At 46.7% G+C, this 72089-nt stretch overlaps 1 protein-coding gene, 2 long non-coding RNA genes and 1 pseudogene across 6 annotated transcripts; 3 read left to right on the forward strand and 1 right to left on the reverse strand.

Moving 5' to 3' along the window:
• The first annotated feature begins 10170 nt into the window (after positions 1-10170).
• lace (serine palmitoyltransferase long chain base subunit) lies at positions 10171-15668 on the forward strand. Of its 2 annotated transcripts, none has more exons than XM_001355978.4 (4): positions 10171-10665; positions 13183-14301; positions 14368-14630; positions 14704-15668. In XM_001355978.4, the coding sequence occupies exons 1-4, from the start codon at positions 10483-10485 to the stop codon at positions 14918-14920; spliced, it is 1782 nt and encodes a 593-aa protein (XP_001356014.2). In that variant the 5' UTR covers positions 10171-10482; the 3' UTR covers positions 14921-15668. The 2 variants fall into 2 exon arrangements, with proteins under 2 accessions (XP_001356014.2, XP_015036630.2); XM_015181144.2 differs by lacking the exon at positions 10171-10665 and adding an exon at positions 10790-10825.
• A 3178-nt stretch (positions 15669-18846) lies between these two features.
• On the reverse strand, positions 18847-53596 carry LOC26533759 (uncharacterized). 2 transcript variants are annotated; one of them, XR_004469267.1, is made up of 6 exons: positions 53474-53596; positions 20075-20286; positions 19819-20010; positions 19383-19744; positions 19180-19301; positions 18847-19123 (listed from the first exon to the last, which is right to left on the reverse strand). It is a non-coding gene; the product is annotated as an uncharacterized lncRNA (long non-coding RNA). The 2 variants fall into 2 exon arrangements; XR_001451361.2 differs by lacking the exon at positions 53474-53596 and adding an exon at positions 21162-21176.
• On the forward strand, positions 46698-47840 carry LOC26533516 (uncharacterized). Of its 2 annotated transcripts, none has more exons than XR_004469268.1 (2): positions 46698-46786; positions 46873-47840. It is a non-coding gene; the product is annotated as an uncharacterized lncRNA (long non-coding RNA). The 2 variants fall into 2 exon arrangements; XR_004469269.1 differs by having other exon boundaries at positions 46704-46805.
• Positions 53597-64260: 10664 nt separating the features above from the next.
• LOC117183971 (60S ribosomal protein L32-like) lies at positions 64261-67360 on the forward strand (annotated as a pseudogene).
• Positions 67361-72089: the final 4729 nt, after the last annotated feature.

A 72089-nucleotide genomic window follows, 5' to 3' on the forward strand; every position in this document is an offset into this window, starting at 1 on the left:
TACGTATAAAGGCGAGCACAAAGCAAATTATTGTCGAAATGTTTAATGACAAACTGTTGATGCCATGTCACGAACTCTGGCCGAGCTGGAGTCGGGTTCTCCTGCTCTGCGTTTTCTGTTTTCCAAGCCAGACGATTCACGAGTTTGTAACGGATTTAGCGTCATAAGTAGGGATATCAGGTTCAAAGACTGGGCCAGCCGATGCCCAGCATCCGCAGATTGGCTTAGAAAGTGCACTGCCCAAGATGGATGGCCTCTTTCAATCAAGATTGAAGGGGAAGTCAGCCGCTCTTTGCTTACAAATTTGTCAGCCTGTGAAGGGTAAGCATATTTACTCTTTTTCAAGTGCAAAGCAAATATTTGTCATAAAACAAGCTACTATTAGGCAATCCACAATCTTGAAACACCCATCAAATCTCGAGTGGGGGGCACTCCACCGAATCAGTTCCCCTATCTATAGTAAATACACTCACAGCAGTGCCGTCGAGCCGCCACCCACTGCCACGCACGCTTATCAAAAATGAGTGTAAAGAAATTTCCATCGATCGACCCGGCTCGGTAGCCTACACAACGAACAGGAGCGGAGCCTGCCATGGCCTGCCCCAACACTGCCGGGATGCCGGGATAGCAAGGATATGGCGGAATCAGCATTCAGGCACAGCTACACATGGTTTATGCGTGCCTGGAACTTTTGGCATTCTTATCATTTCCCAAGAGGCGTGTGAAAATCGATGCCGGCCAGCGAAAGCGCGTAGCGTTGGTGGCCAGGAAGAGGAAGCATGAAACAGGAGCCGTGCTGGAGTTTTTACCACTATTTGATTAGGATTCTGGAGAGGAGCCCGTCGCGTGGCAGTGGAGGCTGGGTCCCCGTTAGATGATAGTTGATGAGAGGAGCTGGAGCTTTGCTCTCTCTCTCTCACTCTCAGTGTGAGTCTCTCTCTCTCTCTCTGGTTCTCTTTGAGGCAAGTCATCCATCCACCCACACAGCAGGAATTATGACAAAAACAAAGCTGTAGCTCTCAACTGCTACCCTGTGATAGAGGGATTGATGGAGGGGTATGCGTGTTGAGTTAGAGGGAACTATCAGGCGGCTAGGAAGTATCCTTAGAGTCTTTCCTTGTAGTAAAGTTATCAGCTATCTGTAACAGTTAAGAGATATTTATGTTTATATTAGATGGAGTATGTTGGATGGTGCACGGTATCCCTTTTTCGACGCCAGCCCCCGCTCTGGGGGAAAATCAAAAATCGGGAATTCACGTGCTCGCCTCCTCCGGAACTCTGCGCTTCTGTTCCAGTTTCTACACCATCCGCAAGTCAGTCTCCCGGTTCTGTCTCCCCGTGTGTGCGTGAGGTGCGCGTGTGTGTGCGAGAGAGAGTAGATATTTGTGCGCGCGTGAGTGGAAAATGTTTACCCGTATAATTTGGGGACTTCTGGAGAAGTGGGGGCGCGGGGCTGCCAGTAGTGGCTGGGGGTGGCAGTGGGTGGAATGCTGCATGCCGCATCGATAGAACAGCATCTCCTAGTTTAGTATGCGTGATGCTGCTGGCTGCTTTGGTTGCCTGTTCGCCTAAAATGCGTGTCGCTGTGATAATGTGATGTGCCCTGTGCTTGTGTGTGGCGGCTGAGGCGCGGCCCTGACTAGCAGCCCCACCACCCACTGTCCGAACGGAGGGTGATAGTGAGGGTGAGAGCGAGAGGGCTGCTGCGAGAGGGTTGGATTGAGTGCCGGACGGACGGGAACTCTCGGTGGGCTGGCGGGTTCTGCGAGCCCGTTACATTTGAGAAGTAAAATCTACGCTATGTCGTGCACTTGAGCCAATCTTCTCTCTCTCGGTGTATAAAAAATATATAAAATTTAAATCCCTAACATTTGTTTGAGGCGAGAGGCAAAAAAACCGAGTCGCGACTGCTGCAAATGGGATTATCCGCAATTGCTCGAAAAGTAGTTTCCGCCTGGGATGGGGTGCATGTACGTTTCTCCCTTGGCTGTGGGATGGGCTGGGTTGGGGTGGGGTGGGATGCTGCTCAAGTGAGCAACTCCAAATCCACCACTCACCTGCCTCTGCTTGCCCCCTCCCTTGCCACAGGCGACCGCCTCCTGCCGAGCCCCGAGCGAGACACGCACACAAGTGAAAATGTTGAATTTTGGCGCCTTCGTCTACCAGGCGAGCAGCAGCCGCAGCAGCAGACGCACCAGCAGCACCAGCAACCAGAGTGAGAATTGATTGAGCGCAAAAACAGGGCTTTTGCCATGGCAGCCAGCAGCTGCGCGCACTCTCTCGCCATCTGCAGTGCGCTCTCTCTCTCTCTCTCTCTCTCTGTGTGCCATCCCCTGTCAGCCCCTGTCATCCCCTGTGCGAGTATGTGAACCATGTCCTTGATTCGGTTGTGGCTCAAGGACCCTTCTGGCGACTGTTCTCATTTCGGTTTGCCCTGACCTTGTTTCCCACATTTCACTCTCATTCGCAATTCCTATCCCGTTCTCTCTCCGTCTCTGTGTCGAGATATCTGTTGCTGGGCATTGGAATGTCCGACCGGAAGTGGAACACTTTCCTCTCGTTTCTGTTGGCCTGTTCAACAGGATGCTTTTTGCGTTTGATTTCAGGGACAAATATAATGATTGATGGAGCCGGTTGCTATGGCGAGAATCTCCATGCGTGAGAGAATGTCGGCGAGAAGGTGGGCGGATGCCCCAATCCCCCCCTAAGAGTGGGAACAGCTTTTATTGATTATTCCGCCGGGGGCAACCCATTAGCAGCCCCCCATGACCCACATGAACTAACCCAGATACTGGGAATGCACTCATATACTCGTATGCTGAAAAGCTCAAATGTAATCTACAAGTTTTACGAATGGCAATTGCATTTCTGGGCGCTGCTATGAGAATCGAAATGCGAATTTTGGCTGAGACTAATGTGAAATGCCTCGCAGAGATTTAACGTATTTAAGAACCAGATTTCGTACTTCGATTTCGTCCCCGCCTCCCAGCACAATTCCACACCCACTGAACAGCCCCACCAGGCACACCGCTCTCTTTCGCAGTCGGAATTGGAAGAATTTTTGGGGGGATTAAGGTAGCCCTGTCTTATCAATCGCCAGCTGGCCACAAAAGGTCAAAGGGGAGCCACTGGGGTGCTGATTCGCCCCCCGCTCCCTCCAGCAGCGTCTCCACTCTGCAGTGATCTGCACGTTTCGCTCATTTGGCTAACGTGATAATAAAGTGCAAATAATATGCCTCACACAGTCGAAGGCGAAAACGAAAATTTCAGACAATTGTTGGGTCTTTTGATCTGGCAACTTTGATAGCTCTCTGCAGCAGCGTCAGCGTCAGTGGCAGCAGCAGCAGCGGCAGCAGCGGCGGCAACAGCAGCAGCCTGTTGCAAGTTTTCCGCAATCGATGCAACAACAGCAACATGGCATTATCGCTGATGGAAATGCACCTGACGCTGGCTACCATGAGGCTGTTGCTGTTGCTGTGTGCTGCTTGTGGTATTTGCACGACTTCAGCTGGGGCGTTGGTTGTTGTTTGCACCTAAACTGAGACTGGGACTAAGACTGGGATTGGGACTGGTCTGAGTCGGTGCCGGTGCCGGTGCCGGTGCCCCACTTGGTCGATTCTAACGCACCCAACGTAATGTTGTGGGCAGCAGCAGCAGCAGCACCAGTTGCAACAGAAACGAAACAGCAACCTCCGCAACAAGAGCCAGAGCCAGAGCAAAGTGCAACGCCAACCCAACTCTTGTGCCCTGAAGGCTAGTCTCTCGACATTTGCAAAAACCTCCAGATCCAAGCTGCCTTCGACTCCAGCTCGTTATGCGGCAATTACTCGACAAACAATTTTTACCTTTAGCCTCAAGTTCAAATTTCAAAATCAAAATCAGCAGCAAAACCCGTACCCGAAGCTGGGCCAGGTAATTGGTCTCCTCTCCTCAACTCTCGTAAGATTTCCCATGGGTAACCTGTTGGAGCGACCATCCGACCAGCCGACCGACCGACTTCCAGCCAAACACAACTGTAATCACTCACTCAAGCAGAGATCAGACCGGTACCGGGACTGGGACTGGGACTGTGGCTGGGACCGGGACTGCGACTGGGACTCTGGGCCCGATTCACAATCCAAGGTGTTAGCCAGTCAGTTAGTCAGTCAGCCATTCAGTCGGTGCAGAGGGTTCGCATAGGGACACGAACTTCAAATCAAAGCCAGCCTAAGTGCTGGTTTGTGGCCCAAAAGCCCCAACACAAGCGGCACAACAGCCGCCAAGGGACGACGAGACGACTTGCGACTAGCTGAATTTGGAAGATTTGCATGTGGCAAACTGCTGGAATGCTGCCCAGACCCGGCAGGGGCCCAACAGCCACACCATATAAATAGTTATAGATAGTTAAGTTTTTTTCGGCAGCCTTGGTAGTGGCTGCCACCACCACAGGTTGCTCAGAAGGGCAGACAGCTTAATTGAGATTTTCCGAGACGAATAATGCCGCTGCTGCTGCTGCTGGTGCATGGAAATTTCCGCGGAATCTGGGTTGCTGCAGGAATGTATGCTTCCCATGGTCACAATGTGTCGGCGGCCTGTCGGATTTCCTTAAGAAGTTCTACCAAAGAATAGAAAACTTGTTCAATTTGATCCGTATATGAAATGTGCCAAAAGTATTCATTCCACAGCTCCAATATTCTTCCCATATCGTCTGGGTGACATTTTATAATACTAGTTCTTAGTCCCCCTCCACTGGCCGGGGAGGGGGACTGGCATCAGTCTCTCTCTCTTGCTTCGACCATTTAGAGTTGATTTATTTCATATGGGGAAACCCATTCACAATTCCCTAGAAATCAAACATTTCGCTGTGCCCCCTTTTCGGAGGATCAGATCTTGGCCACAACATCTTGCAGGCCCGATACATGCCTCGCCGCCCACAAATCTGGCAAAAGTGGCTATAAAACGGGCAATTAGCAAACATTTTCACGCACTGCACGCGTCCAAGATGTTCCCCGAAGGAGTGTTGGAGCTCGCTGATGGCCAAAACGTGAGCGAGGCGTGAGCATAAATACGATTGAAAATGGCAGTAATTAACGAGAGTCGAAATCGGAATGGAAATTGGATTGGGATCGGTATCGGGATCGGGATTGGAATCGCAATCGGGAGTAGGAGTGTGGGTGTGGGTGCATGAATGGCGATGGGAATCCGAGCCAAAGGCAAACACTCCCCATCTCCATCCCCATCCAGAGAGCAGGGAGCAGTTCAGCGGCCGTTTTCATAAACATAAAAAGCCAATTTCAATAACATTTTCCTGGCTAACTCCTGGCTAGTGGCGGGCGGTGGCGAGAGGCGACGTGCGGCGGGCGGCGAGTCCAGCCGGAGTGCTTTCAGCATGCAACATGAAACGGCGGCAGCAGCATCAGTCCAGTTGCTGGTGCTACAAATTTGTTGTTGCTAGAATATCGTTTATTGGAACATTAATTGCCCATGTGAAAATCACTTTTCGTGGCCGTTTAACAGAGTTTGCCTCCAGAGGCAGCCAGCTGCCAGCTCTTTACGTACTGTTTCCTTGTTGCGACTGTTTCCCCGACTGAATTTTCATTTTTCCGGCTGCTTCTTTCTCCCCGATGCCAGACACTTGTTCATGTCTTGCCCTGCCATTTGGAGCTCTGCTGCTCTTGGGGTCGCCTCGCTTTTTGCTCTCCGCTGGCCGCTCTCGGCTGGCTTCTGGCTCCTTCTGCCCCACTGCGATAATTGAAATTTGATGTTGGACATTTTGTGTGCTGTTTCCGAAGGTGCTGCTAATGTTGTTGCTGTTGCTTTAGTTGCTGGTTATGTGATTTGTGATTTCCAACTAATTTGCTATGGGGGAAAAATACTCGAAATTTTACAGATTAGGTTCAGCTTGTTGCTGGAATGTGGATAAGCTATCGAATGATGTCGTAATTGTGCTGAAATCATGAAAGATGCAATTACAAATTACAATCAAGTGTTAAACCGATCAATATATATGATAGAAATGCTAAGATGCTAGGATATATGGTCGACTGGCTGGGATATTCTAGTTTTGTAGTGCAACACCCAGAATATATACAATAGCCGAGTCCGTCCTTCCGTTTCGATGAACGTCTAGATCTCAGAGACTAAACGACTATAAAAGCTAGAAGACCCAAAGAAGCCCTTCCGCCCCCACAAAAGACGAGAATCTGGGGCAACCAGAAAACGCAGAACCATAGAAAATTACCATATCTAGAAGATTGCCAAGTTTGGTTTAGATCGCATAATTAATAAAGCCACAAGAAACAAATTAATTTGCAGTGGCTACGCAACGCCGTCCAAGCGCTTTCTCTCTTTCCCATACACTCTCATCGTGCAGTGTGCGCTTTCTGTCGGAGAGGAGCCACACTGACTGAGTCTCTTCCTTAAAAAAAAAACTGTTTCAGTGGGAAAATTTTCATGGACAATTTCCATGTTCTGGATATGCAAATCTTTGTGGTCTTGACAGTTGAAATGCCTCCTTCAATGGCACTTCACAGCTTAATCACAGATCACGGCCCCGCCGACCAGCAAGTCACCCGTTGTAACACCTACACTGGAGGACACAAAGCGATTGACAGCCCGAACTGTCAACGCATTGAAAATCGCTTGAGTGACTACCAAAGCTGAGCCACGCCCTCCCGCCCAGCCCCACCTAACTGTACTTGTCGTCGCCGGTGGCAGTGGGGCGCGTGAAGGAGCACGAAAACATGGGCACCACCACAGGCGGGGGGGGGAGAGGGGGGACGTAGAAAAGGTTCCATAATGAAAATGTCAACCCGTTGGCGGGGCTCAAAGTCCACGGGCAATGGGTGGACTGGGGAGGGACGGCGGACCATTACAATGCGAGTAGTTCGCAGACTGTAACTGCGAATTATCACGCGTGATTCATCGGCATCAGCGTCAACAACAACAACAACAACCACAGCAACAAACAGACTGTAACACTCGTACTCGTAACACCCACTCACGCACACATACATATGCAAATGGCAACGACGCGCTTGCATACCCTTCCAGAGAGTATGGTATGCCTGTGTCTTGCCTGTCCGTTAGGCAGCACATTTGATCAGAGTTGGTGAGAATTAATATTCACGTCTTATTTTCCATATCCATAGAATAACCGAATAAAATAGGATCCATATCGGATCACTGCAAGTCGCATAGGAAGTCGCCTGAATCCGAAAGAGTATTTAAAGCTTCAACCACAAGCCACTGGCCGTTTTTCTCGTTCATGCTTGTTAGAGCAACGCCCTCGTCTGCAGCAGACACCCCGAGAGGGGCTGGGCCCAGGGGGCGGAGTGGTGCACTTTTCTTATTTATTAACCCGCCAAAGTCGTAATTATGCAAAAGAGGAACGAGCCAGCGAACGCCGTCCGTACGATATCTCTTGTTGCTGATGAGTCTCCAGGGAGAGGTTTTCCGGGAGGTATCCACCAATTTGATTGCACAATTACCAAATATTTGTCAGGTCTGAAAACGACTCAACTCCGAGTGTACTTGAACTCTCGATAAAGTGTCAGCCAAAGTGCAAGCCAACAACTAAGAGAAACAACACCAACCCCACCGTCTGCTACAGACAGCAACACGGTTTGTGGCATTCAAATGAATAAGCAGCGCTTTGCAGCACCATCTGATCTGCGCGATAAGCATTCAGAATCTTTGACAGAAATTGGTTAGCTTTTTGGGTTACTTTTTGCAGGGTACACTTCACTTTCAAAGAGCCAAAGTAACTCTAGAAAGGCGAGCTTGGTTAGCTCAGAGTACTCGTATATCACCCTCAAGATACGAAGCAACAATATTTATTTGTATTTCATATAATCAAGTTGAATTATAAAGGCATTCTGTTATAGTTACTCTTATGTTCTTTATGGAAACAGCCTAAATAAAATCGGTATGTTTAGGACTTCTGCAATCCCATACTTGTTATAATCCAAAGAGTGCTCCCAAAATATATGTTCTCGGAAAGGGTATTTAAATCTCCCCTGCCTGAGCACGAACTTTGGCTTTAGGGTGCCGCCAGCATCGATTGCCAATCGCTGGATGGAAGCACAGCGTGACCCGCTTTCTGGGCCCAGCTCAAAGGGCCCCAGCCCGCCTAAGCCGAAGCACAGCCGTAGCCCTACCAGTAGCAGTGGCAACAGCAGTAGCAGCCCCAGAAACAAAACCGAAACCGACAGAAATAATTTCTGGCATCTTGGAGACGACAATTTGGCAATCATTTGCATATCGATGCAATGATCACTCCAGAGATCTCGGGGGAACGTGTTGGCATTTTGCATATGCTGGCTGGCTCTTCTCCGCTGCCCCTCTGGCCCCATAGCATGCGACGGAAGCCCCGATGAGCCGAGAGATTCATCATCCGCCGAAGAGTTTCCAACTTAATTAGCAACTGAAAAGTTTCCTTGATTCCACCTCCCATTCCACCTCCATGTTGTGCTGCTTGTTTTTACCTCAGTCCGAGGGGGCGCATAATGTAAGCGCCAGTGAAAATGAAATCGAAACCGAAACCGAATCCGTATCCGAAACCTAAGCTAAAACCGAAACTGCGAACAAAATGAAGTTCAATGTTTTGTTTTTAAAATTTGCCTAGAAAATCCTTGAATCGAGTCAATAGCCTCGCACAGCATCCATTCTCAATTAATTTACAAATAGTTGAAATTCTTCCGCAAAAAAGAAGCAAAGAAAACACAACCTTTGGTCAACAACAACCACACGAAATGTAGATGATCATGATCCCAGCACTAGCCGCACTGGGCGAGACGTGTCTCCTTTCGGGGCCGTGTCAAGTCAACGCACTTTGCCGACGCTCATGAATTTTACTACAACTGCCGCTTTAGCTTTACGCACTTTTATCCGAATATTTTGTTCCTTTATCTCGTTTTTGTTATTGTTGATTTCAGCCAATATTATTCATGCGCACATGAAACACGGAAACTTTGTGCGTGAACCGAAGAATATAGGTTCAACCAGAGGGTGGCTGGAAAACGCTCCTTCAGGGTTTTGTCGAAGCGTATCCGCCGAAAAGTTAAATCATTCATTCTTTAGTTTATGCAGGTGTGAAGATCAGATCTAAGTATTCCCGTGACGTAATTCATGGCGAATAATCGTGAATTACCAAAAGATCGGTAAGATCGGTATCTGGATTAATTCCAGATTCGAGTAAGGCCAAAAATTCATGAATTGTTTTTTATAAGCCACACTCTGGTAGCGCCGCCTGCCGTTCAGAAGCTGCAATACATTCATAACATGCCACCTATCGAATTTTTGGTAGCTAATGATGTGCAGCAAACCTGGCGTCTTTTTTTATAAGCGTGCAGAGCCTTCTAGCCTTTTTTTGCCGCAAATTATAGTGTGCAGAGCGGCCCTAGAGGGCTGTGTTTCGATATTTTTAACGATATTTGAATCGAAAAATGGTCGGGAGAAGTTACTTTAAAATGAATGCCAGCTCAAAGTGCTCTTTAAATATTTAAGTGAAACGGACTTTTCTTTTTGGTACTTAGATTTCTTAGATTTGCTTGGATTCATTAGAAAAGGTGCCTGCGAGATGTACCTCTGCACTGTCCGAACCCTCTCGATAAATGAAGTGAATCGCACCATAATCCCTTGAATCGTTTTTCTTTGCATAGCGCCTTGGCCCGGTCTTTCAGATGTCTAACACTTCGGTTTGTTCGATTGTTGATAAAAGTAATATTAAACCGAATATCAAAATCGAGGAATATTATTTCTGATCATAGACAGAGAACGTTTAACCCATCGGTGGGTATGAAAATACCTTCCACGAATATGATGAATCGTGAAGAATTGTATTGCTGTTCAGGTTCAGAAAGGATAAGATGGACCCTACAAGAGAATTGTATAAACAGTATTGTTTTCCGCGGTTCAACTCAAATTAACCTGTTTAAAAAGAGGGGGTTATGTGGGTTAAATTCGTTTTTTCATCGGTATATTTTTCGGTATATTTCCGAGGTCGGGCGGTCACTCTGCTGCTCTTTCCTGCAACGAAAAAATGAGTTGTAATTGTGATTGGTGTGAAAGGTATGGACAGTAGGAAAAAACTCCCAAGGCAAATTAGGCCTATTAAGCAAAAGGGTGGATTTTACCTGTATGCGTTGCATTTTCTGGTTCGTTTTGCCTGTTGTCCATACCCTCTTTTACCTCGCATTATGTAGCAAATGTGTAGTTGCCATGTAACATGTAATAAATTCAGCAAATGTAAACACAAAAAACAAACACAGAACTAAGAAACACAAGAAAACAAGATAATTAAGCGGAAAACCACAACGAAGGCGCCAATATAGACCCCAAAGTGAACACCCCTCAGAGCAGAGCATTTATACTCCAGAAATCACGCGTCTCTCGACTCGCGAACGAGAACGAACGTGTTTGGCGGTTCTTGTGGCTAGTTTTTTGTGCTGCGTTCGTTCGGTGGTTCTGTGAATTGTATAAATAATATAAATACGAAGCAAAATGGGAAACTTTGACGCCTTCGAGCAGGGCCTTGCCAGCCCCAACGGAAACGGAAGGCTGCCCAATGGACACGGCTGCCCGAAAGACAGCCCCAGCGTGGACAACCAGCTGAAATTCTCGGCGCCCGCCTACACGGAGATTCGCACGAGGCGCTGCAACGCCAAGGCGGCCGCGGAGTCCAAGGTGAGGACCGACTCGAAGGTGTTGAAAGTGGAGCCAAGCGCCGCCATCGCAGAAAAAGTGGACACTCCCCAGTCGGCGTGCCTTTGATTTTGTGTGTGGGGGAGGGGGGCCCGGCGTCGTGAATGTGTGTGTGACCGGCATGGCATGCGTCATCTCGGAGGCAAGTGCAGTAGTAATTGCCTTTTTTCTTTCTGCCCCAATATATTTAGCGGCCTTTTCCGGCGTTTCTCCGTTTTATGGGTCAACTGCCAGCTGTGCGCCGCCACTGCAGTGTTTTTCTTTTCACTTTCCCCTTCGTTCTTATTTGCAAACCTACCCCTTACAAACGTTTCTGTTGCCCCGGCAACAGGGGCATGTGCCCTGGTGCTCCGCAGTAGCCCCGTTCGTTGATTTCGATACACCGCTCCAAAAATTCGATACCCTGCATTCCACAGAGGTAGTCATGCCATGCCGCGAGTCGTCTTATCAGGCCCATACGCTCCAATCTCTTTTTTACGTAAAGTGCGAGTCAGCGTCGCCGGGTGATGATTCACATTCGTTTGCTAAGAGCGGGTGGGGCCGGGTTTGCAGTGGGCGTTGATTTGTTCGCGATAAGATTTTTCAACAATTATAGTAGCAGAGTAGACGAAAGCCTTGGGCATTTCTTGGGCTTCAAGGTAGGCCCATGTGAATCCCGTTGGATATGTAGACTATAATGTTCCTATTGCCTGACTAATGAAATTTTCTCCTGTTGAGTTTCATGAGTACCTGGAACATTTCTCTCATGAAAGTAAGGATTCCAGATATGTATCTTACACGAGAGGTTGGCAAAAACCTGTATGAAATTTTAAATTAGCATTTTGTATGCGGATTTACCATGCAATTATTTACGATCGCTTCGCTCGACAAAGTTCCACGTGCTAGGTCTTTTCGCATCTTAACAGTTTTATTATCATGGCTAACAGAACGTCTGCGCGTGTTTGCCTTGGCTTATAGCATGTTAACCTGTTATTAGGCGTCGCGTCTATTGATTTCATCGACTCATGATATGGGAAAATGTGTAAAGGGTTCCAGAAGCGAAGTCGTCGGTTTCGTCGTCCCCATAAATGTTAGTTTTCTTGGCTGTTCAAATGAGTCTTTCTTCATTCGAGAACGGGAACATGCACCGAGATAATTATTCGATAGCCAATCGTTATCAGGAATAGCATGGATCCTATGAATATGGAAACCGTTATCTGACTCCCACCTTGCTGCCCGCCCTTGTGGCTTTGCACCGTAATAAGTATTACACATTTTGTATTTATTTACTCGACTTGTTTTCGATTATTATCTATTACTGGTTTCATGTAAAATACGGAAAATATGTAGGGTATACCCTAACTCACTTCCAGTCCATTAAAATCATCGCCGGCGCGTAACTATTGGAACCTTTCCACCCCCTCTCTCTCTCTCTCTCTCTCACTCCCTTGCGCTCTCTCTGTGCCTCCTCACAGAAATATTTTGTTAACAAGCCAGAGGCAAATGATAATAAGCACGAAATATTATTGTCGTCGTCTCGTTATTGTTATATAATTGAGTTCGTACGGTCAACGGTCAGGCGTACTCAAAGCGTCTGTCGCTGCCCTATGTCTCCCCTATGAATGAGAGTGCTACCCTGCATTGATGGCTCCTGGCGGATACTTCCCCAAAGGAAAATCAATAGGCAAGATATGTCTACACGTTTATTAATAAATATGTTAATGACATAGTACCCCCGTAAATGGGAGAGGTTGAGGCGGGGCTTGTTGGGCAATTGCTGCATATATGGCTTCCCTGCCCTCGATCTCCCTCTATCCGTCCCGTCGCTATTCGGGTGTCGGACTTCATCTGAAAACTAACTCAAGTGAGTGGAAGAGCAAGAGCAGCAAATTCTTCGTAGTTCGTAGTTCGGTTGGATTTTATGTGATTTACAGTGCACGCTCGACTTGATGAACATTGGGGTTAACCATTCGATAGATAGTAGTCTACCATTGCTCTCTCTACCATTTTCTGGTGTATCCGATCTTTAAAAGTAGATGTTCACTCCACCGAGCGCGCATTGTGTGGATATATGTATGTAAATGTGTGTATACATATATATAAACGTGCATCTATGTCGATCTGTTAGTTGAATGTTAATTGGATGGGGAATTGCCTGAACTGTACTGAACTGAACAGAAAGAAAGGGCAACCGAGTTGTTGTGCACTCGGGGGGGCGAATTGATGTTGTGGCTCCAATTCGGTGAAACCGCCGTGTCACGAGAAATATCTCAACCTATACTATATATTCCCGCCTTGTTTTAGCTTCCCTTAAACTAAATTATTTTTCGCACCTGTTGGTGGGGCAGAAATCTATGGAACCTCACCCCACTTCCCCGTTTGGCGATTGCTGGCCTCCGCTTGGCTGATAAGTGATTTTTATTGAATGTTATGTAGATTTCCAGCGATAAGCTCAGCTGTTTACGATACTCAATCAATGATAACCGCCTATTAATCGTTGTCTATCCCTTTGGCCCACAGAATGCCAGCTCAAGCACCTACCACCCGGAGAGGAAAGTGCTCTTGAATGGACACGCCGCCGCGGCCAGGGAGCACAAGTCGGAGTGCAAGCCCAACCAGGCAGAGGGCAAGCTCTCGCCGGAGATGGAGCACTACCAGAAGACCTCGTTCGAGGAGGTGCCCATGCACACGGCCTGCCTCACCTACCTGGGATTCTACCTGCTCATGATCCTGGGCTACATCAACCAGCTGCTGTTCGTGCCCAAAGTGGCCACGGAGAAGGGCCGCGAGGGCTACGTGGCCCTGTACGACGCCTTCGAGAGCTTCTACTCCCGCTACGTGTACCGCCGCATTAAGGATTGCTGGAACCGCCCCATCTGTAGTGTGCCCGGTGATGAGCTGACGCTCAAGGACCGCGTGACCGACGACTATGGTTGGAGCTTCAAGTTCACGGGCACGGAAACGCGTTGCCTCAATCTGGGCTCCTACAATTACCTGGGCTTTGCCGCCGCCACAGGTCGCTGCGCCGACGAGTCCGAAGAGAGGGCCCGCGACGCTGGTCTGGCTTACTGCAGTTCCCGCTGTGAACTGGGTAACAATGCTCAGCTGGAGGAGCTGGAGAAGCTGACTGCTCGCTACTTTGGCGTGGAGGACGCTATCGTTTTTGGCATGGGTTTCGCCACCAACGCCCTCAACCTGCCGTCTCTGCTCGGCCCGAACTGCATGGTGGTGAGCGATGAGAAGAACCACGCCTCGATCATCCTGGGCCTGCGTCTGTCCGGGGCCACAATCAAGGTGTTCAAGCACAACAACATGCGGGACTTGGAGCGCGTGCTGCGCGACGGCATCTGCTACGGCAATACCAAGAACGGAGGCAAACCCTGGTCCAAGGTGATGATCATTGTGGAGGGCATCTTCAGCATGGAGGGTTCCATAGTGCGCCTGCCCGAGGTGGTAGCCTTAAAGAAGAAGTACAAGGCATATCTGTATCTAGACGAGGCCCACAGCGTGGGTGCTATGGGCTCCCATGGAAGGGGCGTCACGGACTACTACAAGGTGGATCCAAAAGACGTCGACATCCTAATGGGCACGTTCACCAAGAGCTTCGGCAGTGCTGGGGGCTATCTAGCCGGATCTAAGGTGTGTTCCCCCTTTAACTAATGGTTATTTTCCCCACTAATTCTGCCACTTCTTGTTCCGCTCCAGAAACTGATTGACTTCCTTCGTACCAACAGCCATGCCCACTGCTATGCTGGATCTATTTCGCCGCCCATTGCTCAGCAGATCCTCACCTCCATGAAGACTATCATGGGCGAGGATGGCACTGAAACGGGTCGGAACAAGATCATGCAACTGGCCAGGAACACGCGGTATTTCCGCCGTCGTCTGGCCCAGCTAGGAGTGATAACCTACGGCCACGAGGACTCGCCCGTGGTGCCCATGCTCGTCTACCTCTTCTCCAAGATTGGGTGAGTGCTGAGCCCAAATTACTCCAAATTGTTTCATTGCTAACCCCGATCCCGATATAATTTTCCCTATCAGTGCCGTGGTTCGCACTTTGACCACCCGCCACATCGCCGTGGTGGGTGCCGGTTTTCCAGCCACTCCCATTATGGAGGGTCGCATCCGTTTCTGCCTGTCGGCTGCCCACACCAAAGAGCAGCTGGACTATGCCCTTGAGGTTATTGACGAGACCAGCGACGATCTGGGCCTGAAGTATTCACGCAAGCCACGCGATCCAAATCCGATTGAATACTAGAAGCACCTTCTCATGCAGCCTCACAAATAGGAGCTAAGTGCAAAGGGCGAAGGGAGGAATGTTATGTAGGGGAGCTAATAGCTCCCGCAATTGTCAGACCAAATCAGCACTCAGTCCAGGGCTATACATTTTTTTGTACGGTTCCAGTATGAGAGTACATTTGACCAAGCTGTAGTTGGTCAGAAGTCGGTGCAAAACTAAGCACGTAGCTTCAGCGCACGGAGGCTTCAATATTTGACTCACTCCTTGCGAAAATCTATTATAGCAAACTAAACTAAGCTGCAGCACATAGCTTAAAAGATAAACTATTATTAACTATTTAGCATTTACCTCTACGTAGCTGTTATTGTAATTGTAAACTCTAAACGTCTTCTTCTGTGGGCAGAAACATTACATTTCGAGTCTGTTGCTCGCCCGAGAGAAAGGGAAATGTATGCTTATCAGGGTTCGGTTATAATACAGATCTAAGCTAAAACATAAGAGACAGGAGAGTCAAGCACCTCGCTTCTAAAACGTCAGTGTTAAGCCAAAAAAGAGTCGAGAGCGACGGCGAAATAGTTGTACAACATATATTTTGCTAAATCTGTCAATGCCCATCCGGAGAGGGGCGATGTGCACAGCGTAGCAGGGCATTGTGAGCAGAAACTTACACAATACACAACCTCTTAATAATAACCTCAATAATAATAATTAACTATGTATTAATGATTTTATTTTTCTATCAAGAAATAAAAAATTGTTGCTGTATGTACATAAAGATGTATTAATATTTGATAACTTATCCGAACATTATAAATTATCCCACTTAAAATTAAATGCAGTGTTTAAAGTGTTATTCAGGCTGCCTTAATATGTATACATAGTTGTTGTTGAGTTTTTTTTTACTGTTTATTCTGTGACCTGTCACAGAAAACTTTCCCGCTTAAAATTCAAATGTTCTGTTAGGTTAACATTGCAATGATAATGTTAAACCGTTTTGGAAGCAGTGCATAAAGAGTTCTGCAAGCAGTTCATTTCGGCAGACTGTCGAAAGCTGATTGGTATGACAGAGAAAAATGATGTGTAAACAACTTTACGCTCGCCCCTTTTTGAACCATCACGTTTGGTTGCTAGCGGATCGGTCCAATGGACGTTCGTGAGGTCGCAGGGCTGCTCAGCTCTTATTGATATAGTGTCAGGAGGCATTCGCGATCTAATCGATACTGCACACACGTTCTCGTGCATCGCAACAGCAGCTGGCACACCGACAGCATCATGCTTTATCGGCTTTGACCGGGTAAGTTTTCCTTGTTTTCCCTCAAGTCATATTTTCCATAGAGTTTTTTTTCTTGGTCTCTGGCCACAAACCGCTATGTCGCGAGGAGACCCAGCCAGGTAAAATTATTAAGTTATTATTAATTAAATTATTTTATTTAACTCTTCCTTTCATTTTAGCAGGTTGACCCCTACGGTGGCCAGGAATACCTCTTGCGTGTCTGAGGACTCGGAGCCATGATGCCGTGCGTTCTTCAGGACATGATTCCGACGTAGCTCCACGTCCTCTCGGGAGGTGCAAGGGATGTGCTCCTGGCTGGACTTTGACAGCTAACGGCTGTCCTGCTTCGGGCCATAGATATGATGTCTCTGCTGTGCCGCTGAGCCGACAATGTGGCGTCCCGTCCACTACAGGGACATAATGTCAGCAACCCCCTCCCCCCATTCATGCGCCGCCGAATCAAACGATGGGCTTCAGCTTCGATACGCGTAAGTGAATCAGTATTTAATTGTGCATATATGTATATATGTATATTGTGTATATATATATGTATTTTAAGATATATCTTTCTTCCCAGAAGACTTATGTATCCTACGGCGTATTCGAGACAAGCTGAGTCCCAGCCAGGCAGAATCGTCTCCCAGCAGGAGACTGCAAAAGCCCGAACCTAGCAAGCCGTCATCATCTTTCGACCTGGCCATCGACAACTATCTCAAGGACTTTGGCTATGGCAACCAAGGAGGAGCTGTGCGGTCTACTAGAATCTAGATAGATCTCGTTGTTGTTAGATTTAAGGATACATACCTCACCTCTATACACATAGATAGTAGATATAAATGCTATCAACTTGTTTATTTATTTAAACTAAGTTAAGTTATGATGAATAAAGCTATTGAATAATTATCCTTGCTGTATCCTGTATCGGGGAAACTATCCCAACTACGACAAAGCGTAGCACGCCGAGATCGGTTCACAAATAACAGAGAAAACTTAAAAATTTTTATTGGGAAAATGTCCTTGATCCTTGATAAGGACTCCATCAGATCAGAAACATTTTTCCGATCACAGGAAGCCGTCGCACGTCCCTATCGGGCCGCAAATTGCCGAGAAAACTAGATATGTATGGCGGCGTTTGTTAGAGTCCTTACCGCAGGATCAAGGACATTTTTCGGATCATGGGGGGGCATGGAACGCCCAGATCGAGCCACAAATGAGGGAGAAAGCAAGATGTATACGTCTGGAGTAAATACTTTTGATCCTTAGTCCTTGATAAGGACTCCATTAAATCGGGGACACTTTTCCAAACGCAGAAAGCCGTAGCACGTCCCGATCGGGCCACAAATAAGGGAGAAGTCAAGATATATATGTCTGGAGAAAATACCCTTGATCCTTGGTCCTTTATAAGGACTTCATTCGATCAGGGACATTTCTCCGAATACAGGAAACCGTCGCACGTCCCGATCGGGCCTCAAATAACGGAGAAAACTAATATGTTTGATGCTTGACATCCTTTGTCCTTGAAAAGGATTTAATAAAATCGGGGACATTTTTCCGATCACAGGAAGCCGTCGCACGCCCAAAACGGCCCACAAATGGCGGAGAAAAGAAAAATGTTTTATTTGTTACTTTTGAAAATGTAGTTCAAGAATCACCTATAGGGGCGCCACCGTACAAACAAAAAACCTCGCGTCAAATGGCTGAAATACCAGGCGAACAGAAACCAGCAGAAGGTAACTGAAATTTTTAAAAAATTTGTGGTCCCCCTAAAGTATGCTGCGAAATTTTTTTGCAATTGCTGCAGTTGCTTGCTGCTTAATTCTGTTCGCCTGGTATCCCATCCAGATTTTGGCCTTTTGACGCGAGGTTTTTTCGATTGTACGGTGGCGCCCCTATCGGTGATTTCTTGAACTACATTTTCAAAAATAACAAATACTCCGCTATTTGTGGGCCGATTTGGGCGTGCGACGGCTTCCTTTGATCAGAAAAATGTCCCTGATTTTATTAAGTAGTTTTCAAGGATCAAGGACATCAAGGATCAAAAATAATCATTTTCTCCGTTATTCATAGACCAATCTAAGTGTGCGATGCCTTCCTGTATTCGGAAAAGTGTCCCTGATTCTATGAAGTCCTTTTCGAGGACAAAGGGTATCAAGGATCAAGAATATTACCTTTCTCCGTTATGTGAGGCTCGATCGGGACGCGCGACGGCTTCCTGTATTCGGAAAAATGTCCCTGATCTAGTGCAGTCCCTATCAAGGACCAAGGATCAAGGATATTTTCTAAAGACATATATATCTTGTTTTCTCCCTTATTAAGGGCCCATTCGGGGCGTGCCATGGTCCCCCGGGATCAGAAAAATGTCCTTGATCCTTTGGTAAGGACTCCAACAACGCATATTTAGTTTTCTCGGCTTTTTGTGGCCTGATCGGGACGTGCGATGGCTTCCTGTGATCGGAAAATTGTTCCTGATTTTATGGAGTCCTTATCAAGGATCAAGGACATTTTCCCCAATTAAAAATATTTTTTTTCTCTTTTATTTGTGAACCGATCTGGGCATGCCAAGCCTTTTTGTAGTTGGGATAGTTTCCCCGATACAGGATACAGCAAGGATGATTATTCAATAGCTTTATTCATCATAACTTAACTTAGTTTAAATAAATAAACAAGTTGATAACATTTATATCTACTATTTATGTGTATAAAGGTGAGGTATGTATCCTTAAACCTAACAACAACAAGATCTATCTAGATTCTAGTAGACCGCACAGCTCCTTCTTGCTTGCCGTAGCCAAAGTCCTTGAGATAGTAGTCGATGGCCAGGTCGAAAGATGATGACGGCTTGTTAGGTTCGAGCTCTTGCAGGGGATGCGATTCTGTCCTGCTGGGAGACGATCCTGCCTGGCTGGGACTCGGCCTGTCTCGAATACGCCGTAGGATACATATGTCCTCTGTGAAGAAAGACATATTTTAAAATATATACACAATTAAATACTGATTTACTTACGCGTATCGAAGCTGAAACCCAGCGTTTGATTTTTTTGGTTTGGTTGCTGAAATTATGTCCCTGTAGCGGACGGGACGCCACATTGTCGACTCAGCGGCACAGCAGCGGCATCATAGCTATGGCTATAAAAGAAGAATAACCAAGAAAAAATAGTCAACGGAAAATATGATTAGGGGCCGGGAAATAATTAGGGAAATAATTACCCGTTCAAAGCCGATGAGGCAAAGCATGTTGCTGCAGGGAAGACGGTGTCGGTGTACTACCCACTGGCGCGATGCACGCGATCGTGGGTGAAGTATCGATCGCGATAGATCGCGACAGCTTCCTTATATCGATGCGAGCTGAGCGTCTATGGCCTTATGGGGACCATCCGGCATGTTCCTGGCAATAGCAGTCTAATCCGTGTGAAGAAGATGGTTTGGATTTATCTGGCCTACAGTATCCTGTTACAGCGGCTGTCTCCTGTTAGACATCTACTTTATGCTGGCGCGGGCCATTATGTATGGCTACATTCACCACAATATTGTCAACGACAACACATGGCTTCCTTAAGTGAAACTGTTTTCTGCGAGAGAAGGATATATAAGAAGATTCGATTATTTAGCATAAATATTGCAATTAGACGAATGGTTTCAATACCGGCAGATTGTTCCGTGAGTTCGCCTTCGATGAGATCTCGCTTTTGCAACTCGTCTGAAGCATTGCCACCAGCAGATGATCATTGGTGATCGCTGAAGCCGTCGATGGCTGTAGGGAAGAGGCGAGTCCTCCGATTCCAATCACATCGTCGGGCATCGAGCTGCTCATAATGATGGGCTGGCGGGACTTTCGCTGAAGCAAATGATAAATGTTAAGCCTGAGAAGTTTCTGAATTGCTAATCGGAATGGCACTCACCGAGTTCCCGATCAGCTGATGTGGCACATCAAGGCACAGGAGACGTTAGTTGGAGATCCCATGCTGAGCGCTTACTTGTACATTTTCCAGAAATAAGCCGAATCCAATAATTATGCGTCTTCCGTGTAGGAAGATTCCGCAGCGTGGGAAAATGATGAAGTTGCACAGCCAGTAGACAACACTACCCAAAGCGGGGACCACTTCAAAAAGTTCTGGAACAAGATAAGAGAATAGGGATTTTGTAAATGACAAATAAAAACGATGGAGCCGCTCGCCCGCGACGGAGGCCTGCCCAACGAGCAGGACAAGGCATCTGCCAAGGCCGGGGATCAATCAATTGCCGGGATCTCTCTGGGTGCCCCTCGATTACTTTAGGTCTGTCACTTCGCTGGATCGCTACCAAAAGTAACAGTGCACGGCTCTGGCCAAAAAGGCAAGGCCAATCACTGACAAGCTAAGAAAAGTTATGTATTGCTTCCTTTCTTTTATGAAAATTTAAACACGTTATGTAAGTATAATCTATGTATGTAACAGCAATGAAATGAAATTTAAATACAATCTGAATTGCTATAATCAATCCAACACATGGACTGAGTGGCCCCCCACCATCCACTGCAAAGACTCCAAGCTATTGAATAACAATTTTCTAATTAACAGTAACTCATGACATCTGGACCACCTCCCCCAGTGCCGGTTCCGCCCAGTCCGACCACTCTGCCAAGTAAATTCCAACTGTAATTGTCTTAATTCCTTAAAATGCTGAGACAGAGGCAGAACACAGATCGAAAGACAATAACATGGCTCCGACAGGCAGCAGCATGCTCCGAGTGTTGTTGTTCTATGGACTTAGGAAATACTTTCAATTTTATGTCTGAGGCAATATTTATTGAGCTGTTCTCGGCCATAAAGAGGAGACTACATGTAATATTGGGCGACAACAACCGACACTTCAAAGGAGGCTGAAAATATTTGCTAAAATTTTGTTTGAAATCTATTTTAAGGGGTGGCAAGGATGGACAACGAGGGAGAGGAAATAATATTGGTGTTATATTTCGTACAGATATTTTAGAAAAAACTACATACTCACGGAAGTATTCTTTCATTTTGAGCACAATCAGCCTCAACGGGTTTAATTTATCTTGGTTTATTCAAGGCTAGGCTGCTTCCCCGAAGCTGCCAGAATGGAAAACGACAATGCACCTATGTACGAACATATGTACAAATATATGCAGATGCACGTGTGGGTGGTGTGGGTGGCAGTCCTGCCTGCTGCTGGGTTGAGTAATTGACTACGTGCGTATAAAGTTTGTGCTGGCATTTTAGCTGTACGAGGACGACTACCAGTACCAGCCCCAGCCCTAGCCCCAGCCCCAGCCGAGTGCCCCGAAAGTGGGAGCTACAACACCAATCAGACTGCCCTTGTGCCTGGTCAGGAATGTGTATCTGTGCGCAATCATAAATATGCATTCTGTTGGCCATTTGTCATGGCTCTGGGCCCAATGGAGACACAGAGTTGAGTGGGGAGTCGGCTCGAGCTTGCTCCGAGCGTGCTCCTTCGCAGAGCGTTGTTTAATAGAGATTGATAAGGATGAAAGTCGGCATTAGTGGGGTCGCTGATGTGTCTGTCTATCAGTAAAAAGAGGTGAGGATTTTCATTTAGTTCCCGCTGCTGTGCCTTACAAATCGCTGATGCCACTTTCGCGTGCTCCCATTTTCCTCGCTCGAGGAAAAAAGTTGAAGCACAATTCTCCTTCGCCGAGGTGCAACCTCTACAAACTTCTCCAGTTTTCTTGAAGAGTTCGCTGTGGCACCGTCTATTTTCCAGCCGATTTCCAATTGTTGTGTCAGCTTTTCTCCGCATATGTTCGAGAGACCCTTCAGCTCCCCGGGCGGCTATGGCTCACAAATACAATTTTAATGTTTCCGTTTACTTCTTTGGGAAAAGGTAAGTAGAGCTGGAGGTAACGGCAGCGGTAGAGGGGCGCACTCGAGTTGTATTTTTCTTTCTTCTTATATTGGTTGCCCATACACTGACTGGTGCACACACAGGACACACAGCACACACAGGACACACAGGACGGGAAGTTGCATTTTCTGTGTGTTTCATAATCTGATAAAATGTTGCAAAAAGTTTTCCCTCGTCAAGCTGGCACGGCATAAAGGGAATTTATGCAATGCGGAAAAATCCGACTCCGAATCCCATTTGTAAACACTCGAAGCATGCAAATGGCAGCGTCTGAGTTATGCGCATACTTTTGATAGCTGACTGTAGACGGTGGGAGTCCTGGGGGGTCGGGGGGAGTTCTTTGCGGGTGTGTAGTGGTTGGAGAATATCTGCTTGATGTTTTAGCTGGAAGTGAAAGCGATTGGCGGATCAGATATCTTGCAGATTATATCTAAAATAGCATTGCTTCCACAGCTCTCTCTGATTTCAGTCTTCTGTCAGTCGATGGATAATCTTCAATTACTAATCGGAGAGAATCGCACTTAAAGCTGGTGGAAAAAGTTCATTACGAGTAATCAGTGAATCCTTTTTCATCACACCCAGAGTCCAGAACCCTGAGGCACCTCACAGGAGGTCACAGGCTGAGTATCTACTCGCTATTGATACCTAATCGATTGGGATTCCATTGCTGCTGTTCCCCTTTCGTTTCATTTTCGATTTTCATCAACCTTTCAACCTATCGCCTCGCTATGGCATCATCAAAGTGCAAACAAATTAATCTTAGCCCCGTTGAAGCCGCTTCCTCGAGTGAATTGGCAATCTGTTACAAGGCCCGGCCCGTCCTCGTCAAGTCAAGTCAAACACTTTACCTCGGATGCTATTACTTAAGCACATGTTTTATAATCAGATTCGCAGGGGCCAAGCCGGGACGATTTTTCATGTGCGAACGTGTCGCCTGGGTCTCCCGTTATGGATGCACACAGGGTGTCCGGGCGCTCGTATGTGCCCCCCAGCACGGGGGCCGGGAACAATCAGTCATTCGCCCTCTCCGAGCGTCGCCTCTGCCAATCCGTCCAAAGGTCGGCAATGAGACGTAGTTTGACTTTTGTTGCCATTATTCCCGCTGCTGCCGGTGGGCGTGGCACTGTGCGCCCTACACTTTCGATTCGACACACACGTTAATCAATCACAGTGCCTCCCAGGCTCGCTAAGCTGCTGAATGGGGGGGAATTTAATCAAGGAATTTGCCGAGATTTTCGCCAGAAAATTTAAATGCCTGGTCCCCTAAGGCTCGAGGCCGGCCCGAAGACTGGGTTCAGCCTTCCGCCCCCTGCCAAGTTAACCGCAAATTAAATTTGCTGCCAAATGTTTCACAGGGAAAAGGCAAGGTCCGACCGCAGCTTTCTAATTAATTCCAAAGCGAGATAGGCCGATTCTCAGACCCAGGAGCAGACAGATAGAAATAGTATTCGAATTCGGCAGACACCTTAGCACCTGTCAGAGACACATGCTAAATGTGCTCAGCCCGCAGCCGGCTCCCTTTTGTTTGGCATCATTAAGTCTTGTGTTTTGTGGGGCGACAGCTCCTTGTTAACATTTATGGTTATTGTTTTCCCCAAGTCCCTGTCTGAGATAGGCTCTCCGCTGGCCTGGAACGGGCGTGGGAGTGGGTGTGGGTGTGGGCGTGGGCGTGGTCAGGGCTAATTTCACTTGAATATGCAAGAAATTAAAGTATCTGTTTAGTCAGGCCTGTGTGGATGTGTGGCCCCCCACCAAAACCAAATAGAGAGCTTCCGAGTGAGACATATCGATGGCACAGACAAACAGACGATCTGCGCACAGGTATACTCTTATTTAAACTCTGAGAAGAGATGATTAGGAATCATCAGTCGGCAGCAGCCACAAAATAAACAAGCGACGCTTTGTCATTCAGATTAAGGTCTTCAAGTCTTTAATTGATTAATCTGCACGTCAAAGGAGCTCCCAGCAATCAAAATAGCTGCAAACAAAGGAATGCACAAGGACACAACAACAACGACAGACATTCCTTTGGCAGGAGGGCAAGGCAGCCCTAATTCGGGCTCAAACAGTCCTCTGGTAGAGCTTCAGATCACAGCCTAATCGGGGCTAATTGGGGCCCAATGCAGCTATGCTGGAGACAACTTCAATTGAATTAAATAAGTTTGGTGTCGCGGATTCATTCAATGCCAAACCTGTCCTTACGTTAAATTGAGACGGTGTGTCACGGGGCGTATGCGTAATTTGATTATTAATTAAATTACCTTGGACGACTGCGGCACTTAAACGAAACGGGGGCCAATCGAATTAGGCTGAGGGGAATGCTGAGGATGCTGATGCCACAGAAACAATGACCCTTGTTTAATGACAAGAACGAAGGACAATGGAAGCCAGCCCCAAACCCCAAACCCTAGACCCAACCCCAACCACAAGAGTAGTAATGGGAAGTAAACAAATCAAATAAGATTTATTATGTGACAGGCATAAAACGGGGACAACCTAGGAGCTAGGAGATGCCCATGTGAGCTGCTCCCGACATGTCCCATCCACGGACAATGAGCTGTGCTCCAGGACCATTAAATCAATTGAGTGTAAGATGGCACGCACGAGACCTGGCACGGCCCAACCTCCGTCATTCCATCATTCCGTTGCCAGCTATTCAGCCGATTCGGGGAAATGGTTTCTAATTAGCGCGCCTCATTTAGCAGACGCCTGGAGCTCGCTCCGTTTGCCGACACTTGTCGCCTGTCCCCGCACAGAGAAATTTCATACAGAGGTCAGGGTTTAAAGGCGGACCAGCGTCGAGGATATTTTTCCCCAGTGTACACTCTTCGCCGGCCGTGAATTTGGAGTCGGCGTGTGCGTCTCCCCTCGGGCAGCTCAATTTGTTATCAATCAAAGACCAAACTGTCCTCAATCCTGTCGGGTCCGGCGAACATGATCCCCGGCCGGGCAACGGCAACAGGATTAGGGGCAATTATGTGCAAGTTCTTAGCGCATTTCCAAGCTAATTAGCCATTTGGACAACACGAACTGCTGCATTTCGGGTGTCCAGTGCCAATTGAACTCGCAATTGAATGCCCAGCGGGCCGTCGACTCCACGCCCTGACCTAGTTGGCATCCGAAATGGTTGGCATTGGACAGGATAGGGCAGGAAATGCCTTGCAGCTCGCCCACGCAGATACACACGCACTCGAATACCTCAGGCAACATGCCCAACAGAAGCGCGACAGATGAGGATGATACGGGGCCACCTGCGAGGCCATCAGCAAGGCAACCTTCCACCCATTCCCAGTCCCCACCCAAGCCCTGCTGTGCTGGGCGCATGGCCCGCAGAAATTTAATAGCCTTTTTGCATTTTGGCCGAGAGAGTGGCATGCATATCCCATTCCCATTCCCATTCTGCAATCGAAAATAGTTTCCATTGTCCAGCCCCGACCTCAAGCGGGGAGTGGGGCAGTGGGGCACAACATGTGTGAGCCCCGACAGCTGTTGCTGGCTGCTCTCCAGCTTTTCGGAGGTATGGAAGGTGCTCTAGAAGTTCGTCAAGAAGATATTTGTTTATCTCTTTGCCTAGAGTACTCATCATAAGTACATGACTTGTAGGTTCAACTGAACTCGATCAAGCTTTGAATTTCAAATGTGTGCATACTGGATGTTTGTTGAAAGTTCTTACCTATCCATCGGCATTGAAGCACTCAAGAGGAGTATCATATCATGGTTTCAAGCGGACACTTTTACGATTGTCTGGCCTAATGTCTGGTCAATGTTCCCAAAGAGAGACTAGATACAGAAACCACATCGCAGGAATCATATGTCTAGATTTGTCTTACTTGAGGATCCCACTGTGTGCCGGCAACAGCCTTGGACATAGGTTGAATCTAAGGAGATGGGACTACAATAGAGTCTGGAGGACTGTACATACTGTCGAGCATTATACTCCTGAGAATTATAATCTTCAGGGTTATACTGATGGGGACTCTGGCAAGAAATTAGGGGCTAAGTTTGAGTTGATCACAGTTTCAAAAATGCCAAGCAACTTCTCAATTTTTCCCTCAAGACAAAAAGGCCGACTATAAGCCGAATAAATAAGAAATAGCATACATATGTAGAACCTTCAATTCGTAATGCTGTATTCTTGATAGATTCGGTACCCCCCTCGAGAGTTGTGGTGGGGATGCTGCTGGAGGGGATTGTTATTACTTTCCATCAAAGTAGAAGCGATTGACACTCACATCCTTCCCCCTTCTATCCAAGTGCCTGTTGTAGGTGTAATTGTTCCTTATTGGAATATATTTTGGGTACCTTTGAGGAGGTCAGTCAACCAACGACAATATTCTCCCTTAGGTGTCAAGAAAAAAGTAATACTTTGGCTATTTTGAAAGCAATGCAGCAGGCAAATCCCGAATAGAATTCGTAGAAAATTGGATGTTTGGCCCGATCTTGGATGCAGAAGGCGACATTGTATAATCATGCATAAGTTATCTTTATCTGTTTGGCTGCTGGCAAACAAATCGTGAAATAAATTGTGAAGTCTGTGTGTCTCCCTGCATGGCGGCTCAAAGTGAGATCCAGCCACGTCGCGGGGCATGCAGCATGTCAAAAGGAGGGCCTGTGCAGCTGGCATCGCCAGTTGGCGGAAGTAATAGCAACATAATCGATTCGATTCCGCCTCTTTCCCGTGTCCGTGTCCCCCGTTGATGCCACTGCTGCTGCCACTGCTGCTGCCACTGCTGCTGCCACTGCTGCTGCAGTTTGCGGACGGATGAGTAATGCGACTGGGGCTGAGGCTGCGGATGCGGATGTGGATACGAATTCGGATACGGATACGGAAGCTCTCTGCTTTTGGCAGGAAGTAATTTTCCAACAGTCGCAAATCTGAGAAATATTAAAGTTGCTTATGGCAAACACAATCCGGCCACCGCAGGGTAACAAGATTTGGTTATTGAAAGCGGGCCGAAGAAGCTCTGCTCAATCGGTATATCTTCGGGGATTATCTGGCGGCTCAGGAGGGTAAAAGGCAATAAGAGGATTGCGATTCCATGGCGGTTTGTCTCCATGTTCCCCACTCCATCTCCGACCAAGGACTTGTTTTAACAGGCAAACGTTACACAATCATCTGAATGGCAGCCAGACAGGCCCGAAAAACTTCACTAGACGTTTGTGGGTCACATGTGCAGCTGTCCCAGAACACAGAACACAGAACGGAGAACCCAACCAGCAGGCAGCTTGATGGACAGCCAAAGTCGACACAAATCCGAATATCTTAAAAGTTAAACAACACTGCGACTCCTGCCAACGGCCCTGGCGAGGACGAGGCCAAGACGACAGCCCGCGAAAAACGCTCAAAGGAGTAAAAATGGTAAAATGCAGCAACTGCTATCATTTGTTGACGTTGTTGCTGCTGTAGTGTCATTATTTGGCATAATACCCACGATGGTGCCGTCATCAGTTTTGTCGCCCTTTTTCTTAAGCGCAAGAATCATATTTTATGTGCCACCGTGCGACCTACCCCAAGGGCCACGGCATGGGCCGAGAGCTGGCGGGGGTCCTGGCTAGCGAGGAGAGCGTGACAGCCATCGCCATCGCCACGGCCATCGCCTGCGGAGGGACTCATCCCCGGCAAGGACATTAACACAATTTCGCTCACCTGCTGCGCTTCGTTTGCTTCCTTCTCGTCTGGCTGCCACTTTTACATTTTAACATAATCATAAATTTTTATGCGGCGCGCCGTCTGCAACGAATGTGCCACCCACTCCCCGTCCTCCACCCCTCTGTACTGTGTGTAGTTACAGTTGCCTAGTTTCGATAGTTGCCCCTTGGCTGGCCCCATCGGCCTTGGACCCCGCTCCCCTCCCCGCTCACTTGTTGCTCGCACTCAACAAATTGTTTTCCTCGCGCCCTTCTCCCCCTCTCCCGGACCTTCTTTCGGGGTAATCGTAATCGTATTTTGCTTCTTCAAGTGTTTCCCTCGAGCTGTTTCCGTTTCTAATACATTGCCCCGCCTCGCCTGCCCCTCGCCACGCTGGCCCAGGGCACGTCCTGGCTGGCAGGTACAAAGTGGCGTATACGTAATGTCTTTATTTCCATTGTGTGCAGCCGAAGTTGCGTGAGGTAATTTATTGTTGGCACTGTTGCCGCACATTTCTGCTGAGCGGAGCAACTCCGATTTTCACTTCGGTTCACTCTAGTCCTTGTGCTCGGCTCGAATCCCTTTTGCTGGGTGTCACACTCGAAATCCAATTGACATTTCAGCCCATCAGACTCATCTGTCTATCACCCAATCCGCGTGGCACTCCATCTTATTCAGCGACACAGCGAAACAACAAAAACTGCGAGTGCGCAAACATTTTTAACAGCTCGAATTGAATTGAAATTGACAGCAATCGAGCAGAACGAGCAGCACTCTGCCAAGACCCGTCGATGCTCTCATTATTGATGTCGCTACCCGTGCCCTTCTGCCACATATCTGGGCAGGCGATGGGCCTGAGCTGTAGAAAAGGGGTAGTATTGCAGTGCGAAAAAGTCCAGATAATTCAGAAGTTGAGGGTTTAGGGGTATTCAAGATATTCATTCTTCAAAATAAGGCCAGCCGGTATGTAGTGAGCCGCGCCACAGGGCTCTAAGCTCTAAGTATCTATCCGATACTAGGTCAGTATCTTCTAGTATAGGCACCGGAGCCGATGACAGCCGTCTGCTCTCGTTCTCTTTGGCTACTCGTTGGCTCTCGTTTCGGGTGATTTTTCTAGGACGGGCAAGTCATACCGCGATCTCTCTCAATTTGGAACAACAAACGTTAGTTCTATCTGCATCTTGTGATATCACATGAGTCTGATCTATTCGCTAGTCGGGACAGACAGACGGAGTGACAGATGGCCAGATAAACATGGCTATATCAACTCGGCTATTGATGGGGTCGGAAACGCTTCCTTCGGGGTGTTACATCCTCACAAAGTTGATACACATCTCTAACTCTTCTATAAAGAAACAATAACTAATAAAAATAATCTAAAGCTGAATGAAGAGGAATACATCACATAACCAAGTCTCCTAGGACGGACAGACAGACCGTATTGGCTGTGTAGATTCGACTCTGATCACGATGATCGAGTATATGCTATATGAATGAATACAATATGTACTATAGTATATATACTTATATACTTATATGTATATAAGCGAAATAAAGACTGCTAGTGAAAGCCTGCTGGTGGGCAATTCTTTCCTTTTCTGTTCTGGTTTTCATTTGGCTCTATCGATTGGCGGTTATTAATATTCTATTCAATGAAATGCATTTCAATTGAAGTTATTCCCGCAACACAATAGCCTTTTGCCAATTTGCTGCCAATTTCGAGTTTTCAAATTAAATTCAGAACATTTTTCCGCTCGCACTTACGAGTATCAATGAAACTGATTTGATTTCGGTGTAAATAATTTGAAATTATATTTATAATTTAATTGTAATTGATATTTCTGTTTGCGGACTGGCAGCGGGCTTTATTTAGTTTCGCGAAAAACCAATTAGGCTGCAAGTGCGCAAAGGTGGATCGGAATATAAATTTAAATCCGTTTATTCTCTATAAACCAATTAAATGATTGTGTAAATGCAGCCGCAGATATTTCGCAATTTCACTTCGGGTGCTGCTCATGAGGCGGACCAGAGGACCCGGTGTTTAAGAGGCACCTCCAGTGGTGGGGGGCTTTGCCGGCCGAGGCTGGGAGGCAGGTCCAAGGAACTTTTCGGCCCGTTTGGTTGCGGTAATTGCCACAAGCGGCTGGCTGTTTGTTTTCGACAACTGCGAGAGTCTGGGCAAAGTTGCGGCTGGCTCAACTTTCGGGCTGGCGCCGCCAACAGGCGCGGCGACACACAGCCAAATACATTTTGCATTTAATTCAAAAATTCTATAAATTGTGTAGCATTTATAAATTGCGTTAAAAGTTGTGCCCCTGGCCGGGGACTCTCTCCACTCGCCATGCGCGGCACGTAGCGCCAACTGCAGGGACCAGCCAGGGCCAGGACAGGGCTCTGGGAACATCCCCCCCCACACCTCGTTGTCGAGGCACTGATGTAAGTGCAGATGTTCCAGAATGGGAAAAATGTTGGAAAAATGTAGCAGTCTACAGGACACAGAAATCAAACTAGATATTTCAGAAGAAGGACTTGTCTTCGAATCAAAATTGCGGGCGAGATATTCCGGGATATTCCGATTTCTGGAACGCCTTCCTGTCGCACACTCGCTCACTCGTTCTGTTACATATCCACTCCGTTAACTATTCGTACTTTGCATTCTGGAAACGTTTAGCAATTATTTCATTTTCGAGAGTGGGAGCCACCGCCCCAGGAAACTTTTGCGAAATGATTTCGAGTGCATTAAATTGGTTGGCTTGCAACAAATGCGACTAATTAAAATGGGCATGGGGACGCGGCAAAGCTAAAGACCCGAGACTGTAGACTCGAGACTGTGGACTCGAGGCGTCTCCGAAGTTCCGTGTGGTGTGCTCTGTTCTGTCTCTGCCGCAACTCCAGTTGAATTATGAGTTTCTGTTGTTGGCGACTGCCTCTGCTTAACAGTTGAACTTCAGGCCTAGATCCTGCGCCTCCTGCCTCCGGGAAGGTGGGCCCCCGAACAGCAGCCACATTTGCGACGACGTGGCGGTGCCTGCAAGTTTCTGTTTAAGCGTTTCGCACAATTTGTTAAAATAATTATCCATTTTAGCCAAATTCAAAGCGGCAACATTGAAACTTTTAGTTTCGCAACTTAAAATGAATTATCTAGCATAGGGTTCGAGGGGGAAGAGGTGCCTCTGAATAGCCTGTGAAAAACCGCAGAGATGTCGGATGGCAGGAGGAGCCGAGGACGATGGCACAAAGTGCCCAAAAAAGGAGCTCCATAATTGGAGATCTCTTTCAAAAGAGCAGGGAGCCTGCCTGGCTCTGCAAACACTTAAAACGTTAGACAAGAGTGGCCAACTTTTGATCTAATTGAAGTCCCCCGCGGAGCCGAGTGCCTCCCCAATCGATTGCAACCACTGTGCCAAATGTTTACTAATTTCCGGCTTCATTACGCTTAAAGCCATTAGGAAAACTTTTGAAATGAATCCCGCCAGCACTGCCGGCAGAGAGCATCTTTCATTAGGGGGAAAACTCTTGACGCTCGACTCCTGACGCTCTCCGCCGTATTGACATCCTTGACTGGGACGATTGGAAACGCATTAGGCGGAGAGCAGTCGTGGAAGCTCGTCCTGGAAGTGTTGACTAGTCTAATCTAGCATGGCGGAGGGCAAGTAATACATGGAGTTACACACTTTCTGGGACCGACACCGACCACGAAATGCACATTTAAATGGAGTTGACATCGATTTATGCCTTAAAGTTGCCTCCAGAGAACCGCAGCAGGACGTGGAGGACTTGAATTTATTGTAGGGAACTTTAGTTTCGTGGTCAGGCATCAGCTGCTTTACGAGTATCTGCCGGTCCTCCCCCGCCATCCCCTCCTCTGGTCCGGCAAAACACAACCGAGTGCAGCAGGCAGCCGGCAAGTGCAAGTGAAAAATGAAAAATGAAATAACAACTTCGGGACCAGCGGAGAGCAGCACAGGGAGACAGACTGGAGATTGAGTTTGGGCCAGAACGAAGTTCGGGTACTCTGGATGTGGCATTTGGGATCGGAGAGTGGGGCACCTGGCAGCATGGCAAAGCGGCTGCTCTACAAAATGCCAGATACCATCGAGATGGAAAGACTAGTTTCAATGGAAAAATGAAGACGAACAATGGTGTTTCAATCTATTTTCTATGTAAAGCATTGGCCAATTATTGTTGGTTTTGGCAATTTCGTGTGGTTTTCCGCTCTGAGAAATTGCTCACACTTTCATCAAGGCCCAAGCACATGGAATGCCAGCAGCAGTGCTTTATCCCCTGTTAGAGTATAATGAAATAATGTACAAGTTGGCTGCTCTCCACTGTGCTCTGGCATTGAAGGGGACAAACACTTGGAGCTCGTCGGAGTGCAGCGGCAGGCAGACGCCTCAAAACGCAAACAAACTTGAAGTGTGAACCGGTCAATAGTCGGAAATATCAGCAAGACAATAACACTGGCAATAACTTGTGCCCTTGTGCCACTCGAGATGGACAGATGAGAGCTGTGGGAGGACTGCAGCCGGGACCAGGCCGAAGTTGGCTCCGAGCTGTTGGTCAAGGGCTTGGAGGCTGGAGAGGCTGGAGAGGCCCCCAGAGCTCTTAATTAATTTGTATGAATTGCAGGAAATTTGCCACAAGCACAAGTCCATTTTTTGGCAAGTATCTCCCGCAAGAACGAAGCAGCCGTCGCAGCCAACGTAGCGGAAGTGTAGGAGCAGGGCCAAGACAATGGATGCCTGACGGTCGAGGCGAATGCCGTGATGATGATGAAGTGTCGGAGGTTTCATTTGAATAGTGTCTTGGCTTGGGAATTCGTTGGGTTTGCAAACTGGCGAATAACTGATGGCGCCGCCAAATTGGATGGAATTCTCGAGTGAGCTCTGGAACTGGCACTGTAACTGAGGCGAGAATCACCAGTTTTGGGTTGAAATAAACGGATCATAAAGGGCACAAAGGCTATATATATATATATCTATATGCTGTATATACTGCTACTGTAATCGATATTGAAACGAAGTATCGATTACCTTTTACCTTTTCTGTTTTGTAATGATGTAAAGCAGCATTACTCGTGTCAGTTCATTCGAATAAAGCGATTCCATTATGGCAAATTTATACAGCGAATCGGAGCAGTCCAGCAGTCCAGCAGTCCTGCCACGGAGCGAGCAGTGGCCCACTTGAGTGGACTGTCCGCAGCAGTTTGCTTTGATAAATCACGATAAATCCTTTCAGTTCCATATTTCTCTCCCACAGACCCACCGAACAGAGGGGCGATTCCTTTACTCAACTTGGCACATGGCGCTTAATCGCTTCCCCATACGATGGAGTATAATTATGTGAAGCATTCCGCTTGGCTCATATCTGTTGGCCCTATCTCGAGCAGGTGCAGTACATGGTGGCGGTAATCTTGGGTGGGGTTCAGTCTCAGAGTAGGCCACAATAAATTATTTCATTGCTGACCACAAACAACTCCCTCTGCTGGCTGCTCGCAGCGCTCACGTCTGCCATTAAACTCGGCGTAAAAATAGCTTGAAATATGTAATTTTCCGGTTCAATTACAACGCCACATCAGCAGCAGCAGCTACCTCTGAGGGAGACAGCGGGGGCAGATTGGGAACGGGAGCGGGAGCGGGAGAGGGGTCCGCGAATCCACATCAGAGTGGAGATGCATGTCCGCAGATAGCTGGAATCGGGACTGGGTTCGGGACTGGACACGGGACTGGACTGGGCAACGCGATGGTGCGATGTGCGGCCCGGATAGACTCCGTAATTTGTAGTAAATCTCTGGAGCACGTTAGCAGATAGCAGCCGGGGGGTGGACGGGCTGGCACTTTGAATAGAGGCGGGGGAGGAGCCCCCCAAGGACCCCGTTGCGGTTTGTTTCGGTTTTTGAAAAATTCGTTTGCTGCGTGCGGCATTTTAATAAGCCCCATTCCGAAATCAGACGGAGATAAATATGGAATTTGTATTTTGGAACGTTTAAGCTGGCAGCCGATTCGAAGAAGTGAGTGAGTGTAAATTTAATAAAGAAATTGTATCCCAATTTGACTTAAATTGTGCTGAATATCCACTTTGTTTGAGGAAGGTTGGGGGGGTGGAGAGGGGGAGGGAGAGGTGCTTGTTTTCTGTCAAATTTAAATAAATACGTAAAATCAACAAAAATTCATGTCACATATTCGGGCGAGGATTCGGATACTGTAAAAAATAAAATCAATGCAGTTGCCAATGCAAGTCCGAGCACAGTGGAGTCCAGGGGAGCCCGGTGGATAGATAGAGAACCAGTCGAGGAGTCGGAGTTAAGCAACTCTCGAGCTTGGGCAAAAATGCCAGGCGAGTAAATTTTAAACCTCGCACGTGGCCATAAAAACCAGGCTAACAAATGTGCCCAGGCCAGGGGCAGGAGACGGGGCAGGAGCAGGTCCAGGAATAGACCCGGGATCAGGAAGGAAGTAACGTTGGGGCCAGCAACTGGAACTGCATTTTAGCGCCATATTTTATACACACTTAGAGTCACATACAGACTCAGACAGCACTCGCATGGGGAGGGCCTCAGAGCACCGAGGACAGAGCACAGAAAGGACAGAGGACAGAGGACACAGGACACAGAGTACTGCAGTGTCAAAGGCAATGCAGGCAGAGATAAAGAACCGAAGGCGAGAAAGCAGCATCAAAAACAAAAGGCTAAAAACTTTTTGCCCGCCCAGCCCGAAATAAAAGTGTGTGAAAAACTCTCGAGCGCCGGGAAGTGGGTTAAGCAAATGCCAGGAGGAGCCAAAACAATGCTCCCCCAATCACGTGGCACGAACCGCCCCAGTGCTCTATTGACCGCGTACACCAGTGCGTATAATGAATATTAATAAATGCGTCTCGGAATTAATGTGCCCGCTCCCCGCGCCCGCGCTCGATTTTCAATTAACAGCGAGAGGCAAAAGACAAGAGACGAGTTCACATGGCCACAAGGGCCGCGGGACCGGGGTTAGAGGGCAGCTCAAACGCCTAATTGAATTTTAATTAATTAACAATGTTTGAAGGGTCTCCAAGGGGCGGCATGTGGCCTCCCAATGGCCGCCATCTGCTTGGCCTAAGCTGGAAACTGCTGCTAGATGGATATTTTCCTTGAGATGCAACACATGGCCACGATTTGCTGCTGCCGTTGTAATTGCTGTTCAATATGCCACATCATTTTCGGCTCATTAATCACTGAGCCATTTTCATTAGAGGCCATTTATTTTGGGGGTTGGGAGAGCCGAGAATGAAAATATATTTCATAGATTTAATAGCCAATAAATGGAGCCCAGAATGGAGAGTAGAGAGCCTCGAGACATTTCTCTGGAAAGACAAGGGCTTGAAGGCTTGAAAAAGTGATGAGAGGTCTCTCTCATAAAGGGATTCTCTTTCCAACTTTAAAGCCGCGTTCCAGCTTTTACAGCATTTGTCACATTTCCGCTTTTGAGCGAACATTTAACCGGCACCAAAGATGCCAATGCCAGCGTCAGCGCCAACGACGTCCATTCAATTGGAAAGCGGCATGGAATGGAAAATGTTGCCTGTTCGTATCCGAGGGAGGGATGGGGGGAATGGGGAATGGAAGTGGAAATGGGAATGGGAATGTGCGGCACGTTCGCGAGATGTCGCTTTTGGCCATTTCGATGCCGTTCCGCTGCCATTTTGTTTGGTTGCTGACAATTATCGATCAGCTCAGACAGTTGCAGGGACGCTGCTGTCGAGTGTGTCGCGGGGCGCAGGGGAAGCCACGCACAATGGTCAAGTTTAAATGGGCCAACGCATCCTTGGCCTCATTTGCATAAATGACGCGAACATCCCGCATGCTGTAGCCCTGCAGCCGGTGGAAGGAAGGCCCTGAAAGAGGCATTTATATGTGCATATGCAGACAATACGGGAATAAGGGAATGACGAGGGATGGGAGGGATGAGAGGGGATCGATCCAGTCCACTTTTCTCGATTGCTGCAACAATGGTTAACAATTGTTGCATAAAGAGTCCTTCAACATCTACGGACTACGGCACAGTGTGAAGAGTCCTGTATACTCCTGATTCGAGATTCCTGATTCAAGGCCCTCCACTGGTCGAGGGCCTAAGTCAATGGCGATGGCAATGGCATGCAATGAAATGTCTTCATTAAATTAAGCTCCGACTGAAATTAAAATGTTCAACTGACGAGAAACATTAGCCAAGGAGCTGGGGCGAAGGGGGGGCAGGCAGACAAGAAATATTGGACAAAAAAAGATCAGGTTGCAGGGGAAGGGGTAGCCAGTCCTGGCAGGGACTTGAGGCCAGTGTAATTGCCAAGTGTTTTATTGCCAAATTTTGGAGCACTAAGTCGCCTTCGTCCAACGTCGAACATTTGTCAGGGACTCGGGGCCGTGCCAGTCCCTTGACTCGACCGCCTCTCATCTGTCCCCCCCCCCCCCCCTGTGCTCCCGCTGTGATCATAAATTTTAGCCCACTTGACTTTTCGCGTGGAATTCATTAGTTTCTCGTCTGCGCTCAGCTGTGAGCCAAATTAAATTACGTTTAATTACTTTGGCCCGACTCATAACTTTTGTCCACTTGCAAGAATGTCGTCCTCTGATAAAGCTTCCGTACCCCTTGTGTCCCTGGGTCTGGGCCATATGTTCTGGTGCTGGTGCTGGTTCTGGTCCTGCTCCTGGTTTGGCCTTGCTCGGTCTTCATCATTACACAAATGTCCCCAACCCACCGCCCAAGTCCCAAGGCCCAAGGCCCAAGGCCCAACGCCTTGTTCCAAAGTGCACTCCAAGATATCGTGAAGGAGGACTGCACGAAGGGCAACTGCAGCTGAGTTGGCCCAATCATTTTCGGCCAGCAAAAGTGGCCGTTCCGTTGCAAAGCTCTCGCCGCCTGCTCCTGACAGCTGAAAAATATTTGTGTTGATTCTCGAGTGGAGACGGCAGGCTAAGACTAAGATGAGTCCTTGGCCGGGACAGGACAGGACACGACAGGATAAGATACGATGAGATAAGTTAGCACACGATGAGAGTCCAGAGCTGCAGGCGATGGCTAATACAAATGCATGCCATCTATTTCGCTCCTGGCCAACACACTCGAGGCAGGCCAGCCAATGGATGCTAAGTGTCTGGCCAAGGCCCCTCAGTTGCAGCCATAAGGGGTGCATATGCTGGCAGTCTCCAGGCAAGCATAGTTCTGGGAGGGCACAAGATCATGGAGAAATACCTGAGCCGCAATGGTGCTTCGATCCTAGAGGGAGGAGGGATGTCCGAGAGAGATATAAGATACAAGATATCTTAGCTAGAGGTAGTTAGAGGTATATACTGTTAAGCTGTGCACTTTCTCTGGCTATATAGTGCATCAACTGATGTCTTCTGGTCCTGGTCCTTCTGGTCCATCAATAACTGACTTCGTAAGGCTCTTCTTTCGTCCCTCCCGCTTGGACTCTAGTCAGATGTGAACATTTCCTTGTTAAAACTGATAATGAGAGAACAATTCGAGAGATTGGATCGTATTGGTTGTAGGAGTAGCACAATTAATGGAAGCAATCCCACCAATCCTGGATTCACATCCCTGGTGCTCGATTTCGATTTCGATTTCACAGATGTTCTGTGAATTTTGCAGTCAACTTTCTAATTACCTCTGCCCCGCAGAAAATACCTCGAACCGAATGCCCGCCTGCCACATGCCTTTGATTCCGTTTTGGCTTTGCTTTGCCCAAAACAAGAGCAAAACTAAAGTTGGCCAATTTCTGGGCCAGGCACTCGATATCCAAATTGATGTTAAATGCCGAATAACGGAAAATAAACCAGATAGAGGAGCGCAGGGAGTGGCAGGGAGGGGCAGGGGCAGTGGCAGGAGTTGTTGGAAGCTTGGCCTCAATTTGTTTCGAGTGGGAGCGGCAGAGTGAAAGTTTTCCTGTTTTGTTAGTTTTTAAATAATTTTTGCGAATTTTAATTGAACCCGGACAGCATCGAGTGCATATTTAAAGCCGGCTCCAGCCCCAAACCGACGGCAGCCGGCAGCATTGTTGCCAGCTGCGATCTCCGCTTCACTCAACCGATTTGCAGTAAATAACTTTCGCCGGTTCCGTCGTTATTCCCGTTGCCAGTAGTGCTGCTGGCCGGCTCGTTGATGTGTGCGGCTGACCGCAGCATGTGGCCAATGTTTGCCAGCTTCTTTTTTGGGATATTTTCCCATGCACGGCACACGCACACGCACAGGCACACGCACACACACACACACACATACGCATATAAATAAAAAAAAAGGGAATGAAAGGGGAAAGGCAGCCACGAACGTGGCCAAAAGGCAGCAAGTGTAACTAATATATCAGTGCAGGGCGGCTGGCATGAGCCTGAATGTGCAAGACATAAAGTTGAACAATAGCAGCATCTATCTACTAGGGCAAAAAGTACTAGGCAATCCACCGATTTGTACGCTGGAGTTGACGGGCATTGACTGAAACAAGGATACTAAAAGAAGAGCTTTCAGATGTGGCATTAATCGATCCTAATTTCCAGCAGGCAAACCAAATTGAAAGCAGAGCATAGACAGGTATTTAGAAGGTACTGGGAAGGGGCCCTTTTCCAATCGATCACCGGATCATATAGGTTTCATATGACAGAGAGTTGATTATTATCATTCTGATCACTTTACACACATTGCCCGCCCTGTGCGTTGTATCAATATTTATTCAAGTTGAAAAATATCTGTTTTAACACCGATTGAAGTCAACACAGAGATGAGGGTCCGTTCGGTCAGTGCACATGTCCGGCGCAAATATTGGCCCGTTTCTACTGGCAATTATTAAACTTAATCAAATGAAAACCGCGCTCCGAACCTCAATTAACTCGGCTATAAAAATCATTTGCGGTCATTTGGCGTTTGCAAAACAGAACAGCACCGAACCAGGGGAAAAAACAACAACTGGAGAGCCCAAATCGAGACGAATCGAACGACATATTATATACAATGTATGTCCATACATATGTTAAGTACGGATATTTCCAGAGGAAGGTGAATGCAGCGATATGTTGACCGCAAATTTATATCGACTTTGCGAGGACTATTCGCACTCGTTTATATTGCAATATTAATGCGATTTACATTTGTAATTATGTGTACAATATTTTAATTTGCATAATTTAGTAACTGATGTGGCCCCATTCCTCGGTGGCCCCACCCTTCCACCCTTCCACCCTTCCACCCTTTTGCCCCTCACCTGCCTGGCTGATGGCCTCGCTGATGCCATATTTTACGAGGCGTTCTCTCTGGCAACCGAATTAATTCGCAATAGTTTCGTTCCATTTGCCATTTGCCATTTCCCGTTGCCAGTGCCAGTTTGGCCAGATTGAAAAAGTTTTGACTCAGCAGACAATGGCAACGGGGGACCCGAGGCGAGGGGCGAGCGGCGAGGGGCCAGAGGTAATGAAGCATGGGTCCGGCAATTGAAATGTTTATCCCCGAGTACGCAAATCCAATTGCCAAAGGGGCCAAAACGAAAATCAGATGCAATGCATTTGCATTGTGAGTGCAGACAGAGCTGAGAAACTTTGGAGACTGGCTTTCGCCTCCCATTGTGGCACCCTCGGGAGAGGGTCCACTGGTTATGCGATGGGCCACGTCGAAGAAGGCTTCATTAACTGAAAGCCTTGCCACAATAATGGCTCCGGTTCGTGGGACCTTTTCGCTGTTCAAAACCATTCAGTATTCCGTTCTCTGAGGCTTATATCAGAGATTATGGTAACTGCATACAAAGGAGGATATTCAATAGAAAGAGTGTACACTGTACAGTCACCAGTGTTGCCATAGCAGCCCCCCTGCAGCCCCTGCCAATGCCAATTCATGCACAACATTTTGCATGCTCAAAAGTTGCATTTTTGCCCAATAAAATCGCAATAAAGGCGTTGGAGGGGATAAACTGGACACTGGGCACTCGGATCGTGTGAGGGGCATCGCTGCGATGCCCTTTTGTTGCGCTGCAGGCAAAACATTTGCTCAGAGGATGCACAGGGATAGCATCAATATGGCATAAGCAATTGATTCGCAAAGGATGATCGAATTAGGGCCAAGACCAAGCCCGAGACCAAGACCAAGACCCTGAGCAAATGCTTTGCATTCAGCCTCTTGGGGACAGGGGGGACGGGGAGGGAGCCCTGCCCTGCCCCTTAGAGTGACAAATTAGCCACTTTTGGGTCTGTAATTCCCGTCGTGGCAGGCGACAACAAGAAATGACCGCAATTTGTGCCGAGAGTCGAGTGATTGGTGAGCTCGGCCAGAGAAGAGAGCCGGAGCTGGAGCAGGAGGATGCTCACCTACAAAACGGAATAAAGACGCTCGCGGACACCAGCAGCAACCAAGGCAATGACAGTTATAAATAGCCCCAACAAAATTGTCGACGCGACATCGGGGGGCACAGCACGGTGCAGGGGCAGTGGCAAGTCGGACACGGTGGCTGTAAAGTAGCAGCAGCCTGACACGATTCTTGGCCTTTCCTTCTCGCTGCTGCCGCTGTTTGCTGTTGCCTCCTTTGCCATTTCCCTTTCCCTTTTCCTCAGACTGCTAACAAAACTTCTAGTTTATTCAAAGTTACGGGACACGGTGTCCTGCCACTCGGTCCGGCTGCCAGGCGGCTGCCAGGCAGGACATACTCTTCGTCTCTTCTTGGTAACGTCTGCTGCCTTTGTCCTTGCTGCACTGTCAGCATCATTATGGCTAATAAACATTGCCATTTGCGGCTGGCCCAGGCAGGGGGACTGGGCCACTGCCCAGGAGGCTGACAGAAGGTGAAAGTTAGCCGAGTGATGGCCAAAGTTTCCCCTAATGATCAATGAAAGTTTCCGCGGAGTCAGTGAATCAGTTGCGATAAAGGCTAGAAGATCAAGGAGCAGACTTGACATGGAGGGGATTATTAATGGACGGGGAAGCTAGCCTATCAAAGTGTTCCCCTACTCATAATTAATGGAGGGGGCTTAAAGTGGTTTAATCTTATCAGAATAGGACTATACATTGATGATGCTATAGATAGTTGGAACCCATTAGAAAAGCGTTCCAAATGATGCGGAAACATAAGACGAGATTTCCAGCCACATCCCATCCAATTTGACATAAATCTGAAGGGTTGACAAAGGTCGGGAGGTGGGTGTCCGTCCGGAAGCCAAGAGTGAAAAATCATCGGAGAGCAGGACAGGCAGAACTCTTTAGTACTCTTCTGATGAATCACCTGCTAATATATCACCTGGCTGTTGGGGTCCATTGTGCGGACTCCGAGAGCACTCAGCACTCAGCCCTCAGCCCTCAGCCTGCCTGGGCCACCCAGCGCTGGCAAGCTTTTCATAGCATCTGAATCCTCATCTTTGGCCGCTACTCATGCATCAAATGTGGACAGACTTGAAAATTGTTTGTGAATAACCAAACACGGAGGCGGAGTGGCCATGCTCGAGCATATGGCTCAAGCATAATGCATTGGGGCTCCTGGGAGAGCTCCGGAGTCCGGAGTCCGGACAGAAACAAAAGTGGCTTAAGACCATGTTTGTGCATAAACAAATTAAGTTTTCGCAAGTCAGAGCCCAAATACGAGAAGTCGAAGCCAGCAGCTGATGCTGCAACTTTCTCCATGCATCCACAGCCACATCTAAACTTATCATATTAATCCACGTGGTGGCTAAAGGTGAGTGGAGCTCGGAGCCGACTAGACCGAAGCCTTCCAAGCCTCGTCAGCTTCTAATTAATTATGAAAAGTGCGAGGGCGGCAGCCACACCTCCGCAAACACTGAGATAACCATATACTCGTGCACTCGCTTTAAGCTCTGGCTGTGGCTGTAGCTGTGGCTGGTTTATGGAGCGCGAAAAAGTATAAAAGTTGCCAAAGAAATCCTTACCAGAGTCCCGAAGCGCAGCCCGGACAGAGAATCGACCTGGTCATACCACGGAGTCAATGGAATTGATACGGAGTGTAGTTTCTCCTCCAACACTCATCGTGCATCCCCTGCTCCGATGCTGGGATGCTGGGTATCTGCATCCAACAACTTTCTGCCTATCTAGCCGCATAGAAAAAGCTTGCAACAGGAGCCTGCCGCTCCACTTAACGACTATCCCGCACATTCGCATTCCGCCTCCGAGAAGGCACACAAAGCAAATTGCTATAGTCAATTTAATTAAATTTGTTTGTGGGCCCAGCGAAGCGCAGTCCCCCAGTCGACTCCTGGCAATGGCTGGCGGCTCGACTGGGGCGGAGATTTCCCAAATCTCGCATCCACTGCTAAACGTTCCCGAGTCGATACAAAAGGATGCGTTTATCCCTACTCTATTTACTGAGCGACTCGGCAAAGGAGCGCTGGAAGACGCCTCGATTGCTTTTCAAATGTATACCGTGGAATCTTTGCCAATTTGATGGGCCTTGGCTCGAGTGTTGGCAAAGCGAAGAGGCTATTGGGGCTCCCAGTCTGTAGTCGAGGATAAGCCCACCAATCTGGCGTTGTATTAGGGAATTAGAACAACTCTTTTGAGCCTAAACCCCTTTAAAAAAGCTATGGTAATCGGAGCTCTGGGTAGCTGTAGCCAGATTCGACGAATATACTGCAATTTCCCCCTCAAAACTGTTCCAAATTAATTTATTGGAATCCCTGTGATGCCCAGCGATATGCTCGAATCTAATCCGCAAATCTAATGGCAGAAAACAATGTGAATGTGATGGCTAAATCCGGCAGTGCTGGCCCCAATTAAAATCCCCGTGCAACAAGTCGGCCCCGGACTAATCCTAATTACAATTTGTCAGCTCTGCCGCATTCCTCGCGGCGTGGAAAAGCCAAATAAAGTGCAACAATTATTTTAATATAACCTTTTTGCAAATCTATATTTGTGTTTGTTGCTGTTGCTGTTGCCATTGTTGACCGCGGGAAAACACACGCGGCGTGTGGGCAATTTATTTACAGCCACAAATGATTTGACTGGCGTGTCCTTTGGGCCGGGCCGGGCCGGGCTGTTGGGTTGCTCAAACATTTATGCGGCCGTGTGTGTTGTCTGTCAAACATTCGCACCCGCAACTGCCGAGACCCGTCGGGTTGTGACGTGACACAGTCATGACACGCCACAAACGGTGCGGAGATCTTCCATAAAAAGTCCTTTTAGCCTTTTAGTCCTGCGCTGCTCGTAAGATATCTCTGTATTGCTGCAATATACGTTTCCATGACTCTGTAATTCAGGCTGCAATTGCGCCTTGGAATGCATAATAAGCTAGGAGATTGGAAGCCCTCCCTCGTTGACTCAGTTGACTCTATTAGCCATTTCTCGCGCTCATTTCCATTCCGAATAAATTTAGATTGTAGTCCCCCAGTTCATTAGGAGGGCTTTGAGTGCAACAGTTTGCTGCCTGATTGTTGCATTCACGAGACGGCATCTCCTCGGCACTTAATGCAATTGCCATGCACTCTTATGCAACAAGCCCGAGGCAAGAGTGCACGCTGTGACCTTGTGCCGCAGCAGAGGAGGAGCGCATCCCCCAGCGGCGGAAGGATGCTATCTCATACACATCCTCCTCGGCCACAGCCACAGCCCCAGCCACCGCCACATCCCCATCCACAGGAGAGACTTGCTCTCGGCGCCAACCGTCAATTGCCAAGTAATTGCATTTACCAGGCACGTATGTTGACGATAGTTAATTTTGTAAGTGTATCTTGATATCGATTGCAGTTGGCCCCTGCCCCTGTCCCTGCCTCTGCCCCCGAGTGGCACAAGCAAACGGATTCCGCCAAAACCAGAGCAGGCGGAGGCAGAGGCAGAGGCAGGAAAGCTCATGCTCAAGTTATTTACGAGGGCGAAATATTCAGTGGAATGGGCGCCAGAGGCAGAGCCGGCGGGGGCTATGTGAAAAAATGCAATTGCCGAGCAGCAGCAAACAATGATACAAATTCCACTAAACGGAAAAGCTCTCGAATGGCTTTCGTTCGGGGAATTTCCTACCGAAGAATTTCAATGATGGCCAAAAGCCTCAGGGCCGAAGCTCCGTCCAATTAGACGGAAAAATAGCTGAAGGAATCGGTTAATTGCACGCCGATGCCTTCAAAGGCTGCACACTCCGCCCCCTCACCTGGGCAGGAAAACTCAATCACTTCATGCATTTCTCAGGGCCCGAAATCATCAACAGGATGTCGATGTCCCGAAGCGATCCCCGTCTCAGGGACGTAATGGCTTTTTAAAAACCAATTTCCGCTCCATTCCAGCGGTGGAAGCAAAACACAGCACAGCACAGCAGAAAAAAAAACCCTGAAAACTAATAACCCGTTTCTCGTAGTCGCACTCGCACTCTCCGGGGATCGGAAAGCGCCGGAGCCACTCAAGCATCTGTCGAGGAAATTGTTTCAATTTCAGGGAATGTTCGTTGTCGTCGAGCAAAGGGAGGCGACTCTTGGCGAGGCGACTCTTGGCGTGGCGAGGCGATTAAAATTCACTTTCGCAATATTTATATAGAAACAAATTAAATTTTGCCTGCTTCGACAAGTTTTTCGCCGAAACAATTTAATTTCGCAGAACAAAGTTTAGGCAGAAGAAGAAGAAAAAAAAAAAACGTCAAAGAAATTAAATAGTCAGAAAAAAAAGCTGTACTTAAAAATTTACGATCCCCAGCGTCGCCCGTCGCGATTCTCGTGGCCATAAAAAGAAGACAGAGCAAGCAAATGATATATATGTAGAGAGAAAGAGAGGGGGAGAGGGACGGAGGGAGGGAGGGGGAGTGAGGTAACCAAAAGTCAAGCCATTGACTGACTAGCAAAAGTTCTTCCCGGAGTACGTATCTGTGTGTGTGTGTGTGTGTGCGCTTGTAGGTGTTGCCGCTGCGAATTGAAAAAGTTTAGACGATGCCGGCGCGCCCCAAAACTTTACGGGTGCCCCCCGTGCACAGAGCTCCCCTTGGCCGCCGCTAGATGGCGGCTTTTTTACGACCATTTTAATGGCGGAACAGCGGCCCGAAAAACTTTGCCGGCGGTCAGCACGGGCAAGTGCAACAGCTTCAGCTCCAGATTCACAGGCGGTCACAGGAGGTGGTCCCTCCCACAAGCTGGCGTCAAACAATCGTCAATGGATGCCACTAGTCCTTAAGAACGAGACACAAGACTGTGTCTTCATTGAGAAAGGGATACGGATGGGATATACCTCGGGATATACGTCTCAAAGGGACCCCCAAATCGGCTTTATTCTTGATTTTATACCTATTTGTACTCAGCTGTCTGGCACGCCTTCAACGGGCTCTCTATCCCCGAAGAGACCGCAGAAAAGTCAGCGGGCGGAAGCCGCGGACAGACGAGTGTGTGGAGCCCCTAAATTAAAGCCCCAGGCCGGCGGCAAGCGCCAAATGGCGGGCCAGAAACCGCGGCGAAAGTGGCAGGAAGATGGCATAAAAACCAGCGACTGCCCGAGGCTGTCATGTGTCCGCAAAACAAAGAGAAACACGGCGGACGACCATAAATGGGGGACGGAGGGGGAACGCGAAGACCAAGTAGCCGCAACAGGCAATGGTCACGGGATGGCCCCTGGAGCCAACGAGCGTTAAAAAAGCCTGCAAAAGCAAAACCACAAACGGGTAAAGGACAGAGAGACCGAAGGGGGAGAGGAGGGGGGTTTGTTGGTGGCCGGCCAAAGACGTACCCAACTTCAATTCGGTTTTTGTACGCCCTGTACGCCATTGCGATTCAAATCGCAGTCGGAGTCGCAGTCGCCCAATGCCAGTCCTCAGTAGCTGCCTCTATCGATGACATCAATTGCGCCACAAACCAGTCCGGCCGTCCCTCCTATACAGTGGGCGAGAAACGCGAATCCTTGAGAGCCTCAAACCCACTTACCTTGGGGATATCTATCAGATACTCTCTTAGTGGTAGGTCATGCATATCTGCGGGGATTTCGACTATACGTTCCGATCTAGCTCTAGATCTAGGCTAAATTTTAAACTAAACACATTTTTGTTGCATCTGAGCCACGGTGACGGCAACGTGGCCAAAAAAATTGTCATCCCAGAGAGAATTTCAGCTCATGCTTCGACGCCTTTGCAATCGCATTTGGCGTTCGGCATTCGGCATTAATCGGGCGGGGAGCGAGACAAAAGACGGAGGGAGACAAAGAAACCGCAGTTGCATTACGGGTTTCGCCATTTTTCCGCTCCCTTTTTGCTCGCAAATATTCATTAGCCTAGAGTGGAGCCATCGATATGGGGTGCATGGCAGGGGGGCGAGGAGGGCAGGCCAGTGTTCGAGTCCGCTCAGCGGAGATAAAACTTTCCGCTCATGTCAGCTTATAGTTTTTCCCAGATTTCAGGCTCCCCCCCCACCAGCCCATAGCCTCCCCTGGCCATAAATTTCCCGGATAGCCAACTATTCAGCACTCGAGCGCTTGCTTCGCTGTCTGTCTGTCTCTCCGTTTGTCCGTTTGTCTGTCTCTCTGTCTATGTGCAAGCTATTTTGGTAAAAATTTTAATTAAAATCCCAGACAATTACATACACTCGTGGCGAAAGAGAGAGCCAGAGCCAGACGGGGGTGCTGGGGTATTGGCATTCCCAGCTGAAGTGCGTCTGCCGTGTGCTCCAGCACAGACAAACACCTCCATATCACATATATTTCAGATGAATCAAAGAATACATATGTAGTGCGTCCTTGAAGACTGTACTTCGATTTCTTAGCTTCTGCCGATTACAGACGCCTAAGTCGGCGATTACAGTCGGAATCGTTATCGGAGCCGATGACTGCCACATGCTCTCTGGCTCTCTGTCTTTTGGTATCCCTGGGGAGATGGGTAAAACATAGAGGCAAAGAGAGGAACCACTACTGCTAGTTATGCTAAAAATACTTTAGCTTTTTCCACTCCTACCAACTCCAGCTGTTGTATAGTACATCACTCCCCTCTTCCATGGGGCGTACACTGCACACAGAAGAGTATGGAGCGAGGCAGAGAGAGAGAAAGCGCATCGAACGCATTTGTTCTGCTGGCTATAATAATAAGAAATAAATATATTTATCCGTTTATCGAAACGCCAGACAGAGAGTAAGCCTCGCTGATCGTGTGTCTTTCATTATAGCCGCTCTTTGTGGGGTGTGAACAGTGAATCGATTGCTTGGATTATTCCTTAGGGTTCTTCGTTAGTATTCATCATAAAAGTATCAGCTACATAGCTTATTGTTCTACCATTATCAGTCCTTATGCCACAGACTTTCCCGATTTCAGATTTCAAATCTTATGTTCTCTGAGAACTACACGTCCAACGGGCCGGACGGATAGACACGGATGACATGAAAGAAGCTCGATAGGAATACAATGTTCCAATGTTGATATCTCTTTTACTTGATCTGAAAAACGATCATTTTATTGAGAGAATTTAGCGAAAGAATACGTGGAAGAAAGGCTTCCGTATGAAAGACGGTTATGCTTAAGCTTCAACCGGAGCATTGTTTCTACATCCCCATCTACAGTTGCATCCGAAAATATTACAAGGACCATGGCCGCAATAAAATCCTACAACTCGTGTTCCGTCGCGGCAGTATCCTTCATATGCAGGGCAGCACATTGCCGTCGAACCTCTGATGAAAAATAGGGCCAATAATATTCGTGCATATGCCACATACATGCTTTGAAGCACTCTCCAGTTTGGATGACTGGCTGACTCCCGAAATTCGCTTCAGAACTCGCTAATCGCAATTTCACAATTCCGAAACCATAACGATCCCCATAATGATTCAAGGCCAAGCGCATGAATATCATTTACAGTGTATTCTGAGCTGTAGAAATTGTTCCCAGTGCTCGTGAGAGAGTGCGTAAGGAGAGACGACTCGCTCAGATAGGATCTGACTCTGCTGCAATGTGCGTGGGTAAGAAAGAGACAGCGCGTGAGTGTCTTATAGGGATGGTTTGGTAATACGGGTATCTTTCTGTCGAGGCCCGTGTGCGTCTGTTCGCGACTGTAAGCACTCAGGACTCATATTGCTGGCAGCTTTTTACGGACGGTGTGGCCAGTCCTTATCAATGATTTCGGCTGATGACTTCGACGGACCAGAAGCTTCAAAACATAAGTCGCATGACCGTACCGTGTGATTTCCGGGCGTATTTAATATTCATTCAACCCATTTTATGTCTGCATCCGCCCATACAGTCGCATCCGAACAAATTACAAGGTCCATAGCCGCAAAAATGCCCTACAACTCGTGTTCCGTCGAGGCAAATATTTCCATATGGACGACAGCATATTGCCGTCAAACCTCCAACGAAAAACAGGGCCAATAATAGTCGTATTTATGCTACATACATGTTTTGAAGTGATGGAGGACTGTTTGGATGACTGCTTGACTCTCGAAATTCGCTTCAATGATCGTGTGGGAGCTACTCCTTTCATTATACACGTTTCTAAAGGGGTGTGAACCTTGAATATAGTCATCCGATTATTGTAAAATTTGGCTCAGATATTAAAAAGCCCGTGGAAATGGTTCAATACGATACTCGTTCTACAAATTAAGTACCATTCGGTCGTTAAATCACCATCACTTTGTATCTTAAAGAGAGATCGTGCCACACTGAGCGAGGAAGAGAGATCGCGAGTCATAGCCCTGGAAATTGGATTGCTTAGATCTACGTTCCACTGTTATTGATGCTGTGTACTTGGGCTCTTATTGGGCTCTTATTATACATTAGAGAGCAACTAAATGGGTTCTCTAAAGACTTGGACTCTTTGTAAAAATATTGGCAATCGAATGAACTTGCAAGTACTGAAATTTTCAAGATCAATGCAGCTGTAAAGTCATTTTACAGACTTTTACGGAGCAGGGAAATCGATAAAGAATTTCTAGAACTATTTTGCAGAACCCAGAGGTAGACAACACATCTTCTGGAATGGAGACAGCTGCGTGGGGAGTCCCCCCAACTCTCCATCAGCGCTTAAAGTCAAGTTTTATTATAATTACAACTATAACAGTTATTAACGGCAGCTATGGCTGCGCGATGGCAGCTGTTGCGCCGCTCCTTGCTCCCGTCCTGTGGCAGGTGCCGCCAGAGTCAAGAAGGAAGCGAGCGCCGGCACACGGCGAGGAACATAGTGTGTCTCATAATATATAGTTGCATATTAGCAGAGGACTATGTACTTACAGTTGCCCGGCCACGCCCCCGTGCCGTTCCACGCCGCGCCGCACTTCTATTGCCCTGTAATGTTGCGTGTTATGAAGCCATTACTGGGCCAAAAGTTGTTCCTTCTTTAAGAGCTCTCCCGTTTTAGTTTCTGTGTATGACGATGGCGATGACGATGATGAAGATAGAGGGCGGGTGTGTGGCCAGAGATTCAGCTGCTGCATCGTTTTTGGCACTTAGAGGAAAAGATAATGCTTTGCCGGGATGTGCAGCGCCAGAAGAACAAGAAGAAGAAGGCTCAAAGATGCTGCCTGAGATATGAGCATGGCAAGGAAATGAAAGCTTAAAGGTTACTCACATTTAGGGCAAAGGGCACACCCCTCCCCCCCCCCTGCTGTACCTAGAGAAATCTTTAAATGGTCGGACAATCATCAAACAAAAACACGCAGACACACTCAATTTACGCATTCGCATTCGCATCCGCATCCGCATTCCGCACGACTCGGTCGGCCAGCAAATTGAATCTGTCAAATTGCGGATTTGACTAGTTTTTCCGCTTTCCTTTTTATTATTTTGTCAAGCGGTCGTTTGGACAGATTAAGCCAAATTGAAGGAGGACTGCGAGTGGGCGAGGGCGAGGGCGAGGAGTGGCTCCAAGTCGACGTCCCTCGGGGTTCCGGCATAATTTTGTCATTTTTACAGCAATTGATCTTGGATTGAATGACGGCATCGCGATGGGCAACATTTGTTTCGGTTGCTGTTTTCCCTCTCGCTTTCCCGCTGCCATAAAACGGAAATGAAAAATGTAAATTGAATGGCAAAATGCTTTTTTATACTGGACTGGACTGGTCGCTGGAGTGTTTGCCCACAACGAGGGCACTTCATTAATAAAACAACTTTAATATGGGAGCAAAGTTGGATCTGGAAGGACCCATGGACCCATGGAAACGTCGACAGTCGCAGAGCTGCTCACCCAAATTTAAAACAATAAAATATACTCGTAAAACATTATTTTCATGTTGATTTTCCGCCAGCATACTCTGAAACTTTTTCCCACTATCCCACTCTGCCACCAACTAAACCATATCCCCCCTGGCCCTCGAAACCGAAACCCGCTGCCAGGCTGGTCATCCAACAAATTCCAAATGAAAACCACATAATGAAATCATTGAAATTTGCTTTGTCTGCGCGTAATTGTTGGCCTTTTAGCAGTCGGCATCGGGGGACAGGTCCTCCCTCGCCCTGCAAAACGTTTAAACAAGTCTTTAAGCAGCTTAAAAGTGAGCAAAGCGATCATCTTTCAAGGGAAATAGGATTGATTAGAACATTAAATAGAAGTCTGATAAGAATCAAGTATTTCCGACGAGCATTGTCCGATTGTGGAATTAGAAAACTGATCATAATAATAATCAGGAAACTCTAGAACAATGTTTTATCAAGATCTCTGGACATTTCAAAGCAACATTTGATCATTCATAGGACATTCGCGAATGGAGGGCGTTCAGAGCCCTGCGAATCCGGGACAAAGTCTTTAGCCGATGCTAATGCCCGGCCCGGGCACTTATTTTAATTTCAGACCACTAAAATGTATTATTAGCCCGAATCCGCAGTCCTGATTGAGTATGCAGAATCCGAAGTGGGCCAAAACAATTACCGCATAATAAATCAATTCCGAGTTCTATGATTTGGCCAGCCACGCCCACGTCCTCACCCTCACCCACGCCTAACCTCCTTCAATCAGTCAGCCAGCAAGCTGATGGAGCTGCTCCTGATGCCTGTGGGTGTGGGTGTGGGTTTGGGCTGACAATTTTCAGCTCAAATATGCAAATTACTGACAGTTGCTAGCCTCGATTTGATTCGCAGGCGCTGAAACGGGAACAGCACAAAAATTCAGACAAGGAGCACTCGTCCGACGAGGAGGACAATTTCAAATGGGCACAAAATATGGCAGCACACTTGCATTTTAAATATTTAATTGAGAAACATTTGCCTCGTGATAGCCCTAGAATATTCAGGGCAAATACCAAACGGTCGATTGAATTTATAACACTTATGCATAGTATATTGGAACATATATGGCATGTATAGGCATTCATTTAAATGGGGACAAAAGTGGCTGAATGCTCGAACGACTTGGTTTTTATTTAAAGAAGAATATTAATTCGGATTCCCGCTTATTAGTACTTTAACGGGAGTATGTGTCATTCTATTAGCCTGAATTATCATCAATTGAATTAATTATTTGAGTAAAACAAAAAATTAAAAGCTGCCCATGGAAAATTCCTGTACAAAAAAAGGGAATATTCAAGTCTAAAAAAAGATGGTAATTAATTAGTATCGCTTTGCAGATGCACATTGGGATTTTTTAATTGCAGGCTCCTGTGTTTTGCACTTTTTTGTGTACGCCTGAGGGGACTATTTTGAAACAGATACTTGAAACGCAGGTATGGGGATTTTTTCAACCATTTGAAATGTGTACAATATAAACTAATCAATGCCTACAGTGGAGCCAATTAAGCCTGATGGATCAGAGCTACCACTGAGAATCGGGAACCATATGGATCGATCAGAGTGGCTCAAAACTGTCGGATTATTATGCCACATAGATGCCATACAAACGAGTATAGAATATATGTAGAAGGTACACGCAAAGTACAGGGTTATATTAGATTTGTGTAAGTCAGGAGGGAGCGTTTCCGATCTCATAGAGTGGCCCATATAGCCATGCCTCTCTGTCCGTCTGTCCAGTCCCGTTTGACGCCGTATGTTGTGTGCAGATTCCTCTTATATCATACTGAAAGATCGGTATAAGACGCTCCTTAAAGATTCCAAATCTAGCGGCATTCACAAATAATCCACAAGCTCAAAAAGCTACTACAACAAGTAGAATCCCGATTCCCCAAGACCCATATTATAGCCAGATTGAAGAGGACTGCCTGATTGCGAACTCCCTGTCAACCTCCATTTGAGTTTGGTTGCATTTAAATGAGAAATCTATGCTTATTCGGCTGGCGGCATCTGGAGTCTGTCGCAGCCTTGCTGTTTGCTCACTCTCGTCACGTTGCAACGTTGCACGACACACACCGATACACCGACACACCCAGAGACGCCGTCAACTGCGCTTCATTTGATTTGAGATCGAATTTGACACGTTGGCCTGCCCGCATTTACACGGCCACCTCCGTGTTGCCGTGTTGCCGTAAGAGCAGGCGCGTTTATGGGTCCCCATGCGATCTATTATTTTCCATTCCACTGCGGTGCGTGCCACATCTGCCACATGTTGAGCGACCGGCTGGAATCCAGTGAACGGCAATGGATTACACCATGAGCTGTGAAAATTGCCAAAGTGGTCAATATACAATTATTTCCATTGGGCGCTAATCGCCCGGCGAAAATTCTATACGGCCTTTAAAGACCGCAGCACAGAGCCCCAATGCAGTGGCAGAAAGAGTGGAATTTATGCCCAGCATGCCGCACATTAGCGCATTGTCACCGCACTCGGCACACACTCTCAATAAATAACGCCAGAACACACACACACACACACGAAGGGGTGGGGAGGGGAGGGGTGGTGAGGGGAGGAGGACTCTACTAATACTAATGCTCTTGGCGCCTTGTTGCGACATTTTTGGCGAAAGTATACAAAAGGTACATGGAACGAAAGGAAGTAGTAGCAGAAATCTGCCATAAATAAGGGATAACAATTTGTTAGCCGCGCAACAAGTGCCCCCCCTCACAAGTGAACTCCCAGAACTCTCTCTGGAAAGTACAGATGAAACTTCCCCTGACAAACAGCTCACAGTCCGGGACAGTCTGTGCGTTTAGTATGCCTGAATTATGAGGGCCATATTTCATGGCAAACTGGCAGACCGACTCTCTCTCTGGAGTGTGGTCTCTTTAAGAGCTACCTTTCGTTCCCTGCTCATTTAATTTTTGAGCTTAAGAAGGTAGCGAATGGACAGGCGAATCCATTTGATTTTGGGTCTCTTTTCTCCCGAAAAAAAAACAAAGGAAAACGGCTGCTCGGACCCTTGCCTTTATGTAAGTACTTTATCCGAGGTTCTCCGGCCACAGAAATTAAGCCTTCCACGCAAAGTGTCCCTTTTTATTTAATACCATTAATGCAATTTTACGCACGCGTTGGTCTTTGAGGAAGCATAGAAATTGCTTTTTGCCCCGGGAAGAATATTCACTCTTCGGCGCCCACTTACGCACCGCAGAGGGGAAATCAAACATTACGTGGGCATCCTTACCCCTGCCACAACATATTATTTTAGGCTTCATCGCTGCTCCGCTCGGCCCTTCAATGGCTTCCAGCGGCTGCCGTTTCCCTTCCCGTCTGCTGGGGCGGCTCTAATGAGCGGCCACCGAATCTATCCTAATGGCCTCCGGACAAAGAAAAGGCGATCTAAGCAGAAAACAATGGCAGGACAATGGAGGGGGCAGTGGCCGCTCGAAAAGAAGGCAACACAGAGGGCAGTACGCGAGACACGGCGCGCCGTCGATGATGGGGAAGGCGATGCGAATGACGACTCCTTTGTGGCAGTCACAGTGCAGTGCACACCCGAATGGATGGAGCTGCCACTGACACGCTCAACAGCCCCACAATGGGTGCAACAATTCGCTTCATTAAGTAATTAACACGCATATAATATTATGGAATGCACAAATGCAAATACAATAACAAGGAAAAACAAGAAAATTATATACTTACTTGTATTTCGTTATATCAAATGCTCCGCTCTGTATTCCACACAATATTCTCTGATTCCCGTTGGTAGAGTATGCTAGAAGCTAGATGTTATATGGAACAGATCTCATTGGACATGCTTCTCTTCAATGATTGGGCGATAAATATAATTTATTATGGAGTACTTGCAACAGATGAAACAATAACGTAGTTATTACTCGTACAACAAGAGTGTAGTTTCTAATTATCTTTATCTTATCTTATCTTATCTTCTTTACCCGGACCCGGACTCACTAGGATAGAGCTACCGGTGAGGACAGAAAGAACAAGAACAAGACCGAGGCAGGGGAATAAGGCACAGCAAAAAGCTTTCTTCATTCTAACTATAATAATGATCCGAAGGAAGACGGTGTTCCTTCGATGTAGTAGATATACTAAGCCTAGATCTATATATTTATTTTGAATACAACTCTATCTAGATAAAAGAATGTAAACTAAGCCTGCTTTTATATCCAAGATATGCAAACCATCCCACACGGCTATTAAGGATTTCAAACCCACAAAGCCTTTTATACTGAAAACGATGGAACAGTTCCTCTCTGCTCAACATAATCTCTGACTCTTAGGACACCTATCGGAAGAGAATATCTCCCTTAGCACGATCATTTTTCGGACTTGGGTTTGACTATTAGAGGATAGGTATCATCGATCAAATACTCCAATGCAGTCGCGTTGAGTCTTTACTGGGGACTCTGCGCATCAATGAATACGAGTTGTATGAATTATTTTAACCCTAAAATCCCTTCTAGGTATGCAAGTCTTAAGATATGTAGGAGCATTGAGACTCCTTTCGGTGTTATAGGGCTGAATGATCGATAGCTGATTGTTGAGTCCCAACGATACTCACTTGAAATCGCCCTGTAATTGTGTCTGCAAAAATATCTTCAGATAGCGGCTGCGGTGACACCTCGCAGAGTTCGGGATAGGCGCAGTCCTGTGGTTTCTTGTTTCTGTATAAAAGATAAAGAAAATTCGTATCAGAAGAGAGTATACATACATATCTAAACAACTAAACATCTAAAAATTAAAGAGAATTTCAGTTGGCCTGAGAAACTGTAATGCCTGATGGACATCAATGAGGTTTTGTAAAACCATTTAGGTCCGAAGTCTTAAGTACTTCGGTACGCTTCCAGTTTGTACAAGTTGTGGCACAATCTTGCATTTAACACCCAATATAACATGCGTGAAATACGGAAAATGAAATTAAATGGGTTGGCAGGTTTGAAGGGAATGAGAAAACAGAGTTTCACTTTTGCCCATGTACTCGTGCTCCACGTTTCATACTTACCGTAGCGTAGCGTAGCACTTCGCGTACCCTTCAACGATTCACGCCCTTTCCCCACTTGACCCACACTGCTTTTATGCTGCACTTTGGATTGTCAAAAACAAAACGGCCCGCCCTTTAGGCCTCACTGTTTTTCTTGTTGCTGTCATTCGCTTATAAAAACGAGAGCCAGAAAGAAAGAACAAAGAGTTTTGCAGAGGGCTCTGGCTAACCGGAAGTCGGGCATACAAACGTACTAAAAGCCGCACTCAGCAACAGCCTGGGCTGTACAATAATATATATATATATACGTATATATTCCATATGAACATGACGCGGAACTCCTTCCAATCCTGGTGGTGGACACACCCACGCCCTCGTACTCTACCCAAGGGGAAAACATTCAAATGGTTCCATATTTCTTGACAATTTAGGACACCATTAGCGAGAAATTATTACTGCCAGCCTCAGAAAGAAGAGACGGAGGCGGGCTGGCGTGGGGGTGTGGAAGTGGGGGGCCAAATAGCGTAGAACAGGCCGATAAAGTCGATATTCCGACTATGGGATACCCAGTACTTGAGTATGGGAATTATTGAATATAAAAATACTAAATATACGAGTATAGATGGACTTTTTGGGCTTGGAAATGGCTAAATTCACACCAAATCAACATATCCCACAGCTCTGGAGTACCCTGTAAGCCTCATTGGCGACAATGAGGGTGGCCTAGGGCGGAAGCCGTCTGATTTCGGCATTGCCAGTCGCCGGTTCCGAGACCAGCAGAGCAAAAATCTATAATATAATATGTTGAAATTCGGTGCATACTTTTTAAAGTAAATTTTTCCTCCTTTCTATTAGACAGTTTTCAGCGTACGCCCCACTGTGCATTGGTTGGTATTTTTTTTTTTTTTTGTTTTTTTTCGGAAAACAGCGCGGAAAACTTATGTGGGTGCTTAAGTGAACCATTAGCGCCGCGCGTCATTAAGTTGTTTCCGCTTCGCACAATTCTTCTTCTGTTTTCCATTTTTGTTGGTTTTTTCCGAGCCTAGTCTAGGCCCAGACTTGAGGAGGAGGCTCGGCCGCACTCAGGGACGCTCTGGCGGGAGGTATTGAGTCTTGTGGGCCAAATCATTAATGGTTTTGGAGACCCAGACCGAGACCGAGACCCAGACCGAGACGCAGGACACCCAACACCAGCGCCACACCAGACACCCAAGTGGCGCTGTTTCCGTTTGCCTTTTTTTAGACCGAGCCCGATGCGGTTCATTGACCAGCCACGGGCGTGTTGATTTATGTCCACCCCACTCCGGGGGCGTGGGCCCCATTCGTAATCGCTTCAAGTAGGCTCAACATGTTTTCCGCCTGCCTTCCTCTTTCAGCGCAATTAGATGCGATTGGAGCATATTGATGGCACCCTGCGGTGCGGAGCGGTGCGGTGCGGTGCGGTGCAGAGCTCTGCTTGTGGCAAGTCAAGTGCGAGGCCTAACCAGTGTCCAGAGCAAAATTCAATTAAACGCAAATCGGTACAAAAATCACACGAAACGCCGGACAGCAAGCCGTGTCCCGGCCTGGCAGGCAGCAGCACTCAAAAGCCGCAGGCAAACAGACACCACGGCGGAGGAATCAACAGCTCTGAGCGGAGCCGACAGACAGGTGGCCTGGCTATCAATGGCCGGCTCTCCATTTCGGTACAGTCTGGGGCCAGTCACTGGGGCACACGCACGCATACAAGCGCCCGGTCTGAATGGCTGAATACCTGACCAGCCTTGGTCGTGTTGCAACGTGGGGCGGGGTGTGGGGGGAGGGGCAAGTTAATGGCAAATAAGAGCCAACGTCCGGCACTAGCAGCAGCTGGATCAGGAGGCCCGACCCCAGGGCCCGAAGACCCGACACCCATTACGGGTTAAATGGATCTGATGAGCGTTTATGCGCAGTGGCGGGGATTGCACGTTCTAATTATGACAAAGCAGTGCGCCTCCCGCCTCCGCAGGGGGTCCGGGGGGGTCTCCAGCGTGTGGCGATTGCAGGTGGAATGTTGCGTAAGCCTGTTGTTATGTAAACGCTGGCGTTTATCGCCAGCTCCCACTAAATTGTATATAAATAGACAGGAAAATGGGCTGCTGGAACTCAAAAATCAACTGATGAACGGATTTGGTTCAAGGACGCGGTATCTCTTACAAAATAGTTTTGTTATTTCAATTTCCAATGGATATATTTGTATTGTGTATACACTCGGATAAGTATAGCCTCTGCTGTGGGTTCCAAAATAAATTCTTTTCCATAGAAAATTATATGTGCCAGCCCAGTCATTGTCCACACCGACAATGCATGTTTATTGGGCGGTGGCTTTATGGGTGTAATAGCCATAATTTAGGCCTATTTGCAAGATCGCACATCACGACATGAGACAGGCAGCCAGGCCGGCTCACCTGCTTACCCACTTGTGTGTGTATCCTGGCAACGATGGGCGGACAGGCCCAGTGTGTGGTCATTTGCGGGTCGTACTGGTAATTATTAGCACACTGGGTCAGGGATAGCACACACGCGGTGACTAGTCCCGCTAGGTGGTCGGGAGCTGTCAAGTCCTTTGACTATCCCCAGACCCCGGCCAATCAGCAGAGAACTTCGAACAGGAACTGCATGCCAATGCCGATGCAATGCAATGCACTCAGCGAGCGCTCTTAGCCGGCAAATGAAATGAAATGCTTCCCGAATCGCCGATTGAGCTGGAGCAATTTGGTTTATATCTTTTATGCGCCAAACAAAAACATTCTGCACGTAGAAGCAATAAACTCTGCACATGCCCTTTGTGGATTGGAAGCTGGCTGATTCAGGGCGTGGGGTGTGCTCAGGTGATGGCATTGAAAAAAAAAAATAGAGCCACTTTGGTATTGGGAGTGGGATGGGAAGCGGGAAGCAGCTAAGAGACGCAGTCCCTGCAAAGCCAAGGAAGGTCCTTGTCAATGGCGATATCATTTTAAATTGTTTTCAATCAAATGTGACTTGCATCTGTAATTTGTATGCAATCGAGTAACTAGACGTCTCAGCAGCTCCTTCCATCTCCAGCTGATTCGTGATTGACTTGCTGGGAAGAACCTTGACGCGGGATGGGGCTGCTCTTGCGAAAACCCCTCTAAAAAAAACATTAAAATATAAATACAATTTTTTTTTGTATTAAAAGTAGAAAATGCTTACCCGAAAAAATCGATTTAGTTCCAGGAAAAAGCTAAATCAGGAGATTGAATCTCCTAGAGCGACTCCTGCCCCATCCAGGACCCATAATCCGTTAAAGACGGCTTTTCGTAGTTTAAAAGTTGGAGTATTATTTCCGATGGGAGAACAATGAAGACAAAAAAGTCCTTGAAAAGTTTTCACTCTGTTGCCAATAACACCAATAACAATAACCACTAACAATCATATTTATTTAGGCTATATTCTGCCGCTTTTATATGTTTTCTTCAGCTATTTTAGTAACTTTTTCGATTGAATCCAGTTGAAATCGATTGATGCCATCACTGATAATATATCCTTCATCTACGTCCCTCTACATCCGCCGTAGCAGTTGCATCCGAATAGGTTGCAGTTGCCCCTCCCGCAGTAATACCCATTTGTTGGCTGTCCGTTGTCGCAGCGGCGTGATAGGTTAAGTCCGATGATTGGATGGCAGCACACTGCCGCGGCGCTTTTAAAGAACAGTAGGCCCAGAAATATGCACGCCATGTACGCGTACATAGTTTCATTCCGTTCCAGGTTCGTTCCTGAACTGATCGATCCATCTACTACACATGGAAGAGACCCAATTCCTTATGCCAATAATGATATTAGCCGTGAAATTGGCTAGGTGCTTGAATTTAGTTACGAAAAGTTAGACGGCCTCCCCTATTATATAAATTGGACACCAGCTCAGTGCCAGACAGCAGCTAAGGTGCACAACGGAGAACATTACAAAAAGGTTTTTAGTGAGAGCCTTCTCATAGACACACCTACTCATTCACGTCCATCTGCTTCTGCCAATAATATCCATAGCGATAATGCCAAAAGTGAATATGAAATAGTGTTGGGTAAACATTGCTCATTTTGGTGAAAATGTTCACTTGTTCTTTTTTAGTCAACTCACTCATATTGCTCACTTGCTCACTTGCTACACACTTGCTCACTTGATCAGTTGCTCACTTGCTCAGTTGCTGACTTGCTCACTGAGTTGTTCACTATTCAAGCACTGATGATTCCAAATTTCACTATACTTTCGAATTAGCGACATACTGAATTTTTGAAAGAGAAAGAGCTTTGCCGGTAATACAAAAAGTGTGAAGTAAACGCAAATATGAGCAACAGCTGCCAGATCGAAAAATGCCCTTTGAGGAGCGAAATTGCGCAAAAAGTGAGTAGAGAACAAGTGAACAACAAAGAACAAGTGAACAACAAAGAACAAGTGAACAACAAAGAACAAGTGAACAAAAAAGAACAGCTTGGAAGGAACCTGTTCAGTTGCTCACTTAAGTGAACAACTCTTTTTTGTTCACTCACTCATGAGCAACACAACACTAATATGACAACTGTCTTTCCTACTCCATTCTGAGATGAGGTTCCCCCGAGCTTGCTCTTCGCAAAATCGAACTTTCTTTATTCTCGTTTTGAAGGTAAAATACCAACCAAATCCATGTGTGACCTCTTAAAGCTTGAACTCCCATGAGGAAGTTTTTCTGGGACTTTACCGACGCGTCGTGCCATTTTAAATATTTTTCTCTCCAACATAATATCATTTTGATATGTGTTTTATGTTTTATTTTGCACTAATGACCCGGGAAACAGAGGAACATCTTCAATTAGTTGTCAGTCCCCATGGATCCCCTCTACATCCGCCAAAGCAGTTGCATCCAAATACATTGCATTGGCCCCTCCCGCAATAAAAACCAGTTACTGGATTTCCGTCGTTGCAGACGCGTTTTAAGGTAACTCCCGTAATACCATAGCAGCATATTGCCGTAGCGCCTTTAAGGCACAGTAAGGCCAAAAATAAGTGCGCCAATTCCATAGCTCGATGTTTCTTTGAACCGGTTATATTTGCCGATAATTGACTCTCCAAGTTCGTTTCTGAACTGATCGATCCACCTGGTAGGTCGCAAGAGATCTAATGCCATATGCCAATAATGATATTTACCGTGAAATTCGATTTTAAATGCTGGATGGTTAAATTATGATGCAAAAAGTTGGACGGAGAACGATATCCGGGCGCTGGCTCGACGCCTAGTTGTCAGAGTCCATAAGAGGTGAAGCATCGAGCTTTTGAATCCAGACTCCCGTGATATCGCAATCATATTTGTTTCAGATCGAATTATTATTATAGCCAGAAAGAACAAATAAAATGCCGAGGCTTCGCAATGCCTTCCACGTGATTACTCATTTTCTGCCTCACACTCACACGCTCTTCGTCGTGCAATGTGTGTGCGCTCTGTCGGAGCGGTGCCATACTGACCGACAGCATTGTCCGCTATATCTTGATATATAATAGAACAAATAAATCTGAAGCCAATGTTTTATTTTGCACTAATAATCTTCAAACCAAGGAGTTCCGACTTCCAGCTCTCTACATCCGCCATAGCAGGCGCATCCGAATATATTGCAACTGCCCCTGCCGCAATATATACCGCGTGGTGGCTTGAAATCCTGGCAGCGGCGTTTTAGGTTAATTCCGATAATCGAATGGCAGCAGTCTGCCGTTGCGCTTTCAAAGAACAGTAAGGCCAAAAATAGGTACACCATGTCCATAGTTCAATGTTTCGATGAACCTGTTGTGTTAGACGAACTAGCTAGACGAACTGATCGATCCGACTACTATATACACATGAAAGAGATATGATTCGGTATGCTGATAATTTTATTGGCCGTGAAATTCGATTTTATATGGTGAATGGTGTAATTTTGGGTAGTAGAAAGGGTTTCCGAGCACCGAGATAACATTCACTGATACAGAGAGAACGAGCATTCCGACTTGATTCAATAATGTGACAAGCAAACTGTAGATGCAACGGCGTTTCCTCAACTTCAACCTCAACAGCACTCGATATCTTCCTGTGCCCGATATCCAGGTGCTCCTACAGACGGCCTCCGAATAATCCGTCTTATCTGAGCTTTTCGTGTGTAGGAATACGAGCCCTACACGAGTCCACGAGCACTGTGCAAAAGAAAAAGAGGAAAAACTCACGAAAAGTATCTGGGGGCGAGTCCGGGTGCGCTTAAGTACGAGTATTTGTGCCAACACAGACGTAAAAAATCTGCTACTTATAAATTATGTTTATTTGCGAGTATTTATTATATTTTGAAGCAGCTGCGCTCAACTACGGAGCGTGTGCGAAAAGGAAGAAAAACTCGACGCTGTCCTTGCTGTCAACGATTGTCCTGGCATGACAATGCCTGATGCTTCATAAGTCCCACAGAGAGGGCTGAGACGATTGTGGGCAGAGCAGAGACGGCGTGTCCAAAGAAGCGTTCAACAAATGTCGTTGACAGAGGACGCACTCCAAATCCCGGCAGCCCATTGAGTTCCAGTCCCCTCTCCCTTCTCCGGCTGGGCAAAATACAGCAAAAAAGAATAGCAAAGGGCCGAAAACCAAAGACGAGGGTAGCCCCAAATTGGCAAAGCTGACAAAATTGGTCAGCAGTCAGTAGCAGTAGACCAGTGCCGCCCCTTGAGACGTCTTTGGGCAATTTGTTGCTAATAATGTTATCGATGTGCCAAATACACAAGGAATACAATTTACATAACGACGAATGTCCCATTCGCTTTAAGAATCTCAAGTGCATTCGAATAATGCCAGGACGAATAAAGCAGCCATTCAAAGCTAAGAGTATTTAAGTCCATTTAAGTGTATATTTAAATACATATCTGTCGGGTCTTCAGTTGAATTTTGATCCGTAGCGGCATGTAACCAGTGAATCACACACACAAAAAAAGTTCAATGGTACAGGCCACGATGAAATTGTATAAGCTGGTCCGCTAACCCTCTCTCGGGTCTTATTTTACTCTTAGCACTACTGAACGCGCTTTGATGCCATGTTTGAAGGGAGAAAGATAGAATAACGAACTGTGCTTTTCTGCTGAACAAAATAAGACCCGAAAAGAGAATGCGTTACGGGAGCGGACCAGCGTGTATCATTTCATCATGGGACAGCCAGTGAACAATAGCAAACAGTAAATTGTAAAGAAGACAACGAAAGAGAACACTTTCGTAGTGTACAGCTCAGAATAAACTGGGAATACTACTAGGATCCGATTTTGGAACATTGGGGATCTGAGCAGTAGGATCTCCAGTGGGACTATCGTGCTCTATGCACTGGCTGGTACTGCTAATAGCCCTTTGTGTAGGGGATAGAATGGGGCAGAGGCCAGGTCCATCCAGTCCCTGCTCACACACAGACTATCCCTTCAGCTGAAAAGCCTATAGATGCAGGTTGTCGGATGTGTGTTCTGAATTCGGCTTGAGGAAAGAAAATAGCAAATAATTTGAAAAACGAATCACAAAAATATATCCTTGATACCCAAATCAATTATTGCTCATTAGCATCGTTCATCTTTCAGATCGAACTTCGGCTCTCGTGGCTTAACGTCTAATCTGGCGCAGAACATTTCATGGGCCTGCTTTTCGACTCAAGAGGGAGGGAAAGACGTCGCATTGAGGCTCATAAATTGCCTGCACACACACAGACGCTCCAATAAATGCACACCCTCAAATGTACACCGAGAGAACCACTTGCTGGCAGTGCGCTTACAGTTATTTATAAAGCAATAATTGCCACAATTCATTGGTGATTGCATTCCGTGCGAAACGTGTCCGTCGATGCTCGACCAGTGCCGCCCTTGCAGTCGCCGTACTTGTAATTACGGTTTTAATTAGTTTACACGGAGCTCTGGAGCCCTGCTTTATGATGCTAATTATCATTTTGCGGTCCAATTCAATTTCACTTGCCAGATCAAACAATGCGTAATGGCTAATTTCATTTGGCCAGCATCTCGCCGCGGGCCCAGGCCCTAACTAACGACCTTCGTGGCCTGCGTAGCCATTCAATACAATATGGGGTGTATGGCATAGAGGGGGCTATTGAGTCTTTGGAAAATGTATCTTTTCTATGCCAGTTCTTTGGAAAAGTTGTATCTTCCAAGACTTTGCCCTCTAGCAAGTCCTTAACGCAGGTTTCCTACCTTGAAACCCCATCTAGAAATCAGATACACGAAGATTGAAGTATTCCCAAAAGATTTGTCTCACCTTCCAGCTGCCATTCTGCATTTCTGCGTTTCTGGAGTGCAGATGGTACTGCGGTAACGCCTCGAAATGGGTTAGTGTCACCTCTGCAGTCGTGCCGCGAATGCAAATGGAAAGCGTTAGAAGGAAGAAAAGACAACAGAACAGAAGAGAGAGATAAACTTGCACTTGGGTGAAGCCAGGGCAGTCTTTAAAGGATAAGGTGGTTCAGATTTATGGTTCAGTTAGGACTCCTTTGGTTAATGCGGCCTTCCAAAAAGTCGGCCTGTAGCAAGGGTTCGATGAAGGACTACAATTGCAGACTGCAAGCTGAAATCATAGAAACAGAAATTCAATTTGGCCGAAACGAGTGTAAGCCAACATTTGCTGTCACGCCAGAGGAACAGTCTCTCACTCTGGGCGCTGACGTCGGTTTCGGCCTGTTCCACCTTATCAGAATCGAAATTTATGCGGCCCTAAGGAAGTGAGTGGCTCGGAACTTGGGTTTCTATTGAAAAATGAATGAAATTAGAATGTCTGATGGCATTTTGAATTGGATTTCTCTCCGCTCTCCTTTTTTCCGCTTCTACTTTATGTTTTGGTTTGTGGCCAATTTCAGGCAAACACCGCTAGACAGGCCACAAAATGGTGTCCCCCTCCTTTCGGGCCGTGCCCCTGCCCGTCCTTCGCTTTTGATTGCTGTTGCATGTCAAGATTTGTCAGGCGAATGAAAATATTTTCGGCCCGGCCGCCTCTTTTTGTTGTTTGGGGTTTATTCTCCACGTCCCTCTTCCAGTCTGTTTCGTTCCAATGTCATAAAACATTATTGACATTTCAATTGTAAAAGTATTTTGTGAGTGACATTTTCTGCCGGCCAGGACACGGCTTCCTCTGCCTCTTCCTGTGGGGCGCCGTTTCCCCACTTTGCTCAAAGGTGACTCCGCCTGCTCCCCCCCCCCACGACGATTCATTAAAGACCAAGACCAGAGGCAAAACCCTATAGCTCCTGGTCCCCATGCCGTTTGGTCACCTTTCGGCTCACGCATTCTCGTAAAACTTCCGGCAAACAAAAAACAAAAGCGGAAAAGCGAAACAACAAATAAACAAACTCAAGTTTTTCTTCCTCTTTGGTGGCTGTTGGCTTACGAAAAGTTTTACGAGCTTATCCCGGCAAGAAAAACCGAGCGGACGGCAAACAAGGACCAAGGACCAACGAGAGAGGACAGAGGGCTGAGGAGAGACAGAACATGACGAAACACATACAGGACATGCTCAATAATGCCCCCCAACTGCAGTTTGGCCTGGGGCAGAGTGGCGGTGGGGCAGAGGGGCAGAGTGGCAGCGGGGCCGAGTGGCGGATGGCTGGATTAAGACGAGCGGCAGTCATGATAGTAATTTTTTGGGGCTCCACCTCGACCCCGACCCCTGCTTCGGCTTCGGCCCTTGTTGCCACTTGAAAGATTCAGGCGGCCGGTCGGGCAAGGTGAAGCTGGAAAGTTATAAGGTGCCAAAGGCCGTAAAAGATGCAATCAAAATCAAACCGATTTGTCTCCGGGGAGCGATGCCAACTTTTATATTTACGAGCGGTACCCTCACCAGGCCCCAGACACTAACCAGGCCGATACGAAGATGGAATACACTTGAAGGTGATATATGAATATCTGAGCAGATATCTGCTGAGGCTCATTGCGGGAGATCGCTCAAGAGCTCTCTTCCTCATGAGAATTTCGTTGAAAAAGATGAAATGCAACCCATTCTGGGTCGTTTATATGGGAAAGAATACTCTCCCGCCAGGCTATAAAAAGTTTTGTTCTCTTCGGGAGGATACCCACCCACTGCAGCTGAGAGGGGAACCCGGACAGAGACTAGGACTGCGACTGCCACTGCCATTGCCACTGGGACAGGAAAGATGCTCCGGCAGCTGGGTGCTTTAATTAGACAGTCGCAGTTGGGTCGAAGTTCCTGGAGGAAGTCGAAGATGGGCCTGGAACTGGAACTGCGACTGAGTCTGGAGCTTCCTCCCCTGCAATGGCCGCGGCCGCGGGGCGAGTCGCGGGTCGTGAAATTTATGCGTTAAAATTGCATAATTTGCCCACGCGCGGAGACACCGACACAGAGGGGCACAGGCACAGACACAGACCCAGAAAAACTTTCAACATAAATTCTGGGAGTCAAGGTAACGAGCCAAACTTTTGACTGCCCAATGCTGAGCTGTGACCCCTCCGTCCACGTCCCACTCCTCGTTCCCGTTCCCCAGGGCCATATCAAATTAAACACTTTCTGTGCGAGTATTTGGCCGTCTACTTACACTAGTCAACAGAAAAATCATAAAAGAACAGAGTTAGAACCACTTTCTTTGATAGATTTGAGGCCATACATTTGCCTAAAGAATTACGCACCTTTCGGTGGGTATTTTTGGATGAAAAGTTAAGCAGTACATCCCATGAGATGAGCCCTGTTTGTACTCTTGAGGTATCTGGGCATTGCAGATTCATCTTCTTGCGGCCACTCAATAAATCAATAAAAAAACTAATCGTTCTCCGAGAAAATTAAGAATTATGTACTGAGACTGAGACAGAAATAATTGTACAATTTTGGTAGAATATAAATGAGATCTGGGAGCTCCAGCCTAACTGCCTTTTAACCCTAGATTTTGACAAGCGATGCCTAAAACGAAGCCTAGTGAACGACTAAAATATAAAACAACAAGAATCTAATTTTTTTTTAATTTTGAAAAATAGCAAAACTATTCAAAACTAGGAATAACTGGTTCTCGCCAGCTTACCTCAGAAAAAACCATCTAAAAACATAAAAAGGGTATTATTTTTATGTTTATTTCCTAAAAATAATTTTTTAAAAATTTCGAACCCTAAAAAATATTTTTACAAAATAAATTAAAATACAAAAAAATTAAAAATTAAAATTAAAAATAACAATTAAAAAAGAAAAAATTAAAAGCACCAAAAATCCGATCTACTCCAGAAAAAGAAGACCCCTTTTGTTGACTAGTGTTCTCAGAGGGTGTCCCAAGAGCCTCTGGCCTTCTCTGGTGGACCAGTCTGCATAGAAATATATATGGTACACAGCATACAATTGTATAGGTATTTTCATAGATAGCAGACACACACGATTCGATTTTAATTTCCTGTTTCGGTTTGTTTCTCTTGGCCCACTGCAATCCCATCCACTCTCGAACATGGCCTTTCCATTGCCTCTTTTCTAATTTGCAAAAAGGGGGGAAAACACCTCCTTTTTTCCTGTTGCTGTTGGGGGCTGTTGTTATTTTCTGTCTATGACATTCTAAGTGAATTTTTTTCGCCCCCCAAATAGTTTTTCACTGCGAACTTTATTTAGTGCTCCTCGATGGATTTTCCCGTTTAGTGGAGTCCTCGCCCAGTCCCATATTTCGGTCGCCAATTCCCGAACATTTTTGCAATGAATTTCGTTTTGGATTCTGTCTGGGTGGTTCTGTCTGGCGGTCTGCCGGTCTGTCCGCCTCTGTCTGTTCTGTCTGGCTGCGTTTTTATGAAGATAAAAAGCTCAGCCGCTCAGCTGCCATCCAGCATTGTGTCTGGCCATGGCTTACACTCGAGTGCGACTGCCCGCCTGTGGCTAATGGGCTGCTCGCCTAGGCCCCATTTGAGCCGCGGCAGCTGCACAGAGGCGCCAGTGGCCGGAGCATAGATATTTCGGTCCCAGTTTCGTTTTGCCGGCAACAGCAATAATTGTTTATTGGCAGCAATGGATTTAAATTGTTATCGATTGCAGGGGCGAAACAATTACAAATGGCCAAGTGTGAACGAGTCGAATCATGAAGAGAAATGTGCTGCCAAGGCTCTAAAGGATTAGGCAGGGCCAACGACTAATATACATTTCGTTGGTCTGCAATGGAATGACTTTTCATTTATAAAGTTAATATTGTAAAGAAATGAAGGTGAGTCGGTTAAGACTAACCTGGAATATGTTCAGTTTTCAATAGTTTTATCTGTTATGATATATGTTGTTTCATATCCTAAATCCCGCAAGGAACATCCCTCCTACATGCCATAGTTTTGATTTATATCGATATTATTTGAGAGTCAAGATCCCAGATAGCTCTTGTTGACGTGCTTTTTACAAAGGAACGATTCGCCAGCGATTCGGCCCAAGATCATCCAGAAGCGCCCCAAGCACTTCATCAGTCACCAGTCGTATCGCTAAGCCAAGTCTAAAGCCTAAAGGTATTGACAACAGGGTATGTCGTTGCTTCAAGGGTTACGGCTCCAACAAGCGCGCCCTATGCTGCCTACTGTCTTCAAGGAACTCCTGGTGCACAATGTCCGAGAGCTCAAGGTCCTGCTTATGTAGAAGCGCATATATTGCGGTGAGATCGCTCTCGCAGTCTCTTCAAAAAAGCGCGCCAATCAGCTGTAAGAGAGCGAGTAACGAGTACGATTGGAACGCTCTTTGTGGAGTTATTACAACGTGGTAGGAATACAAAATTTGAAACCATAAATTCACAGAAGAATTTCTTATAAATTTATACATAATTGTTGAACTTTTTCCCTCCTTTTAATCTACCAAATGAGTCCACTTGGATATATTTATGTATATTTCTGCAACCCAAGTGCACTGGAACAATCACAAATACCTCCTCCTTCAAACTCCTCAAAATATTCAAATATTCACATATGTATTCACACAGAATATATTGGAGGTTCCATGAAGGTCATTGTCCTTTAGAGAAGCCAACAATTTAAAGGATTCCTGCTTTATTCTTTAAGGACTAAACGTGACTGCCTCAAATGGCCCTCGAACTAAGAATGGGATCGCGTTTCGCAGAGTCTCTGAGCCGCTTAGCAGTTTACCCTGATTATGTCGGGGAGAGGAGGGCGGGGTTCCGCAGATGCCTTCCGAGTGGCCGAGTCCAGGGTTTAAGTTCAAAAGGCAGCTAACAAGATGCTGCCAAAATGCAAAATAAATACAACAAACCGAACAATCCAGCGCGGAATCAGAGTGAAAGACTCCGCGCGATGGCAGTGGGCAGGGCAGGGGGGGGCAGGGGGGAGAGGAAAAACAAATCCTGTCGCATAATTTTTGGCAAGAACGTGAAATTAATTATGCGCAAAAGGAAAAGGCAAATGGGAGACTGGCAGAATGGCAGAACTGAGCAAGTAAAGGGCTAACAAAGGACCTCACATAGCATCCTGGCCAAGTCGCGCCAGCTGCCAACAAAATTTCCTGGCGCCCAGACAGAACGGGAATAGCGGGCACGTCGGGCAATAGCCAGTCCCTCCGGAGCATTCGAGGATTATGTTAAATTTAGCGGTGACGATGACACACAAGACACTTGGCAAAAGGCTCCTGCACAATGGCCGCAATAATTGCGCGGAATCGGTGGAGGCGGAGGTGGAGGGGGAGTCGGAGGGGGAGGCGGCGGTGGAGGCTGAAAGGTGGCCATTAATTGTACCAAGTCAGTGCGGCTGGAAGAGCCAAAGTCAGTGCCAAGTGAACAGCCGCCAACGAATGCCACGTGCAGAGCCCAGAGGCAAGGACTCCTTCTCCTCTATTCTATCCGTACATTTCGTTCTTTTATTGTCATTTTCATGGCTCTGCAGAGCTCTGCTTTGTTTGTTTAATTTTAAATACCAAACGAGGGACTCCTTCCCCCCCTGGCTCCCGACCCCACCAATTAAATACAATTTCGAAAACCCTGAAAAGTGCGTCGCTGTCACAGCACGCGAATACACAGCAGTCCGGCGCAGAACCGGAAGACGAAAAGATAAATCATTCACAATTCTGAAACGTTTCTCTCCTATTTATCAAGCTCAGCGGAATTCCTGGCCAAGGATTCGCCACCAGAGCTTTCTCCTCTATATAATTGATATATACTAGTCTATACGAGTATAAGGAAGGAAGCAGCGTCTTCATAATATTAAGGCCAAGGCCCAGGCCAGGCCGAAACGTGTATTATATAAAGTAGTTATGCTACGGGGAGGCTTTTATTATTTTTATAACCAGATGAAACCTTGGGAAATATCTATCATTGACTGCGTTCACCTAACATATCGGTGATCAATGATCAGGTATCACGGCCGTATCATGACCGATTAGGTATAACGTTTTGAGTTCTGGCAAAGGGCAGTGATACATTCCGTACTATAGAACCTTTTGGGGTTCTTTTTCTTATCGATTTGTCATTTATCGATAAAAGTAAACAGCAAGGGGGTAAGATAAGGTATGGTATCATCTTTTCGCTGCTTTCCTGCTGATCAAGATGGATGAATTTATGCATCTAATCCATCAATGATCCCAGATCACGGTATCCGGGTGATCTGTACTGTATCTGCATCTGTACCGATATGTATGGTCTATATAGCCATGTCCTTCAATCAGGCTGTCTGTTTCTATGCAGACTCTTTCTTCAATCCATCTGCAGCCTGTAGGACCTTGAGCTGTCCAACAATTAAATGGTAAAGTTCGTTAAAAAGACCGTATATAGCTGCTGATTTAACGTAGTATCCACAAGGCCAATCTATTTTAGCCACTTCATTTTCCAATTCGGCATCGGGACCTCCTCCCCTCCCCTTCCCCCCTTCATGCAGAAGGGAAGAACAACATTCCAGGCCTCCTTCTTTTGCGGTTGGCCAAATATTTGCATTAAATTTGGCCAAGTGGCAACGTTTATTCTGCTATAATATATTTCTTCTCCTCTGCTCGGCTCTCCTCCCCTCTCCACTCCTCACCGCAGGCCCTCGTTTGGCTGCCGCTTTACTGCTTTCAATCGCATTTTTTCTTCAGCCGGCTACTCCTTTTTCTACGGCACTTGATTTTCTCATTTTCCATTTCCATTTCCTCTTCATTTTGCTTTGCTCTGGCATATATCTGTGTGTCTGTGTGTGTGAGGTGGGGTTTTTTTTTTAGTTGTACAACAATTTCTTTGTTTGTTCTGTGCATTCGTGGCGAGTTAATTTTGCATTTCCGCTCATTTAACTGCATTTTTTCCACTTGCGCCCCCCCGCCGTTGCCGCCGCCGCCGCCGCAGTAGCATCTGCTGCTGCTGCCGTTAGCCGACTCAAAGTGCCGTGAAGTTGTTTTGGCCACAGGCTGCCACAGGAAGCGGGGAAACAGCAGAAAAAGTCATATGAACAGGCCAGGGCCAGGGCCAGAGCCAGGTCCATGTCCATGTCCAGGCATGAAATTCCACTCAGAAATACGAAATACATTTCTATTCTGCCCATAGAAATATCCCTCCAGCTGCAAACGGGAGGGAAACCCTTCTTCATAGTCCCCTCATCGGAAGGAACAACGTGTACATTGCTGACAGGCTTTTGCGAGGATTGTCTGCTCCGCCAGCTGATCCGAAATATGGAATAACTCGACGACGGTGCCACTTGGGCTGTGCCTGCACTTTAAAGGAGGAGGCCCAAGAGTGCGGCCACTGTGGGGGGCCCAAGAGTGCGCCGGGTGCGGGGGCAACAAACAATTTTATGCTTTATATTTATGCGGCTCTCCAGAGTGGATCCTTTTATGCAGGCGCGTTTTAAATAATTTTATGCCTATTTGCTCGCTGCAGCTCGAAAATTTCACACCTCAGACCATCAAAAGTTGGGGCGAACGTGCGTGCCACAAGTTTCCGTCTTACGCAAATAACGGATACGGAAACAGGGGAGAGGAGACAGGAGAGAGAGACTTTAAAGCTGCTTGGGGGGTGCCTTGCGGGACTGGCATGTAGATATATTATGTTGCCAGATACATTTAGAGGAGTCCCGTCCCCGTTCGGGCAACGGCGCTGCCTCGACACTTGGACAGCGACATAAAAATTATATGTCAAGCGCCAAATCTCGGGCCAAACGCGAGACAGCGCTCTGCAGCGGGGGAAAGACTCTTAAGCATGCACGACTCAGCAGCAGCAGAAGCCTGCCTGTTGGCAGAAAGGGAAGCTCCATCTGAGGGGGAGGAGAGGGGAGGAGGGTTGGAGTGCGAGTGTGGATAAAAGTGCGAGTGCGATTCCGGATATAAAGCGATGATGTGCACGCCGGCAATCTGATTATTTGATATTTAAACTGGATCTCAAAACGGGTCGAGAGTGAAATTTGATTTAGCATCGCTGCCGGAACGAGACCCCCTGAAAACTTTAGAACGCCTGCAGATCTGCGAGTGTGTGTTTGTACACGTGAAGAAAAAAGCCAAGTTATGCAAGAACTGAAACCAATCAAGACTAATCAATATATAATAAATAAATATTATATAGATAATAAATAATAGATAAGTAAATAATAAATAATAATTAAATAAAATATTAAAATTAAATAATAATAAAAATTAATTTATATTAAATAAATAATAAATCAATACAAATTAAAGAAAAATAAATAATATGTTAATAAAAATTACATAAATTAATAACACATAAATAAATTAATAAGAATTAATTAACTAATAATTAATAAATACAAAATAAGTAAATAATAAATAAATTAATTTTTTTGTTAGCCAAAAGTATACAAGAACTGAGACCACAAAAAAGACTTCATTTAATAAATAAATAAATAAATGATATAAATAAAAAATAAATTATAAATAAATAAAAATAAATAATTAATTAATAAATACAAATTAAATAAAAAATAAATTAAAATAAATAATACATAAAAATTAAATTAATTAATAAGAAATAAATAATAAATAATTACTAAATAATAAATATAAATAAATAGAAATTAAATAAATAATTAAATAAATTAATAAAAAATAAATAACAAAATAATAATAAATAAAAATTTAAGAAAAATAAATAATAAATAAATAAAAACTAAATAAATTAATACGAAATAAATAAAAAATAACTTAAGCTTATAGGAATTAAATCAAAAGAATATTCCAAGCGAATAGAAAACTATATACCGGAGACGGATATACTCGTAATTCATGGGGTCATGACCTTTTACTTAACTTTAGGGCTGTAAAAAAGGACGGTGGTAGTTACTAGAGAGCTCCACAGATATCTGACCTTTGTTCTCCGAGTGCTCCGACAGCATTATATCGGAGACTATTAGAAATGGGAGAATTAGTTGGTCCTTTTCCACGATACCCA

This window comes from Drosophila pseudoobscura, chromosome 4, assembly GCF_009870125.1.
Source record: "Drosophila pseudoobscura strain MV-25-SWS-2005 chromosome 4, UCI_Dpse_MV25, whole genome shotgun sequence".
Taxonomy (NCBI): domain Eukaryota; kingdom Metazoa; phylum Arthropoda; class Insecta; order Diptera; family Drosophilidae; genus Drosophila; species Drosophila pseudoobscura.

Bases quoted from the DNA above. Each gene is read 5' to 3' on its own strand.
- lace (XM_001355978.4), top strand. From the start codon at position 10,483: ATGGGAAACTTTGACGCCTTCGAGCAGGGCCTTGCCAGCCCCAACGGA. The intron at 14,302-14,367 runs GTGTGTTCCCCC...GTTCCGCTCCAG, and splicing joins GCTATCTAGCCGGATCTAAG to AAACTGATTGACTTCCTTCG. The intron at 14,631-14,703 runs GTGAGTGCTGAG...TTTCCCTATCAG, and splicing joins TACCTCTTCTCCAAGATTGG to TGCCGTGGTTCGCACTTTGA.